We start from the raw sequence: 72089 nt of genomic DNA, 5'->3' as shown, positions 1-72089 counted from the left end.
AGTTTCATGTTAACTCGTGTTATTCATGTTCGTCACACAGTCACGTCACAAGATACCAATTTCGGTGTATATCAAGCTAGCGAAACGGCCGCCAGCGTACCATGAGCGTGGCACGTAAGTCGTGCTGTACATGACATGCGTGTCATGATTTTCATGTTAACTCGTGTTATTTATGTTCGTCATACAGTCAAGTCGCAAGATACTAATTTTGGTGTATATCAAGCTATCGAAACGGCCGCCAGTGCACCATGAGCGTGGCATGTAAATCATGCTGTAAATGACATGCGAGTCATGATTTTCATGGTAACTCGTGTTATTTATGTTCGTTACACAGTAACGTCGCAAGATACCAATTTTGGTGTATATCAAGCTAGCGAAACGGCCGCCAGCGCACCATGAGCGTGGCATGTAAGTCATGCTGTACATGACATGCGTGTCATTATTTTCATGTTATCTCGTGTTTTTATGTTCGTCACACAGTCACGTCGCAAGATACCAATTTTGGTGTATATCAAGCTAGCGAAACGGCCGCCAGCGCACCATGAGCGTGGCACGTAGGTCATGCTGTACATGACATGCGTGTCATGATTTTCATGTTAACTCGTGTTATTTATGTTCGTCACACAGTCACGTCGCAATATACTAATTTTGGTGTATATCAAGCTAGCGAAACGGCCGCCAGTGCACCATGAGCGTGGCATGTAAATCATGCTGTAAATGACATGCGAGTCATGATTTTCATGTTAACTCGTGTTATTTATGTTCGTCATACAGTCAAGTCGCAAGATACTAATTTTGGTGTATATCAAGCTAGCGAAACGGCCGCCAGTGCACCATGAGCGTGGCATGTAAATCATGCTGTAAATGACATGCGTGTCATGATTTTCATGTTAACTCGTGTTATTTATGTTCGTCACACAGTCACGTCGCAAGATACTAATTTTGGTGTATATCAAGCTAGCGAAACGGCCGCCAGCGCACCATGAGCGTGGCATGTAAATCATGCTGTACATGACATGTGTGTCATGATTTTCATGTTATGACTTGTCATTTATGTTCGTCATACAGTCATGTTACGCCATACCAATTTTGGTATACATTCGATTAACCAAACGACCAGGAGAGCACAAAGTCGTAGGCGGCTAGATAGATAGATAGATAGATACGCTCAAAGTCGCAGAAGTTCGCTAAGAAATGCTTCGCATTTAAAAGAACCTTCCGTGCATCAAGAGACGTAATCAAATGCTGCTTGTTCGTTTCTGCTTGATTCATGAAAAAAAAAAAAGAATCTCTTTGGCGTTGCCAGGGGAACGGCGCTCGTTGTCCAAAGGTTCCGTTTTCACCGAACTCTGCTCGCCCGGCGCCCTGCTTCGCTCACGCGGTCGCGTCTCAGTGGTAGTTTCGGTATCGCGTACTGCCGCGTATGTTTTGCGTGCTCGTGAAAGTCGCTCTGACAGAAAGTTCGACAAAATGCCGTATGTATGTGATGTTGCCGGATGCCCGAATGGTGCACGCCGTCAGTGCACGCTGCCGCGCAGTAAAGGCGGGCAACGTTGGGCACAGCAACAGTGATGTGAGAAAGACCGCTTTCAGGCGGGTGATTTGAAGTGCGCTAACGCGATGCGGACCACTAAAACGTGATTTTATTTTAAAATAAGCACTTCCTTGGCACAAAAGTAGCACTACGAGGTTTCTGGACCGCTATTTCAACAATCAACGTGGACTTAATATTGCCTTTAGTGTCCCTTTAAGTTCGGATGTTCCAGTGATTTACACAGGAATGCCCGCCGTCCTGTCTTTGCGATTGCGCACCATTCTAAATCCACCCTCGTCCATGTCTAGATCTCTGAGGTTCGCCACGCTGTGGTCCCCGATGAAAGCTGACTCGTCCTCAGATTCAGTGACGTCCTGTCGCTTGCAGTCAGGCATGCTTGTGCAAACCAGTTGAGGCTTCTGACCCGATGTCACTCTTGTTGTGTGCACGTATCTCACCGGAGTACGGCCACTAGTGTGGGTTCGGACTTTGCGAGCCACAGGGCCGCGTCTGCCGTCGCCTCGCTTGAACTAGCGCGCCGCTGCACACGTACAGGGGTGGTCAAAAGTTCCCAGGCCATAACGCCCGGCCGCGGAGCAGCAGCTCGCTACGATAGGGGCCCTGCCATCGCAATCACGCCTTGTCGCATGCGGGCGTGATACAAGCTCTTCTGAATACATTTCGGGCTTCGACCATGCTCGTATGCCACGAATTGGCCTGCGCAGACGGCAGTTTTCCGGAAGACTGCCGCCTCGCTACACGCTGCGCAGCAGTGAAACACCGAAGAGCGGACAGTGAGGGAACATGACGCACCAAGTTTATACGTCGCTTTCTTATCAAGGAGAGCAAGAAAGGGAGAGTGATTCACTCCCTCCTCCTCCTCCCTCCCCCCCCCCCCCCCCCTTCACGCACACGCTCGACGCCAGCGTGCGCCAAGGAGTGATTGCGATGATAGCGCCCCGATAGCAGCGAGCTGCTGCTCCTCGGCCGGGCGTTGCGGCCTGGGAACTTTTGACCACCCCTGTACGTTCGAACGCAAACAAGGCGCCGAGCGTAGCGCGGCAAGTACACAGTACTGCTCTCGTAATCCGCAACACTTTGTTGCCTGCGGCAACACCACAAAACGCAGTACAGCGCCCGCTCCCGAAGGCGGCGGGAGAAGCAAAAACAGGCTTAACCACGCCACGGGCGAAAGTACAACACAAAGGGTGTCGCGAGCACGTCTCCACGGGCAAAAGGGCTCACGGCGACACGCCGCTGAGGGAAACGGACCCTCGCGACTATGCTGCGTACTCTTACGATCCGCAACCGCAGGGCCCGATCGCTCGAGTAAGGGCAAACTCCGCTCGCGTTGACTTCGGTAGGTAGTACGGTTTCGGCGTAGTATGACCACGCGCGAATGCACCGCACCGCTCTTCAGCCTAGCGTTCGGAAAGGACAACATAAGGTAAGCGCTCGCCACTGGCGCAAGGCACCGTTAGCAAACTCCGTCCGAGCGAGCGCAAACAAAGGAGCCGACGGACGGGAAAGAAAATGCATACTTACCCACGGCCGGTCTGGAGGCGCTCGCTCGCTATGCGCTTAATGTAGCCTGAAAATTCATTTTCCAGCCACAGCAATCGGCTGTCGTCCTGCTTTGAGATGGGAAGTTTGCAGTCATTTCCACTGTACGTAGTGTTGTGAATGTCGAACCATTCACAACCACATTTCGAACGAGAACGGTATTCAATCGCATACAGTGTGAAGAACTCAACAATGCAGCCTTTCAACGAATCCCCACCAGGTGTTGACTAATCCCCTCTGTGAAGTTGTAAATATGCGTGGCCCACCAAAAATGCACTGCTGTGGCAGCTGGGGTTCTCTAACGTGCACCTAAATCTAAGCACACGGGCCTCAGGCATTTTCGCCTCCATCGAATATAAGGTGGTCGGGTCTTAAAAAACATTGTTGTTGCTAGTAGCGCTGCGTGTGCATCTTCTATTGCCTAGTGTCGAGAAACGCAGACTGTCCCCACACGCACCTGTACTTCCTTCACCGCTTGCTACAACCGAAAGAAGTAATTAGCACGAGAAATTGGCCGGGCACAGCTGGTTTACAACACGAAGCGCACGCGGCGAAACGCGCTTTGGGCGGTTGGCTCGCGACGCCCTCACGCGGAGCGCGCCGTCGTGACTGTATAGAAAAAGTTCCATTGTACTCCCGGCGGCTGCTCAGGCCGTAAGGGAAGGAGCGAGCACGCGCCTCTAGACTGGCCGTGGCTTACCCTACGAGGTCCAGAGGGAGTCTCTCTCTCCCGCCGCGCAAAACGTCTCGCGAGACTCGAACGCTGCGCCACCGTCGAGATCCGGCACCGGGGTGAGGAGGGTTAAAGTCACCCCCGCTCGCCCAGCGCCGTAGGACGGCGGAGGAGGGGAGCGGCATAATCGGACATGAGGATGGCAGAAATAGGCGAAAAACCTGCGCAATGGCGACGGGCAAGCCTCAAGCCCCACATCCCCCTCTCCGAAATTTGCCCATTACCGGTCTGCAAAGGCAGCCGGCCGTCACCCATGCAGTTAAAATAACACTGCTATGAGCAACCACTAGCCTCAGTCCAGCCCTGGAGCTGCTGCTAAAGAGAGAATACATTATAATGCGAGAAAAATCAATAACAAAGACAATGCCCTTGAAACACATTATAGAATAAAATGGCGCTGCGGAAGGGAAGTAAAGGAAATTAAGACAAGTGTTCGTGATGCTTGCGCGAAACAACGTCCACAGCGCGGAGGGGAGGCAGAGGAAGGAGGCTTCTTTGAAGTCCTCACACGGGAACGGGCTCACCGATGGCGCGTCGCTCTTGACGACGATTAGCCTGCGATTCCGACGAACGCCGCTTCGGTGGTGGTGCGAAGGTCCCGGATTTTCGGCTGGAATAACGGGAGACCTCGCTGGGAGAGTCGGCCCTTTTCTTGCAATCAATAAGGCCGACACGAACTGGCTGCGAGGCGTCATGAGGTCGGCCGAGAGCAGGCATACCTGCTATGTCAGCGGGCCTAGCGCAGGAGCCATGATGAAGAGCGCAGCCAGGCTTCTCGACGACGGCCGAGAGCAGGGCACCGCTGGTCTGTCCGGCGTCAGCGGGTCATTGACCCGAGTGTCCACGTAGATGAGGTGAATTCACCACGCGCACTCTTTCCAGGCACGCACCAATGCACCGCGCACGTACGCACGCACACACACACACGTCCATAGGCGTGCGCAGGGTTCCCCATTAGGGGGGGCAGAGGTTCGTCGCAGCGCCCCCCCACCCTACTAAGTCAATGTATGGGGCAGATTTAGCGCCCCCCCCCCCCTTCTTAGGTGACTAGAACGGTCAATGTACAGGAGAGATTTTGCGCCCCCCTATTAGGTGATTAGGGGGGCGCCCCCCCCCTGCCCCCCCCCCCCCCCCCTGTGCGCACGCCTATGCACACGTCACTGCACATAGCAGCGCTTTCACCAAGCGCAGCCCGATTTCGCCGTCCAAGGCCACTGCGCCTCACTTTTCACGGTGTCCTGTCGCCACCGCGCACGCTCGCGTAAGAAGGCGCAAAGCGTCCTTCGTTCCTCTCCCCCCGCATAAATAATATCTGGGGTTCTACGTCCCAAAACCACGATATGATTATGAGAGACGCCGTAGTGGAGTGCTCCGGAAATTTCGACCATCTGGTGTTCTTTAACGTGCACCTAAATCTAAGTACACGGGCCTCTACCATTTCGCCTCCATCGAAATGCGACCGCCGCGACCGGGATCGAACCCGCGACCTTCGGGTCAGCAGCCGAGCACCGTAATCGCTATACCACCGCGGCGGACAAGAAATAAAACACAGAAAAAAGTAAAGAGAACGAAATGATAGTCAATATGCGGCAAACACAACCGAAAAAAAGCGTATTAAATACACATGAGTATTCAAATAAACAGAAAAAAAAAACACTGGCAGCAAATTGGGCGGGCCGACTTCTTTGCGAGCACTGGCCATAAACAAGCTAGCATACTGAGGCTAGAAAGTAACTGAGGGCCTTCGGTTGCGGAAAACAGAGTCCGCCGTCCGGCGCGAAATCACAAAGGTGACCGCTTCTTCAGACTATACCGATGCGTGGTCCGAATGCGGTCCGCCGCACCGGGTGTGCTCCGTTGCTTGCGCGAAGTACCACAGGGCGCTGGCGCGAGCTCGTCAGACCGTGATGCAAAGGCTTTCAGGTCTGCGATATGGGTACGGCTGAGTTTTCCCGAAATGGTATCTTTCAGCAAGTACGCGAGTGGAGTCCAAGCTTTCTCCACTCGGTACGGACCAAGCCACTTAGGAGCGAGCGAGGCTGAGAACCCCTTACTCGCGTCGCTAAGGGCGTGGTTGCGCTTCAGGACAAGATCGCCCACCTCAAATGCTAGGTCGCGATGCTTGCGGTCATATTGGGCCTTCTGCTGAGCCCTGGACGACGCCAAACTTTGCCTTGCTTTACAGAAAGCTCGACAAAGCCGGTCCCGAAGCTTTGACGTGTAAGCCGAACAGTCTGACTGCGAACTTCGAATCACGCTAGACGTTTACATGAACAGTGCAACATTTATTTTATCGTCGATGTTGTCCTTCGCGGCAACCAAAGTTAGGTACGCGGCACCAAGTACACTCTCACCTTCGACAAAACACCACGTTTTCACATCGCAATCTAGGCAACACGGTATTTCCGGCAGCAACAATGCGCACATGGACCTCCTTGCTCTCCTTGGCTGTGTTCCAATTCTGGACAGCATCGTAGACAGTCTACGCTGACAGCTTAGAAGACAGCATCGAGGTCATGTTGTCCGACAAATGGAACGCGTCTAGAAGACGTCTACGCGACGTGATGCCACCTAGCGTCGAGAAGAGAAAGCTAAGAAAAACAAACGTAAATGTTCTTTCTTTAGCCTCTTTCGTGATCATACCTATGAAAAAATTAACGTAGCTTACATTGAGCGCCTGGAAAAGCGCCTACTGGTGTACAGACGACCATACCGGCGAGATCCGAGCTACGCGAGCATTGCGCTGAGCCGCCATCTTGTTTGGACAGCAAAGTAGCCTGCATCGTTTTTGTCTTTCTCGAAGCTGTCTATTTTGCCGGCTACGTGAGAATTGGAATGGGACTTAAGATGGCCGCTGTCCACTTAGCTGTCTATTTAGCCGTCTACGGTGAGTATTGGAACACACCCCTTGCCGCCGCGATCCTTGCCAGTGTTGCCTTAAAGTCCCTTGATATATAGAAAGCAGCGACACTCTCCTCCATATCCTCTCCCAAGTGTCCAACCCTCCTCTCCCAAGTGTCCAAACCTTATCTATCTCCTCTCCCAAACGACCACAGTGCGGGCGCCGGCCCTATAACCCGGCTCGCGCCACTTTCCTATCAAGAATGCTATGTCACGCAGATAACGCGCGCGTTTCCCAGGCGACGGCCCGTGAAGCGGGGAGGTGGAAGGCGGGAGAGGAGGGTGTTCGGCGTGGCGGCTCGGGTAAAAGAAAGACGGTACTTTCCCAAAAATATCTAGGGACTTTATGTTGCCTAACTTTGCAGCGCCCCCTGGATTTCGTTTTAGGCACGCATTGCGCCGCCCCTGCGCGCTGCTGCGGCTGAGCAGTTTCCCCTCCTCAAACACTTCTTCCTCCGTGGGTATGGCCGCCGCCAGCTCCGCGCTTGTTCTACTAGCGTAGAAATATGCGCTGTAGTGAAAAAGAGGCGATGCACTCGGCTTGTGCGCCTCGACATCGCTCGCCTCGCAATTACGCGCTCCGGCCGGCGGGCATGGGGTGTGCCGTAATTGATTAACCGAAAAATTTTAATCGATTAATTCGATTAATTGAGAGACGCACATCGATGAAGATTAATCGTTTTGCGGCGTATACTTTCAATCGATTAATTGTTCATCGATTTTACCACCACTAGGGTAGCCCAGGTCTAATAGAGTACCAGGCATGTATCCAGGTGCGCCCAGCGAAAAGAAACTACGTGCAAACATCATGTGGTACGTTGTTCAGTTCTAAACATTGCTCGCGCTTTGTGTATAAATTTTCGACAAAGCATATCAGACAACACTGCATAGGCCATACTGTTACTTTGACCACCGCGAAAATTAAGCCATGCTACTGCGAATTCCTGAGTTTTGTCCCAACACTCGTGCTTTATTTGTTCCCGCAGTATTTTTGTAACTTGCTAGATGTAGCACAGTACTATGCAAGTCAAAAGCGATAGTGGGAGTGCGTGGCCGGCACCGGTTGTTGCACCGCCGATGAAAACAAACGAGTGCTTTGTGGTATACGCCGAAGGCGAGAGGATCGTTAACGCATGCAGGCTGCATCCGGCCGACATTCCATCGGTCAGCGTTCCACGGCGGCGCTGCCGAAGCGTTGCAAGCTATGTTTTAGGGACGTATCTCCTCTTAATCTAACGTTGTCACGCGTCCGGCGTAAGGCGTAAGGCGTAACCGGCAGTACCTCCCGAACAGTATAATAGATGGCGCTGTCTCATAGAAGTACATACAAACTGCAATTGAGTGATGATATTCTAGATGGCGCTGTACACAATCTGCGTCGTCATCATCATTTCTCGTCTCATTTCCTAGATGGAGTTGGTCCAATAGAAGTGTGTGCAATAGTGCGCTTGTGTGAATCGCCACTAGATGGCGGTGGAAGTGCCGCTACTCTCTGATTGGCTGCTGCGCAGGCTGTGCCTGGGTGCGCGGGGAACGAGTGCCTCTCTCAGTCTGCTGGATCGTCGCCGTACGTGTCGGATCGTTGGTGGGCGAAGCGAGCGCGGCGCCTGGCGGATCCCGCGACGGTTCGCGCCAATGATGCCGCGGCGCAACGTGCACTCCGAGCAGTGGACCCCTAAAGGCGATCCGAGAAGCGGCGGCGAAGCGAGCGCGGCGCCTGGCAGACCTTGATGGTGCTCGTTCGCGGGAAGCGGCGACCAAGCGGCGCACGCGGTCTCACATTCAAGGAGCCGACGCGCGGTTAGGGCGGGAATTTCTCGCTCATTCGTTTGGCCACAGTTGCGACGTGTGTGATCGACATTGGCTCGATACTAACCTCACCGCGGTTTCTGGCATCAGGAACGAGATCTTCACCGTACCTCACGTGTTTGCATGATGATTTTATCGCGCGAACTTCTCGGAGGATTAACGGTATCACCCATAACCTCCGGAGCTTTGCCCACCTCACCATCATTCACCTCGTGGATATGCTGTGATTTTTTTCTACACGGCACTCACACGCCGCGCTGGTAAAAGTACACGCAGCGCCGTCGTACTTTCGCAGGTGGCTAGATGTGCACGCGCGTCAAGTGACTTTATTTCGACTTCCGTGGACATCGTAGCGTGGCATAATGCTTCGCAGCAGACTTAAGGGGCTCAGAAGAACAGGCTGTTGGGCGAGTCTCCCGGCACAAGGTGCTCGCGGCACAAGGCGCGCTCAGAAAACGAGAAGAATGCGCCCAGAGAACCATCTAGGGAACTTTACGCCAGCTTGCACGTCGCCAAAAGTGGAATTCAAAATATCTCTCATGTGTGCGCAAAGAGCCTCCCGCAAAATTACGACCGCGAAACGCGCACATGAAGCTGCGACGCGCGGCAAGCGAGCGCGGAGTAATAACAACGGCTTACTGCGTCCCGGCAGCGCCACTGTGAACCACAGACCGAACGGCCGTCGGCCGGATGCAGCCTCCATACGTCACGGACACTCTAGTCTCAGCGTATACCACAATGCACCGGCTTACTTTCACAAAGGCTTACCGGTGGCGACACAACCACCGACGGCCACGGGCTCCTAGCATCGCGTTTAATTTGCTGAGCACTGAATACATATAAAATCCACGAAGTTAATACATTCCTCTTGACAGTGTTTTTAAATGCAAATCAGTTCTTAGCGAACGAAAGAGACTGTTCGATTTATATGTTACTATTAACGCGATACCTACTATCAACTAGCTCGTTTCGCAGAAATGCCGGTGTCGGCGTCGCCGTCATTGCTGTGAGCGAAAAATGTGCGTTGTCTGTGAGCGAAACTTTGAGATGGATGCAAATAAGGAAATAATGAAAATATGCGGGTTGAGTGGCGATTGAACCCAGGACTTTTTTTATTGGCAAGCAGGTGTTCTACGACTGAGCCGTGCCTGTGCTTAAACATGTTTCGACATAAAAAAAAACTATATGAATGTCATGTAGTGCGATGATGTGTCCTTAACTCATGCAAGATTGCGTGACAGAAGCGTAGAATCGCACCAGGCGTCAAAACACGCACACTGCACAAAGAGTGCTTGGTTTAAAGGCCCAGAAATTACAAAGGGCGCTGGTGTAATTAATCATCATTGTCAGCAACAGCATGAACAAAGTGTGCAAGTGGGCGTCTTGCCTTGCGGACGCGTAGTGGGTACTTTGCCAATTGGCAAGAGGAAGAACAATGGCGTAGTGACTACTTCGCAACTGTACTTGCAATAGGCTTGAAGCGGTCATCAATATCTGTCATACCCAGGAAAGACTGGCGCCTTCAGATTAATAAAAAGTTTTGTGGTTGTGTTGTCTCAAAAGCGTCATTTTTTAAAAACTTTGTCTCGTAAAAAATTACGGCAGCTTCGCATTAGTGGTGCCATGCCTGACGGAAGCGCGGAGGTGGGCGGCCTGTCTCGTTTCTCTTTATTTTTCTCTTTCTTTCTTCCTCTCCTTCCTTCACTTTGCTCTCTCTATCTGTTTTGTCTATCTTTTTTTGTCTGTTTATTTCTGTTTCTTTCTTTCACTATCTATTTCTTTCTTTCTGTCGCTCTTTCTCTCTTTCTCTATCTTTCCTTTCTTTTTCACTCTCTATTTCTTGCCTCATCTTTCATTCTATCCTTTTCTCGCTCTCTTTCCATCCCTGATTCTCTCGCTTTCTCTCTTTCTCTGTCTGTCTTGCTCTTTCTGTTTCTATCTCTTTTCCTTGTGTCTGTTCTTTCTATCTCGTTCTCTCTCGATGTCTATTTCTTTCTCTGTCTTTCTGTTTTTCCCTGTCTCTTTTCTCTTTCTTTATCCCAATTTCTCTCCCCCATTCTCTCTCCCTCTCTCTCTCTAGCAGTTCTCGTTCTCTCGCCCATCAGAGTTGTTCTCTTTCTGGCTTCCTTCCATTTCTTTCTCTCTATTTACCTCGTTCGCTTTCTTTCTTTGTTACTCTTTACTCTCTTCCTTCCTCATTTCCCTTCTCCTCCCCCTCATTTGCCTTTACCACCCTCTTCTTTTACTGCAATATACAAGGCTATGCTATGCGCTGCTAGCGTGCCTCTATAGGCGATGCTCAAAGCGCCGACCACGCCATCTGCCGCCATGGCTCGGAAGCGCTCGCGGGGTCCGGCGAACAGTGTTTCAGCGAGCGTCTACGCGAGTGCACGGATGGATGTGTTTTTCAACGTGATTTAACGACTCTCTCGGGCTTCAGCGATGTCGAAAAATGACTGCTGCGTTGTCGGCTGCTCAAACACATACAAAAAATCACAGCATATCCACGGAGTGAATGATGATGAGTGGGCGAAGCTGCGGAGGTTCATCGGTAAACCGTGAATCTTCCGTGAATTCTGCCCAGTACATCATCACCGACGTGAGAACGGGCGCGTTTATACTAAAGGTTCGATGAGTTATGAGGACTTTTAGCTCACTTTAATTTTACATGTACGCTGTGAATTTTCATTGTTTAGAAAACCATTGCTTTAGAAAACATCTGGCATCTTTCGTTAAGCAGCTGGCGTCTTTTCGTTTTGCTTTAGAAACATCTGGCGTCTTTTCGTTTTGCTTTTAGAAAACATCTGGCGTCTTTCGTTGGTTTATTTCATCAATCAACGGCGTTTTGAACAAAATTTTTATTGTTTAATCACGCACAGGAGAAATCTCACCAGGCACTACCTTGGAGGTAAACAATGGCTGCTAATGGGAATGAGAGACAGAAGAAGTCGGCTTTTAGCTAACACTTACACTTCTACTTCTACTAACGTTTCCTACTGGAACATGCCAATGGCTGCTAATGGGGAATGAGAGACAGAAGAATTCGGCTTTTAGTTAACGCGCACGCGAATTTTTTATTGTTCAACAACGCACAGGAAAAATCTCCCACCGGCACCACCTTGGAGGTCAAGATCTGGTACTAGCGTTACGACTGGTTACGCACTACGACTACGACAACTACGAGGGACGAATTGGTGCCGCCTTAAGGAGCTTCGCCCCTAAAACTCGCCAGGAACGCACTTCTACATGTTTCCGGTGCTATTTAATGAGCGAGAGCGACGGCGACGGTGGATTGCGGCTGTCCGACGCAAAAGGTAAGCAATCGCGCTTTGTTTAGGCAGTGTTAGAACGATTACCGTGTTTTTATTTCTCCATTTATGTCGCTACGTCTTCAGCGAACGCTACTACGTTTACATTTGGTCGCCTCGCCTGCATTGTAGACGCTACAATGCACATGAGGTTGTTATCACTGATAAGACGCGATGCCTAGGCTCTCTTGAAAAACGAATGGCGCGAAGCGCTATGCCAGAGAATGTGGGGCAGGTGGCGGCTACTTTACAAAAGCGCCGTGGAATCGCACGTGTGCTGCCCGAAATGGGCTGCATTCTACCTAATGATGGCACTGGAATGCGATCACCGGTGCAGAATGTTCGCTGTGCGCTCGCCTATTGCATATTGTATGCATATTGGCTGTAAAACATGGCACCTGTTCGCACTGAAGGCTTTTGACCGGACATTCAACCGATTCAACCTCCCTTTGAATGTTTCGTAACATGACTTCATGTAATAAAAAACACCCTTGATGTATGCCACTAATACTCATTCGCTTTACACAAGCTGTGTTATGAGTGGGGCCATAGGCGTGCTCACGGGGCGTGGGGGCTTTCCTATTTGCCTAAGAGGGGGGGGGGGGGGGGAGGGCGGCGCAAAATCTGCCCCTTCTGCCCCATCTGTCTGTCTGGCGCGGCTAAGACGCCACTCCTCCTGAAGGCGCACGCCAGAAGAAGCCTCATCCATCAGAGAAACCGACATTTTGTGCCAGAACTGTTTCAACCGCTTCAAACAGATCGCCGTAGAGTCTCTGGATGCATCTCATTCTGACGAAAATTTTGTTCCCGAACAAATTGCCGTCGAAGAGCTACACGTATTCGTGAAGACAACAAAATATATTTTTTTTCAGCGAAATTACAGGGGGTCGACGGACATGTACCGACGTTCTTCTCTGAAGACACCCAGCAAATACGTAGCCAAGCTGCTATGACAAGCTAGGTGACCACCAGCTCCGCAGTGACTCAGTCCCACGCCACTAGCGCAAGCTGCCGAGATATTTTTTCGCAAGTTTATCGTGCTGGTTTCAAAGTTTTACCAACGCTGACCATTCGCGTGGCCGCACCCGTGAAATCCATGCGCCGGCGCGACAGCGCTCCCTCAAAATCTACTATATAAACACATGGCACGTAAACGAAGCTACTGTGTCGAGAAAGAACGTTGGTTCATGCGTCAACGCATGCAGGCATTAGTGATCGGAAGTGGTGTACTTACGATGAGCTCCACTTCGTAAGGAAGGTTGTTGACGCTTGTCTGTGGCAAACACTTGGCGCGTACAGTGACATTGTCGTCCCACACAGCTGTTACATCGGACACATGTCCACTATTATAAAGCGCGGCTCCTTTGCGCACACTATCGCCGCAAAAGTAATTATCAGGGACGCGCACAAGCGGCAAATCGCACGCGCGCACTGCCGTCATGCTTGCAGTGAATGGAGGCGTCCGCTACGCGTCCCGTGTGCGGTTCCAACGGCCGCCGCTACGCGGCTTTCAGTGGCGCCCCTATAGGCGCTGCGCATCGCGGATAGCCGAGTGGTTACGACACTCGCCATCGGATCACGGGTACGCGGGTTCGAATCCCACCTGGCCAAGAAAAATGTTTCGCCAAGAATTTTTAATTTCTCTTTCCTTATATTTCTTGCTCTCTCTTTCTCTCTGTCCCTGCACTCATTCTCTCGCCAATCAGAGTTATTGCATCCCACGCCCGAAAAATCGGCGCGCGTGCTGTGGGTGCAAAGAAGATGACGAAGAGGAAGTAGAAAGCGCGTGCCGGTTCATGATGATGATCATTTCTGTTCGCATTACCTGGCGCAACCAAAAGCTTACAGAGCTCCCCTGTTACAAAACCACTTTAATAAGCACTTCCTACCGTGAAATATCATAGCATTGTTTCAGCGGAATCAGAGATGGTCGAAAAACAACCTCGTACACTATATATAAGCAGAACAACACGCGCACACACGTACACAGAAAGACTTCTGAAGGTGCAGAGCCCATATGCAGCCTGGAAAGATTCCCATCTTAGTTCTTTGAACTCTGTTTGCAAATTTTAAATTCCTACTCTGTCAGTACAGTTCACTGCTGTGATTCACCTCTTTACCAAGTATAAGTAACAATATATTCAAGTTTATACAGGGGGAATGTCAAAGCACTCCCGTATACTTAAACAATCTGCGAAGAGTACAAGTGACGTATGAATATCTATTGTTGTGTCCAGGAATGCTAAAGTTTAATTAATCGAGTGCCAATATACGGCGCTGTCAAGCCAGGGCTGTGCCCTCCTAAGTGCTGCATTTTGATCGTTTTTCCGCGTTCTCTATCTTTCGTTTAGACGCACAGAAGTCCCTTCACAACATTTATCTGTATACTAATTAGCCTAAATAGAAGTTTATTTAATAAACTTGATTTCCATGAATCGTAAACAAAACACATCAACGTATATAAATCATTCCGTTAAGCCCATCCAAACGCCCCCGTTATCTGCAAGGCGAACCAATTCTACAGTACGGTTCTCATGTAAGTAATATTTATGATTATTGCATGCGTTTTGTATGCAACAACAAATGAACGGTATGCAATCTAGCACACGCGAGGACGGTAGCTATTACACTGCTGCTCATATGGCGAGGAGCATATTTTCATGCACTCCGTGTAAAATACTAAAGCTTGGCTAGTTCGGCTATATGTTCCGTAAAATGAGCGAACGAGGGTTTGCAGCAGATGCTCTCTAGGATTGACCGGTGCGGCGGTGCTGCGGGTCACCGCTCATTGCACGTCACTCTAATGTTGTATGACGTCACTAAACTTTCGTTACGCTTCCTACGCAGTGACAGCGGTGTCAGCCACGCTAGCGATGGGACTATAGATCGCCAGAACGAGCATTTAGGCGCTCTTTGGAAGCTAATTAAAATATACTCTCAACGTTTGCTGTGTCCAACACTTCGTGTGCAGTGTCTTTGCCCACAGAGGAAGCCAGAAGGCTTTTCATAGCCTTAAAATTTGGTGACTGAACCCCATTAAGATCACGTCAGCCAACAACTATCTCAGGTCAAAGCAGTGCCTAAATGGTCAATTCAGTTACTGGACGCCGCGTCCTTTGCTTTTTTGCGGTAAGTGCGTTATTATTATGAGGATACCAATCACCGCACTAAAAATTTTTAATGCTGAGAAAACACCATGTCCGAACAGACAGTTAGTCAGGTTCATTAGGGTAGGCATCAATCGATTGAGCGCAATCAGCGCAACATGTCAGCAGACTGAGCAGTTCCTAATAATCAATAGCAAGAAGAAGCGCCGGATGCGTGGCGCAGTGGATCGAGGTCCGCGCCAACGGTGCTGCCTTTGCCCTTTTGCAGCACTGCGTGTGCACCTGAAGCCGCTCCACGCGGTTCTTGTGCTATGTGATGCCTAAAATATCACTTGCAAATGGGGTAGGTAAGAGAATTACACCCATGCAACCTGTGCAACGTCCAGAGACGGAAATAAACCACAGCGCGGAAAACTTCTCGCGATTGCTACCGTATCACTAATTGCACGATGGTTCGGCAATCGTACTTGTTAATTTCGCCCTTAGCACCAGGTTGCCTACAGCCTTTAATATCACATTACAGCACATGTCGGACCCAAATGTCATGGTTTAGTCGGTAATAAGCAGGTAAAATGGCAAGACATACTTCATAGAAACGTCGTTCGTGATGGCGTATCCGGCCTTTTGCGGGCGTCGCCCTTTCAATGGTCCCAGGTCTGTGCTTTCTTCTGTCACGACAGAAAAATTATTACTTCGGTATAATTTCTGTCCTTCCGCTTCGTTTGAGGCCCTAAATATCCTGCACTGTTAAATTTCCGAAAACCTGTCCGTTTTATTACACTTGTCGCCATCACTCCCGCACATTTCCATACAACGCCGGCGTAGCAGAGGGCGAGTAGCATGCAAGTGTAAACTGGTGGTGCGTTGGTGCAGCACATCGTTGTGCCACCTGTAGGTGATGCACGTTTTCTCATAACTTGGATCCACATCTGCAAGTCAGTCGTGCACACGTCCACACATGTTCCACAGTGCAGCGTGGAACACATGTCCCACGCGGCGTAAGGAATATGTCCCACATTCTTTACGCTGGGTAAATCGCTGCCAGGAATTTTTGGGAATTGTAGGAATCAGTTTCATGCGAAGCAGCCACGCAATTTTTATCTTTACGGGTCTTATGAGCTGCATGGTAGTATTTGTCTAAATTGAATAGTGGTGTGCATATCGTGTGCTTACCAGGTACGCCGACTAGAGTAGCTCTCATGTGATAACGTAAAGTCGGTATTTTAAATGAAAAAAAGTCTTAATTTATTACAATGCGCGCACAAGAAATGCCCAATGACCACACGGCCCCGACGGCATATTGCCAACGCCTGTACGTCACCGTTCCTGATTGAGGGCTGCCAAAAGCATGTTTACCTGTATTCACAAGAACGAAATACTTCTGCTTAGAAAGGAGAATGTATTCATATTTTCTGACTAATAAATGCCCCATTTGTCGAGCAGCGATTATCCCGCTTCATCAAATCAAGTGTACATGTGTACACGTAGCTGATCGCAACTTACTGCACGGCCTGTGGCGCTAGATTTCACTGCCATTCTGCTGTTTTCATTTTCCATGTATGTAAAAAAACAGCCCTCAATGAACTACGGCGTTGTTTCTTAGTCTGAATGTGGCTAGTACGAATGTATGTCACTGTGGGCCCAACAAAATACTTGGTGTGATATCTAGCACGGTGCTCTCTGTTGGCGGGGCTACGCATCGCAACCGAAAGTAACTTTAGGTAGCGTTGGGCTAGGCGTGGCGCGGTGGTGCCGCCGTCTGTGAGTGGTGAAGTGAAGTACTCAGCCATGACACTAACTGGATCCGATAGGGAGCGATTTGACGACGACGCAGTTAGAGTGTCATATTTCAGTCATGATCATGGACGTTTGTCGTCCCGACATAGACGTGCCACTAGGCGCAAACGTGGGGGCATCTACATCAAATTGTGCTATGGCTGCCAAACACCAATAGACATTGTACAAGCTCCATAGATCAATGGACAATGAAGACTCAACCACTACTGTGAAGACACGTTTCACTTTCGTGTTATACCAATTCCCATGAAGAAGAGATCAGCCATCTATCTTTTTGTAATTAGCTGAGCCCAGCTGAGTGGGCCCTCAGCTAGATAGGGTACTCGACTCCCTCGTCAACTACGGGCTTCCAAGGTGCCTGCGATCGACATTAGGCAATATGTATGCCTTTGTTAAGGCGAAAGCCTTACATGCCCCATCAAACGTAAAGTTGAGCGTCAGCGTCCCGCGACGTGGGCGTCAACACGAGTGATGCAAAAAGTCACCATCGCATGATAATGACGTCACAGACGGCCAAAATTGGTGACGTCATCATGCCGTGAATATGACGTCATCACATTACATCGTCGTTTGGTCAAAGGTGTGCCGATCACAGAGGCAGTGCAAAACCGGCTGAGGTGCAGAAAGCTTGCAATGCCTCCGATCCTACAAGCAGTACAAAACCACGCTGGGTCCAGAAAGCTTTCGGAGGCGAGAGAAGATCAACACATAGACTTAGAAGAAAAATATGGCTTTCGCCTTCGAGTCATCTTAGCCGAACGCATAAGGGGCCCTGTGATTTTTTGAAATAACCAATAAGTTGGCCGCTGCTAAGGCAATAAATGTAGTAAATGTAGGTGGCAAATGCTAGCGATTATTTTTTAGCGAAAAATTTGCACAAATGTACGAAATGTAATGCAAGTAACGTATTTTAATACGAGTTTTGTAATGTAATTCCGTGCACTAAAGTTACTGTTGTACATCTCAACTGCAGCATTCCCGAAGATGCATCTGAACGTCGCTGTTTTGCTGGTTCCTGTGTTTGTGAGTGAATACCCTTTTTTTATTTGCCAAGCTACAGTGTCCAGTGATAAAACTCATACCTAGCAGCCAGATTCAACGTATTCGCAGTGTTCCGTTCTCCGGTATTTTCAATGAGCTTTCGAACTTTGATGCGGACTGGTCTCACCAGCCTTTAGAATGAGGTGGCAATTTTACACGAAAGCGTAAAGTAGTTTCGGTATTTATACATGCAGCTACACATTAGGTAGTATTACCACTTACGATGAAAAATTTCTGTAGTGTTTTGAAAAATTAGCAGCGAAGGTGTAACTTCTCAGTTTAATGCACAAGGAATGCAGTGCAGAACATCAAATACGTACTAGAATGAAGCTGTTTGTACTTATTTGAGCAATTATTGTGCAGGTGAACACGACATAGAGCATAGAGGTAGCAAACTGGACGCATTGTCTAGTTAACCTCCCTGCCTTTCCCACATTCCTTCTCTCTCTTTCTCTCTTGATGACGCGAGTAATGTAGTGACTGGTACTAACTGTAACAATGTATTTTGCAATAACACACATCTCATTGATATTCCTTTTGACGAAAATAACCGTGTCGTCACCTGCACTATTAAGACTACTTATGTTCAGTACACTGTTGATATAAAGCATTTTTACGTTTTTGCCAAGCAAACAAAACAATATGAAGCATGACTAGTCAAACTTTCTAATATAACGCTGTGACAAACATAATAGCACACACAGAAAAAGAACTGTTAGGAGAGTAGCATAGAAGCGCCATGACAAAAACAATAGGGAATGTTCCAAAATGTAGAGCGCCATCTGTCGACAATGCCGCAAGCGCCATGCGCCATCTACCCGAGGGCGCGAGAACGAAACCACTGGCGTATCGCTGCATTTCACCTGCCAGCTGCTGCTTTGTCGTCTTCGTCCTTGACGACTTGACGATGCTTCGTGCGTTGTTCAAGCAACGAGGAAGACATCACAATACCTGGAACAAGATAACACACCGATATTAATCGAATGTATTGGTCACCTATACGGAAGAGCAAACCAGCGAAAAAAACGATGAAAACGAAGGAGAAACACCACACAGGACAACCGCTTGTCATGCCTGGTTGTTCATCGTCGCTGCCTTCGTTTTTTTTTTGTTTTTGCTGATTTCATCTTCCCAATAGTATGAACCAACTCACCCGCCAAGCTACGTTATTGGTTAACGCAACGAAAAAAATAAGTACTGACGCCAACTGGTTTTGTCGGCAAGATCGGCACTGCGCTTTGATTCGGAAAGGATCGGCGCGCGTTAAGTGCTCCTCAACCTCAGTGCTTACTTGTGCAATTTAGTTGCCCTTTGCCTGCAATATAATCTATGTACTTTGGGAACAAGATTTCGATATGCACTTTTTTAAAGTAGACTCACGTCGCGCACGCGTGAGTGAGCGTGATCAATCAACAGTTGATTGTTGGTATATCGACCAAATCGATCATTTACGTATAGTGCTTAACCATTTCGGGGCATGCAAGAACCCTCGTCACATCTGTCGAACGTTTAAAATGAGAAGGATATATACTAAATACCAGGGCCACAGGCGCTGCTAAGCGCGTCCGAGGAGAATCTCCGTCCGCCACACGAGACTCGATAGGCGCAACTTTCCCCAGCAGGCATCTCTATGCCAACTTCCAAAGGCAGTGACGAGGATTTACGGTCCGGGCGCAAGCATCAAGTGTGTCGGAACTCGCTATGGAGGAGACGCCATTTAAGCGGGGGACAGACGGTCCGATTTTCCATGCGATCCGACGGCCGACACCGCGGCGGGGGAGAGGGAATGGTGGCTGTACGATGCTATGAAAGGTCACCATTCCGGTTTCCCCTCCGCCGTGTCGGACGTCGAATCGCATGAAAAATCGTACCGCCTGTCTCGCCCTTTACACCGCGGTATGGACTTATTACATTCCACGACATTTGCACACGCTACGGATTAAAATGTTTAACCTTTCCGCTGCTCATGCGCAAATCCCAAAGCAGGTGTGAAATTCTGTTGCGACAGCTTCAGATTCGCATCTTTCTTTCCCCTTACCTCCTCCACTGCATTCATCCCTCCAGTTACCCTTCTCCCTCTTGTAAATTTTACGCCTCTTCCGCAACAGACTTAAACCACATGGCGCGGGGCTACACTAAGCACCCTCTGCCCTCTTTCCTGAAACACTTAATTTCTAGTGAGGAGCAGTGGGAGGCTGCCTTGCGCAGCTCGAGACCCGACGTTCAAGAGGCCATCTTAGAGTGGGCTGATCGTGGAGGAGGCCTACTTCAAGTAGTGGCTGCCCCAATCCCCTATCTAATTGCCCCCTTTCCTATAAAAAAGGATAAATAACGTTGTTCGTTCATTCCTTCCAAAGGCAGTGTCTGCCAACGTACGCATCTGCGTCTGCCCATCACTTTACTCCTCCCCCCCCCCCCCCCATCCCTACCATCTTAATTTTGTTTTCTTTCATTCAGTCAGTGTGAGCTGAGAGCACGTGTGCTGGAGCTGTAGAGTTACGGAGCCCATACAGTCAATCTGGTCGTTCGGTAAATTATCGGACTGATGCTTCCACTGATCGCGGGCCCTCGTATGCTGTTCCCAATAGCGCGGCAAATTGCAACGCCGCCGTGGCGTGCTAAAGGAATGAGCGCTATACTTTATTATGGCATATATGTGAAGGAACACCCAGATACAGCATTCAGGAAAACCAGAAGACGCGCAATGGATTACGTCCATTGTACAGTAAAACATAATTACGTACTGGGGCCGCTCACTTTGTATAGTGTTTGTATTCTTTGTAGCCTTTTTGTTGTATGTTTTGCGGCGCACACCACTCACGTGCATTTACCTGCCTTGCTTTTTTGAAAAAAACTACGAGACACGCCATTGCGAATGGTATAGACATACATAAGGCTAAAGAAATGAGCCGAGGAAAGCCACATGATATTGCACAGGTCGCGCGGAAACTACGCGGTTTCTATATCTGACGCGTGCTTATAATCGCAGTGGCAAATACAACAGAGGTGTATTATAGCGCAAACTTACTTTAAATTTTTGACAGTGACACCTCCTCGGCAACGAAAACTTTCCCCTGAACGCCTAGCTCAGGTCACAAGCGCACGTCATTATAGAGAACAACATTTCGGCCTTGCGAAGTGGTGCGTCTCTTGCAGCTGACGTCCGGAAGAGTTTCTAAGTCCGCAGAACTCTAACATTGTGTTCTCGACTATTTGTGGCAGTACAGTGAGGTCCGTTCACCATTCGACGCAGGATGTCGAATGAAACGGCCGCATTTTCTTGGCCCTAAAGCTCCTCCAATGACTAGTGCTCAGCCTCTCCGTGGCCTCTCTCTATGGAGGTGCTAGCGGACGATTCCGCGATTGTGTCCAGCACAAAAATGACGGACGCGCCCTGTGTTTCCCGAGCGCCAAGCATTATAAATATTCCCTATGTGAAGTCCCATAAGCTAAATTTCGAAACGCATCCTTGCAAAGGCCAGATTTTTATACCATTTCTTTTTCATTTTTCAGGCTGCTTTTTGCAAAGGTGAGAAATATATATCTCACATGCTTATGTTGTGTTTGAAACATCGTGCAAAGAAAAAAGTATTGTTGCTCGTTAGAAAAAAAAAACAGCGGTCTTTTTTTTTTGCCCAGCCAATGATACTTGCAGCTGAATATCTAGAAACTCTGCTTAAATATTCAGAAATATTGGCATTCCGCCGAAAGATATAAATGAGTACGAGAAGAATTATTATCGGCAGTTCCTTTAGTTCTTTCAGTGACGGTGTCTCTCTATGAAGACGGAACATATCTATTTGTGTTCCCATTAGCGATGACTATAAAAATCGTAAAATTAACGCTGAGTGTGAAGGTAACACTTTGACAACACAAAAAAAAAAACGGCGATATAAGCTACTTTCGCACAGAGACTCAGCAATGGCAAAGTATTTATGAAGCGCACAGTCACGCTTGATAAGTTTCGCGCGTTGCCCTGTATCATCACAGTTCACGTATGTTTTTTCTCCATCGGGAAGTTCAAATGAATAACAATACGCAGAGATTCTCGTAACGAAAATTCACTTCTTTTTATACATACGGAGCCACCTGCAGAGTATATACGTCCTTGGTTTGTTTAGTTTTGAAAACTAGCCTGTTGTGGTCAAAATATTTATGGAACATGTGTCTCAATTGTTTCTCCCAAGTTCGTGCGATGTTTCAAAGAATGTGTATATATTTGGGAGCTTACAAACAGTAAATAATATTTCGCGCATTAAGGGGCTAGGCTGTGTTGTGATTCAGATGCATACTTATTTTTTACACTGTAAAAAGTTCAATGTTGTCGTCAAGCTGGTGTAAATAGTATCACGCGGCGTGACGACCTTATTTATATTTGTAGGCGGACGGAAACATATAGCGGGTCAGGTAACTTTCTAAGAGTTTTCTTGCTGTCAAATGCTAGTGCATACTGCGCTGTTTCTTAAGTAACCTGATTTATTAGATCATTCTTAAATAGAGTGGCGTATGAACGTGTTACTGGAATAGGGAGGGGTCTTCAACAAAGCAGTATATTGAAGGTCCCGCCACGCCACGAATGCCATGTACAATACAGAAGAATCGTTGAGATTTGCGTAAAAAGGCCGACGACAAAAGCTTCATGAATCAGTCATAGCGCTTTAATGATCTTATTTTTAGTCTGGGCAAATCGGGCTCTCGCATAAAAATTTCAAACGAATTTCCGAAGTCCGCTGTTGTGTTCCAGGCGCCAACTAGTAAACATAGCATGCAACCCCAAATGAAAACTCAGGGTTAGACATTATCGGGCTGCCATTAAACACGTCATAATTCTCATAATTACTCGGAATTCGCTTATTTTGTATTTTGCAGCTTTTTGTAAATGATATGCGGGCTTTCATTGTAGCGTATATCTTCATTTAAAGCAACACAGATCGGCCGTGCAGAGAGTATAAGCAAATATTTTTGTAAGTGCCAGTCCGCAGAATAGGTCGGCAAACTCACTCATGAGTCGACTCACTCAGACTCACTCAGACTCAGATCGAGCCGTGAGTCTGAGTGAGTCCGAGTGAGTAACATTTGGGTGAGTTTGAGTCCGAGTGAGTCCGCTTGAGAAAAAAAGTTTGTGTGTCTGAGTCTGAGTGAGTCCGGTTAAGAAACATTTCGGTGAGGCTAAGTCCGATTGAGCCGTAAGCACAGAATGTATTCCTTGAGAGAGTCTGAATGAGTTGCACAATTTTTTGCCGATCTATGATCTCCATATAAGAGCAGTTGTCGATTAGCTTAATTACGTTTCCTAAGGTTCGTAGGAAAACGGTATGTGTTATGATCAGTGCTAGATCTATACTTATCGCCATTTGTGTTCGGTACTACGGGCATTGTGAACATACGTGTATTTATATAAAGACTGGGAAAACGGGTAACCGCGAGCCTTACTTTTAGATGCGAAGTATCTTAAGGTCGAGCTCAATCCGGCGGTGGTGGTGGTGGTGGTGTGCGGCGTGACCACCCTCACTGCGCATGCGCATACCCTCTCCACATACCTCCTCTCCACTCCCCTCACCATTCCCCTTCCCCTCTACCCCTCTCCCCCTTCTCCTCTCCACTTTCCCTCTCCCCTGCCCCTCTCCATCTTCCCTCTCCACTTCCCCTCTCCCATCCCCCTTTCCACTCTTCCTCTGAAACGCGGGCTAGACATGCCGAAATTCTCTCCTGCACAACGCCGCGATGAGCTCGAGCGCATGCGCACCCCTCCCCTTCTCTCTCCTCTCCTACGCTGCCCCCCTCTCGCCCGCCTGTCGACGCCGTTCCCCGCTCGCCCTGTGAGAATTAACGGCCAGGCTAGATGGAAGACACGACGCGCGTAGCGTCCCTCTTCGCGTTCCACGACACGAGGTCGGTAGCATGCCCAACGAACGCCAACGGAACGCGATCGTGCAAGTGCTCCGGCTTTGCATCGCCTCATGGTCCCCTTTAGCCGGAGATGGTGTAATTTTTACTGGTCACATGTTAATGACACTAACATAGGTACCCGGCAATGCAGTTTCCGAGATACGATGGTAGCGCCAGAAAACACAGCCTAGCGAGTAGACGCAGCAAAATTGAGTGTCTATCCTCCGCATCCTCCATGTTCAGAAACGCTCCTTGACTTGAACGTGACTTGCCACCGCCTCAATGCAGTGCGTTTGAAACGCGTTTGTAGCGTTTGTGCTGCCTTGGCGCAGCCTGAAAAGAGCGCGTTCTGAACGCGTTTGTGCTGAATTGAAGGCGGTGGCAACATCCCTGAGGTGATTACGAACGCACGTAGGAAGCGTTCGTTGAAAGAGGCGCCCAAAAGGCAGACACTTGAGCGCGTCGATGTGTCCAGCGAGCGTTTCATTTTCTTGGTATCCCTGGCGGCTGGTGCCCTCAACACTTAGGCGTTCGATAAGTAAAGTCCCTGAAAAATATAAAGTAGCGCCAACTGCGTCCCTTCGCCTCTGCCTCCTCTCCTAGCAGCTGCAGCAACGCCTCTAGGGTGTCCTCCGGGAAGCTCCAGATTTTACCTGCTGTAGCCAAAACCTCTTGTTTCTGCTCTTGTACCGCGGTGGTTGGTGCCACTGACACAGCAGGTCGGCATCCTGAAGCATCCAGAACCACCGTACGAACTGACTCAAGCGCGGTCGACAACACACCGTGCACCGATCAAGTAAACAACCCAGACGAGGACAAACAAGATGGCGCTCGGACAACTTTCTAAAAAGCTAGTGCGCCATTCTAGCGATTTCTTAGCGCCGCCGTGTTTGCAGTGGCGCTGCCATCAGGAGCGAGCACTTTTGCGTACTAAAACATTATGTACCGTACAATTTTATGCTCTCGGACACCATGAAAAGACGCCACTTGCTTCGGTGTATATTACATTGCCGTATTTATCGCTATTAGGAGCTGGCTCGCCAGGTTCTTACGCTGGGGCGAAGTTCCGCGCCGTAACGTGCATCCATCCATTCAAAGCGTCGTGGAACGCGAAGAGGAACGCTGCGCGCGTCGTGTCTTCCCTCTAGCCTGGCAGTTAATTCTCGCAGGACGAGCGGGGAACGCGGCCGACAGCCAGGCGAGCGTCGGATAGCTGTTTTTAGGGCCACTTTGTCGTGGGCGTCTCGAGGGCAGTCTTCGAAATGAAAGAACATTAGGAGCGTTGCGTCTGCAAGTGTCGACAATGGATAATCAGACGCTGTTAGATGTTTCTTGTATATATACTTCAACAATATGTATATAATTGTAAATTGTGTATATAGTTCATCAAAATTGAATGGTAATCAAACCTTGTGTATATATGTATATATAACAACGTGTGTCACGTCTTCATATGATGGTAGAGGACTTGTAGGGAAGATTCACGCGTTTTCCCGACTTTCTTCGAGCCAGCTCCTCAATCATCATTCACTTCATGGATATGGCGTGATTTCTTTTCATACCCTTTATTTCACGGACCGTTCCAACTGCGTAACTTAGAACTGCAGCGCCCTCGGGCGCTCTAGCGGAAGAATTGCACAAGCCTCTCCTTCCGGCCAAGAGCCATGCCCTGCGAGCTTCGCAGCTCAACTAACTTCAACTGCAATCTACAAAGCGCACGAGTGAGGAGGTGCCTGCACACTGACACGAATGGCGCTACTTTAGTTATTTTTCAGGGACTTTATCGATAAGAGCTCCATCGCGCCCTCTGGTCAGTGACGGGTGCCTATAGAATAACGAAATTGAAGGTTTCCAATGTTTCTTAACGATTTCGTAGAGTAACAGGATGTGGTAAGAAACACTCGCATTCTTATGCAATTCTAAGCGTAAAGTGTTAAAGACGTTGGAAGGTTTTGCAAAACAAGTTAAACCATCCGAATTGACTCCTGTTTAATAATTACTGCAAGAAAACATATTAGTTATTATAGCATAGTAAGAAGCGCAAAATAGGAAGAAAAATTGAGGCAGCTTTGCGCTGGCAGTGCCACGCCTGAAAGAAGTGCGGAGCACCTTCATTGCTTCTCTTTATTTTGCTCTTTCTTTCTTCCTCTCATCCTTTATTTATCTCCCATCTCTGTTTTTTCTATGTCTTTTTCGTATCCGTTCATTGTTTTCTCTTCCTCGCTCTTTCTATCTTTCTTTCTCTTTCTCTCTGTTTCGCGCTCTATTTATCGCTTCCTCTTTCTTTACATCTCTTTCTCTCTGCCTCTATTTTTTATTTTCTCTTTCTTTCCCATTCTTTTTCTTCCATTCCTTTCTATTTTTGCTCTTTCTTTTTCATTTTATGCTATGCTTTACTCCCTCTCTTCCTCATTTCTCTCCTCTTCACCCCCGCTTCCCTTCCCCCCTCCGCTATACAATACTATAGTCGTGACGTAGTTAACAGGTAAAGGCGTAAAAGAGGGCTTCAACCACATCCAATCCTGAGAGCTGTCTAGAAGTAACATGACTAAAAATAAAAAGAAATAGAGTGTAGTGAACTGTGTGAGGGTGGCACAGATATATGAAGGATATATTGACTGATTTCTTTTGTCAGTTCAAATAACACGGACTCCAGTGTAGCCTTATTTTAATCATTCATAAATCTTGTCGCTCAATTTTTATGATCGCAACTGCAGTATAACATGTGGAATATTCATTTTACGTCGTAATTATAACGACCATGGTTAATGACCTTATCGATAATATCCAGAAGCTCTTACTCTATGCAACTTTTTCTGCTAGCTTACTTGAGATAAGTAGTGTAACCTTTCAAATTGTTTTCCCAAGAATAGCAATTTTAATATTAATCTCTTTTTTAAGGCTCAATGTATTGGCTAATTAGGCCACAGAAATCTTCGGGTATTCATATTACCGTGAAATCGATTGTGTGTGTAGAGCAATAGTTACTGCAGATAAACTCCTTATCTCTGTATAACACATTTCCCTGCCTCTTTGTGCGCCAGCTGCCCTCACGGTAAACTTGACAGCTGAAGCAGAGCAACATGTTAGGAAACGTAACAGTTCACGTCAGGTAATTGAGAGCTGGGGCTTTACCGCTAACTATTCATACTGGACTGAGAATGTGACATACCGACCGAAATCTCTGTGAGTAGTGTCTCTGTTCTCGTTACTACAGTTTTTTTATTATTGCTGTTACAGATTTTCCATTGATCGCGTCCTTTTTTTGTTTAGGAATACCAAGAAATACGTTATCGCCCAGTTCTGAAAAAGTTTCTCCGTGCAAGCTAATCAGTTAATAAACATCTCTAGGAAGGAAGGAGTACCTTCAGAAGCTAATGTCTGATATTCATCAACTTTAGTCGCTAGGCTAGAAAAGCCGCCAGCTTTTCACAAATTACACAATATTTGCTACAGTCGCCAGTTCGTGTCCGCGGGGAAACAGGCACTGCTTATTAGCACGCCTGAAGAATAATGAACTGAAAATAATTTCCGTTCGACCATTTCTATTATTTTTACAAAGCGTCCTTCTCATCTTCATCCACTTTCTCATTTGATGGTTCTCGTTTGCGAAATATTTCACGGTGTAAATACCTCGGCCTTCTTCCTTGAAGGCTTTCTTTTGCTCTGATCACTTAGATCAGATATACCTCAGCGCTACTACTTCACGCTTACATCGCTAGGCTATCGGCGATAATTTCTGCGTTTGGCTCATCTTAACACAATTTTTGGGGGCGAAGCTCCTTAAGGCGGCACCCGTTCGTCCCTCGTAGTCGTAGTCGTAGTAGTCGTAGTGCGTAACCAGTCTTACGCTTTGACCTCCAAGGTGGTGCCGGTGGGAGATTTTTCCTGTGCGTTGTAGAACAATAAAAAATTCGCAGCGTGCGCGTTAACTAAAAGCCGAATTCTTCTGTCTCTCATTCCCCATTAGCAGCCATTGGCATGTTCCAGTAGGAAACGTTAGTAGAAGTAGAAGTGTAAGTGTTAGCTAAAAGCCGACTTCTTCTGTCTCTCATTCCCATTAGCAGCCATTGTTTACCTCCAAGTTAGTGCCTGGTGAGATTTCTCCTGTGCGTGATTAAACAATAAAAATTTTGTTCAAAACGCCGTTGATTGATGAAATAAACCAACGAAAGACGCCAGATGTTTTGTAAAAGCAAAACGAAAGAACTCCAGATGTTTCTAAAGCAAAACGAAAAGACGCCAGCTGCTTAACGAAAGACGCCAGATGTTTTCTAAAGCAATGGTTTTCTAAACAATGAAAATTCACAGCGTACATGTAAAATTAAAGTGAGCTGCAAGTCGTCATAACTCGTCCGACCTTTAGTATAAACGCGCCCGATCTCACGTCGGTGATGATGTACTGGGCAGAATTCACGGATGATTCACGGTTTACCGATGAACCTCCGGAGCTTCGCCCACTCATCATCATTCACTCCGTGGATATGCTGTGATTTTTTGAATACTCGTGCCTCCTATGCTCAAATATAACTATAGTCGGGTACAACTTTAGAAAAAAGCGGCATTTGCACCTCAAAGGCGGATGCACACGCGCTTCCACCAATGGGCGCGCGCTCTAGACTGACGTCACGAGCCGGACGGCCGGTGCCTCCGCTCAAGGAGAAGAAGCGGGACTATTTCTTTGCCGCGGAGGCAATCCGCTGCCGCGCTTCGGTCATATGGACGGGGCCTCTCCTTTTTTCTAAAGTTGTACCCGACTATAGGTAATAGTGAAGCCACACAATAAATCTGATGCAGACATAGCTAATCTGAGCGAAAGATCACTACGCTTGTGCTTAATTTACTGCCGCTTGGACAGTAGCTTTTCAATCAGTTTCTATCTTTGATCTCTTTAGCTCAACAAACGCTCTTCCCGTCACCAAATTAAACATTTTAAAGATTTCTTTCATGCTGAGGTTTGCTCTCTACAACTTACTCTTTCCAGTAATAACGTCATACTTTATGGAGGAAGAGTTAATGCGCACTATCACGAGTTAAATATGTCTTCGTTTGGAAATGTCTTAGAAAAGCTCTGAATGTGGAGAATTCTTGTCTTCAGAGTAAATGGAGACATCTAAAATACTACGTACTGCTCAGTGCGAGCGCGGTGAGCTGTCGCTTAAAAGGCGATAATTTCCATCGTATGTCTGTTTAAAAAAAGTTGACTCCTTGACGTACTCTACAACGGCAGAGCGGTAAACTTCCCGTTACCGAAAACAGTAATGCAGAACATAACAGGAAAGGGAGAAAAGTTACGCTAATAAAGATTCGTCTCCACTGAGAGAAGATAGCAAGATATGAACCGAAATCTCCTGGACAGACTGTACAGCGAATACCTGCCGAAGGATCATAGCTACTTGCTTGCATGTTGTTTTTACAGCGAAGCTGTTTTAGCCGGTAGTATAAACGTTCGTAAGTACAAATGCGTGCAAAAAACTATCGTCATCATGAAAGTGTTTGTGCCACAGAAAGTGAGCAAATCTCATTACTCACCGCTGGTCCACTAAGATGAAGAAGGCAGCAGACGGCAGGCAAACACCATTTAGGATTTCTAGACAGACGTAACCAATAATTGAAAAAAAGCTTTAATGAACCGTCTGGATTAACCCAGTGAGAAACTCCATGGCTGCACATTTCAGAGAGAGAGAGAAGAGGGAGAAAGGAAAGACAGGGAGGTTAACCAGAAGCAGTCTCCGGTTTGCTACCCTGCACGTGGGAAGGGGTAAGGGGATGTAAAAGAATGAAAGAGAAGAAGAAGAGTTTGTGACGACAGCACGCGACAAAATACAACAACAACAAAACGAAGTCATAACCGCAGTCCAAGTACTACACAGCACCATTTTCTTCCAGCAGTCACAGTTTGATGTTGAGTCCGGTTGCGTGGAGAAACCTCAACAACGCCCTCAGAGCGGCTTGCGCTGAAGACCGGGTAGGCCAGGGCCCTAGGATTTTGTTCTCCGTGAGAGGGCGGTTGTCCAGCTGGCCTAATGCGGCTAAGAGGGCCGTTCTTTCGGAGCTGAAGCGGGTGCACTCAGAGAAGGTGCGCGACAGTTTCGCTGCACCCGCAGACTTCACACGACGGGCTCTCAGCCATTCCAATAATATACGAATAGGCATTTGAGAAGGCCACTCCAAGCCATAGACGGACCAGCAGGGTAGAGTCACGTCGTGATAAGGTGGACGGGATGCGTAATTCAAGATCAGGGTCCAAGGCATGCAGCCGTGCACTTGTAAATGTAGATGATGACTTCCACAAGTCCAACGTTATGCGACGAGCTAGCATACGAAGTTCTCTTGCGGCGTCCGATCTTGACAGGGGAATGGTGACACTGCTGACACCGTCATGAGCGGATCGGGCAGCTGCATCCGCTTGGTCATTTCCCTGAATGCCGCAGTGACTAGGCAGCCACTGGAATACTACTCGGTGCCCTTTTTCTATTGCTTCATGGTGGATTTGCCTGATTTCCGCGACGAGCTGCTCATGTGCGCCATGACGTAAAGCGGAGAGTAGACTTTGGAGGGCTGCTTTGCTATCGCAGAAGATAGACCACGAATTAGGTGTCTGCTCCATGACAAATTGAAGAGCAGCACGGAGCGCTACTAGTTCAGCAGCTGTAGTGGAGGTTGCGTGAAACATTTTGAGCTGTATTGTGATAGCTCTTGCTGGAATTATTACGGCGGTGGTTGAGCTTGTAGTCATAACTGAACCATCAGTGTAAATATGGGTGTGAGCAATGTACACCTCATGTAAATACAGTAGTGCAGCCTGTTTAAGGGCAACCGATGACATTCTTCTTTTCATCGTAATTCCTGGTATGGTAAGGCGCACTTCGGGTCGATGTAGGCACCATATAGGCGAGGATGGCCTTGCTGCAGGCGTATAGTTCGATGGCAAAGAAGTACTATGGGCAGCAATAGTGCGGCTGAATGTTGTATGCGGCCTTTGTGCAGGTAAAGATGCGAGATGGTGCGAAGGTACCCGGGCAAGGTGTCGAATATGCACCCTGAGGGTATCAGTGGTCACGTATGTTGACACAGGATGGTCTCCTGCAATGACGATTGTTGCCGCTGTAGACGCACATTTCGGAAGACCGAGGCATGTCCTTAGAGCTTGAGCTTGCAGGCCCTGGAGTGCGTTCAAATTTGTTTTGCAGGTATTTCCCATCACAGGAAGACTGTATCTTGCAAAACCGAGAAATAAGGCATTATAGAGCTGCAGCATAGACCTTACTGATGTGCCCCACGACTTTCCACCCAGAAACTTGAGAAGGTGCGCTATGGTAGCCAGCCGTCTCTTCAAGTACAAAACGTGTGGCGTCCATGATAAATCGCGGTCGATGATTACGCCTAAAAAGCGGTGCTTCCGGTCGTGGACAACTGCTTGCCCATTGATCGTTATTGTGTACTGCCGCATTGTCTTGCGTGTAAATGCGACAAAGCAGCACTTCTCCGGTGACAGTTCTAGATTTTGATTTTTCAAGTACAACGCGGTCAGCGTAGCTGCCTTTTGTATCCGGGCTCGTAGTTGTAGACGTGTCACTGCAGATGCCCAGATGCAGATGTCGTCTGCATATATAGATACATGGACTGTATTGGGCAAACATTTCGTGAGGCCGACGAGCACAAGGTTGAATAGTGTCGGGCTCAACACACCACCTTGTGGCACTCCACGTCCTGTCTGATGGTAAGATGTGGCGCCGTCCTCAGTGACCATGAAAAAACTTCTACCAGTCAAATAGCTGCGTATCCACTCGAATGTTCGGCCGCCAATTCCGACTTCAGTCAACGCGTCTATGATTGCGCCATGCGTTACATTGTCGTAGGCGCCTTTTATATCGAGGAACAATGCTGCTGTGAGGCGTTTCAGGCGTTTCTGATGTTGGACAAACGTGACTAAGTCAATCACGTTGTCAATAGAGGAGCGCCCCCGTCGGAAGCCTGCCATAGAGTCTGGGTAAACGCTGTACCATTCCAGATACCACTCCAAGCGTGTCAGCACCATCCTTTCCATAACCTTCCCAATGCAGCTGGCTAGAGCAATGGGTCGGTATGATGACAGATCTAGCGGCGATTTGCCAGGTTTAAGAAGCGGAACCAAGCGGCTGCACTTCCATTCCGGCGGAACCAAACCCTTCCTCCAGGACTCGTTGTACATACTTAGCAGCACGTGTCGCGCCTTCTCTCCAAGGTTTCCGAGCGCTGAATATGTCACGCCGTCAGGCCCCGGAGATGATGAGCGCCTGCAGCTTGCCAGTGCCGCTTCAAGCTCCTCCATTGAGTACATGAGGTCCATGCGGGAGTCCCGAGACGCAGGAGTGACGCATTGTATAGGTGCACATGTAGTCTGAGTGACAGTTAGTTTCGCGCAGAATTGTTCAGCCACCTCAATCTCCTTTCGACCCTGCTTCAGAGCGAGAGACTTGAAAGGGAAACGCTGATGCGGTAGATCACGAAGTCCGCGAACGGTCCTCCATATTTTAGACAAACGCTGACGTGGATCCAAGGACTCGCAGAATAGCTTCCATCTTTTAGATTGAAGTGCGTCAATACGGCGCTGAATCTTCTTTTGCAGCCGTCTTGCCTCTCTGAGGTCGTGTATTGATTTGGTTCGTCTGTACCTTCTTTCCGCGCGTCTGCGAATCGCCCGTAGGCGCTGTAATTCGGCTTCAAATTCATTGTAATTCGGAAAAGGCTGAAAGGTGCGCGTAGCCTCTTGTATGGCATTGCGAATTTCATTGTCAAAACCTGATGGAAGCGTACCTTCACAGGTTTCCTCCATGTGCAGCCGGAACGCCGACCAGTCAGTAGTTCGTCGGAGAGCGGTAGAGGTGCCCTTGGATAGTCCCTTTATCTTCAGATAAGTAGGAAGGTGGTCACTTCCATGAGTTTCGATATCCGCGAACCATTTTACGTGTCTTTCCAAATGCCAAGAGACCATGGTCAAGTCCAAGCAGCTGCTGTATGTAGTTCCCCGCAGATATGTCGGACTACCATCGTTGAGGCAGCATAGATTGTGCTGTGTCGCAAATAATGCCAATCTTCTTCCCCTAGAATCCATCTTCACGCTGCCCCATAGTGGATGATGGGCATTAAAATCTCCAGTGAGAATCCAGGGACCAGGCGTTGATGTTAACACGTTATGCAGGCGTTTGAAATCAAAGCGACTTGAAGGAGAAATATATACTGCAACAAGAGTGAATGTAACCTCCTTCGTTTTCACTATTAAGCAGACGTACTGGTTGCTATTGTCAGGTGGCACTGGGTGTTCCACGTATGTAAGTTCACATCTAATATACACAACAACCTTGCTTCGTTCACCGCTGGTCGGTGACAAGAATGCCTCATAACCAGATATACGGAGAACGGTCTGAAAGTTCGGTTCACAAATTACGAGAATCGGGAACTGATTCTCGAAGACGAAGGGCCTAAAGTCAGAGATTCTGGGTTTGAGGCCACGGGCATTCCATTGAAAAAGAGACGCTTTCTTGACTTCACTACGGAAACACACTGATGAGTGGGCCATGGCTTCAAACGATGGTCTCAAGCACTGGGGTCAGAGCATCTAGTACCTGTAGAGCGCTGCGAGCAGCCGGAGTATCCATGTTCGTCAGTAGTAGGCGCATGACATTCGTGAGAGACCTTAGCATGGTGATCACCTGGGAGTCTCTTTCTCGCATCTCGTCACCAGCCGCGACATTAGAGTTCAGTGGGCGAATGCCCTGCTGTTGCTCCGATGCTTGACATGTCTGCGGTAGTGCTGGCCATTCCTCACCTGACGAAGCCGCGGCGGCATAACCGCTTTTCGTACGGTTGGTCTTGTCAATATTTGGGTTGGTTGGAGGAGGAGGACGCGGAGGGGTGGAAGGAGTCGCTGCAGGACGTGATCTCTCCCTTACGCCCGATGATGACCTTCGTTTACGTGGACGTCAACGCCTTATGGCGGTGGCAGCATCTCTGTGTGATGAGCCGTCACGGACCATCTTCCTCAATATCTGCTGCTCCTTCTTTAGCAGCGGGCACTCTTTCGAGGACGCAGCGTGAGGACCCTGGCAATTGGGGCACTTGAGCTCTGTTGCACGGCAAGTGTCAGAGTCGTGTGACTCGGAACACCGTGGGCATACTGCTGAATGTCGACAAACTGCGCTGACGTGTCCGATCTTCTGACATCTTCTGCATTGCAGGGGCTTGGGTATGAAGGGCCGTACCGCATGCCGGAAGAGGCCTACCTTGACATGGGATGGTAGGGAGTCACCTTTGAAGATGAGTCTCACACAATTCGAACTGCCAAGGCGTCGAGTGTGTAGTATGGTAACGCCATCTGTCGCTGGCTGGATCAAAATCGGCAAGTCGCTGTCAATAATTGATGCGTCAATGTCGTAGACAACCCCAGCGGTGGTGTCGTTGCTCTGTGGAACGACGTAGTGGACGTTAACATCGCCGAGGGTTTTTATTTTCATCAGAGCGTCGAGTGCGCTTCGGTTGTGAACATCAACTGCAAGGACATTTTTTCGCTTATTGATTCTGATATCCTGTATCTCTCCTGGAATGAGAGCTTCCAGAGACATAGAGATGCGTTGCCGATTAAGCCGGTTGAGATTGTCCGTACTTGTATCAGGCACAAATAGAATAGTGTGCGCTGACGGCCTCCGTTGTGGCATCACAGTTGACTTACTTGATGACGACCGTCCGCTGATGTTTCTTCTTTTTGCCTTTCGGTGGGAAACTCTTTCGAAGCCTTCTTCGTCAGAAGTGTCCTCACTTGAGCATGAGTACAGCACGGTGTCCTCACTGCCGGCTTGACTCTGGGGGCAATTTCTCTTCCTGGCGCCGGCTCCTGCCGACGTCGCACATTTCAGCTTCGCTGATGCATCTGTACGGAGTGCTTCAGCGGTACGTACAACGAGAGAATACTAGAGAACTGGTAGGGCAAGGGTGGCTGCGAGAAGACCCCGAATCGATGGAAGCCCTACGCGAAGGACGAGGTGCCCATAGATTTATGGGAGGTGCGAACGAAGTGCTTCAGCGGCACGTACAACGAGAGAATACTAGGGAACGTGAAAGGCAACGGCGGCTTCGAGAAAACCCCAAAGCGATGGAAGCCCTACGCGAACGATGAGGTGCCCGTAGATAGATAGATAGATAGATAGATAGATAGATAGATAGATAGATAGATAGATAGATAGATAGATAGATAGATAGATAGATAGATAGATAGATAGATAGATAGATAGATAGATAGATAGATAGATAGATAGATAGATAGATAGATAGATAGATAGATAGATAGATAGATAGATAGATAGATAGATAGATAGATAGATAGATAGATCAAAGTGCCTTAGCTGTGCTAAGAAGTGCTTCGAATTTAATATACTTCCGTAAAGCGCGCTACTCGCCTTCACACAGCATCACACGAAGCATAATAGGAGGTGATTAGTAGCAAACCCTTACGCATCGCTTTGACAACACCCAGAGTGGTCTAGTAGTGTTCAGGATTATGCGAGTTCACTTGTCGTTCTTAAACTGGGGCCGCACAACAAGAAAAAGGCCGAACGAGTCTAGTCGATGAAAATAAGCAACATAGGCCTGACTTCCAACGGGTGTTATTAGGACATTGCATGAAATATGCAACGTTACCAAAGAATAAAGAAAATTTTTGTGGACTGTTGAGCTGCGCCTTCAAGAGTACAACGCGATAGCGTTATCGAGCCCCGTCCGCATCACCTTCTCAATCACTGGCCTGGCTTCACTTCTCGGTGGACTCCTCAGCCGTGCAGCAAGGAAAGGAATGTCTGTGCGCGTAACATAGATCACTTCAAGCTGTCCTAGAATGCCTTCTGCAAGTACAGTTGCTAAGTGCCTACTACGCAATAATTCTTCCTTTTACGAATTCGCAAAGTGCCCACTACGCGTCCGTAAGGCAACATGCACACCTGTGCATCTGCTGCATTTGTTATTGCTGTTTCTGATGATGATAATTGATTAGGCCTGAGCGGTTTTTGATGGGTGTACCTTTAAACCACACACTCTTTGTGCAACACATAAGTTTTGACGTCTGGAGAAATTGTACGCTTCTGCTACGCAATATTACATGTGTTAATGACACTCTCGCACTGCTTAACATGCACATAGTGCTTTTTTTTCTGAAGCTATTTCGAGCACGGGCCTGGCTCTGTGCTAGAACACCTGCATGCCACGCAGAACGCCTGGGTTTGATTCTCACTGGAACCAAAGATTTTTTATTATTTACTTATTTGCGTCTATTTCGTTTTTTCGCCCACAACCAACGACGCCGACACCGACACCGGAATTTCTGCGAAACGAGCTCTTTAGCGCTATCGCGTTTATATCGTCCAAATGACAACCCGAGAGAAGACTCCACCATAATTAGTGAAAAACACATATCGACGTTTCCTGCATAGTTGGACTGTATAAGCTAGGTGAGGTAAACAGCGCAAAAAAAACGAAGACAGAGTAAAGGAGGGACACACCATTACCATAAGAAATCGTGTTTCCTGTGCAGACTGACACAAAGAGGAGACGCTGACACACGTACTGCCACCGTAGGTCTGTTTGCTAACAAGCAAAAAATATGGGGCCATTAAAATTTATGAAATCCGCTTCAATAATTTCTTGCGCAAGCTGTGATGGGTGGTTTTGTCAACCCTTGACACTATGGATTCAGTGTGGAGTTTTTCATACTCAGTACACTCCAGTAGCAACGTTTATATCGTTCGCTGCAACCGGAACACCATAAGAGAAATATAAGCAGCTCTGAGAAAAAAAAGCTCCGTATTATATGACAAGTCTAGGGAGTTTATTCTCTTGCCTGCATTATACAATGGACGGTCCTGCGCGATCTCCTGCATCTGCTAAATGTTTTGTAATATTGTGATTTTTAGATTGCGCATCGCATCTTCTATTGTCTTTTGATCATTGTCATGTACTCCTGACTTCCTAAGTATATTGTAATGTCCTTTAAAGTTTTACATTTGAGCAGCATGCGTCTTTTTGCTACGACATTTGTCGTCTTGTCTGGCTTGCCGCATGCTCTTGGCGTTGCAAGCACGATTTTGAGGAGCAATTTGAACAACATGCACCTTTTTGCCGCATTATCGTTTCGCGATATGCGCCGTATTGTCTGGTTTATCGCATGGGCTTGGAGTTTCGTGCACGCTGTAATTGGTGTTTTCCACCCGTGTGTTCCTTACTTCATTTTCAGTAGGCCAGTGGTCAGTATACCCGTCTCGCAAGCTCTTGGCAGCGCTGCCAACGGTGGAGATCTCTATAAGGAGTGCAGGAGCATTGGAAACAGTCGCTCAAATATTTTAGTCATCTAGGCTATGCTTTAAACTACAAATGAATAAAATATAATAGATACTGAGGACGGATACAATTAATTTATATAGAAAGATAAATGCGCCATGAAAATAACACAAAGCCCACGCGGACACAGCTCTGCGGAGGTCTTTTGCGAGGTGGTGATGCGCCGCCTTTCGGCAACATGGCGTCGCCCGAGTCGGTTCGTGTCGACAGAAGCTGTGTCGCCTGCGTGCCGTTCATCTTTTGTGCGCGGTTTTCCCAAGCCGGCGGAGCAGTCACATTTCAACGTTTTTAGGCGCTTCGCGTCGAGTGCGGGTACAATGGAAGCTCGAGTCCGCTCATTACGAGAACAGCAAAACTCAACCAGGTGAGCTAGCGAACACTTACGGGTGGCAAACGCAGACGTAGTAGGTGGGCAGAGTGCAGTCGCCGAAGAATCGTTCTAGATAACGCCTTGAAGGGGCGTGGAAACGGTATGATCGTGACCTTAGCGGGCTGCTAAAAGCGGTGGAGAGCTTCTAAGTGGCACGAGCAAGCGAGTGAAACTCTTGTGACTCTTACAAACACTTGCGATCAAGCACTGCCGGTTTTCCGAATATTCCGAGAAAAAGTGGAAATTTAAACTGGTACGAAACCGATGTTTCTGGTTCAAGTTAGGTATTATATTGGATACACATGATATCGGAGCAAAACTTGATTTAAAATAATGGCTAAATATCCGTCAGGATAACATATTAAGATTAATTGATTGAGTTCACTGAAAGATTCTGAGCAGCTGGGATCGTTGCAGCAACTGGCGGCGCAGACTCAGCCACGCTCATCTTTCTACTTAGCCTCACATCCGCTTCGGCATCGCACGATAAATAAAATTGAACCAAGGAATGCATGAGGGCGCATCAACGCTGACGTGCGAGTGCCACTTCCAGACACCTAAGTCAATGATTATGGTCACCTCCAGAAATCTCTTGTTTGAATGAAGCTTTACCTCGCCGTTAATTATGACACGTTCAGGAGGTATGCTTTAGGGTGACTTCGAAATAATTTTCCCTGTCTGGATTTCTTTGACGTGCGCCTAAATCAAAATACATGGCTGTTTTACAACTTCGCTTCCACTAAAATGCTGCCTCTATAACGGAGCATCGAACCCTGGTCTTCTATCTTAGCAGTACGACGCTTTGGCTGCTAAACTGCGACGCTGGGTATACTCGTTGCGTCAAAGCTAGAGGTAGGACAACTAAAAAAAGAGCTTTGGTTGAGCTGAACTTGTGTTTCACTTCTTTTCTGAATCGTTTTCTTTCACTTCCCCGTAGTTTAGCAGCAGTGCACGGGGACTTAACGCAACGTAAAATTAAGCCACCTAGAATGACTGATGTGCTCCTGATAACAGATACAAGGTTAGGGAGTAATGTAAATAATTGCTTTGATTTAGAGTATAAATCTTATAATGCGGTGTATGTTCACAGACATCCTATACACGCTGTGACCGGAGAAGTCAAATGCGTGGACGATATCATTAATTTTATACCGGAAGGTGATATAAAGGAAGTTGATTGCACGGAGCAATACAGCTTGACTATCAACAGTGGCATAGGAACCCCGTTCACCCTGAATACAGAAGTTAACTTTCCTGTTATCAGGAAGCGAGAAAACAAAACCTCCCAGTTTGAAGACCTAAACTATCAAGCTGAAATTACAAGAACCTACAAACCGACGAAAGGGGCGCTTGTTGTGGTGAGTAAGTTCTTGTTTATTAGTCGGGGTATACTTTCGATCAAAACAGTTGTTTCTTTGAGGCCCGATATCAACAGTCGTATAAGAACTTGCAGACGAAGGTGCTAAATATAATACTATATTCATTGTCACCGAAAAGCTGGCATAGATGCAGATATATTCATTCAATCAATCAACCAGTCAGTCAGTTAATGAATCAGTCAATCATTATATATTCCATGTGTAGGGTCGCATGCGCAACGCAGTGTCTTCAACGCGGCACCTCGGCTCATGATATGTTTACGCGCGCAGCGCCGAGAGGGGTTGCGTTGGACGGGGTATTTTAACAACCTTGCTGCCCTTCGGCAACTGCGCTCATTCTGCAGCCGAGACGCCCCGTTCCCTCCTTCCCCTTTTGTGGGGAGATTCCTCCTCTACCCGAGGAACGCGCGTCGCTTTCTCGGGGGCCTCGGAAGTCTTGTCTTGGGAGGTATGACTCACCACATCGGACCCAAGCCGTGAGCACCGCCGCCGCCAACAATCCCTGCAGTGCTCTGGTCATGGAGTGCGAACTACCACCCTGGACCGGAGTGCAAGAGCCGCGCGGGGTGAGATGAACAGTTATCATTCCCTCGACGTGTGCTTGCTATTTGTTAACGGCTGTTTAACCCAGTAGTGCCGAACACTCCGCCGCTGAGGCGTTCTGTTAACTTGATGTGCTACTGTATTTGTTGCAAGTGGTAGACATGTATCTGAAGTGAATAAACACCTTCAGCTGAAAGACTTGTTTGTCTCTGTCTCCACTGGCCTAAAAGCCGCCGCGGTCGCGTCTCAACGCGAACCGTTGGATAGGGGGTCACAGCTCTGACTGTTAGGGCTGCTACGTAGTACTAGCGACAGTGAATGACACTCCGATAGCGCGAAGAGCGATCCAAACGAGGGACAGGTTCGCACGCGCGGCGTTTTGTGCTCATGTTTTAAATAAGAACCCCTATACATACTATTCAAACGATATTGGAGGACGCTAGGGCTCGAAGAAAAATGAAGCTATTCACATGAAACGATTCCAGCTCTCTTATACTCGGCATTAAGCATTATATATTTGCTTTTTGGGCGTACAGTGCATAATGAAATATATCAAGACGTATTCGTGCTGTCTACGTGACGTAATTTTGCAGAAAAAGAATAAATGCTTATTCATTGGAATTCAGGTTGTTCGTCGTTATTGCGGGTGGTGCCCCTCTTCCAGAACCCCACTGGCTACAGCGTCTGTGTGGTCTTAATATTGTTACGGTGCGACATGGGCTCTCCGAAGATAAAGACGAGAGAGCGTGAAGCGCTTGCGCGTGGTGCTCATCAGCCATATGTATTGGCTGCCGATTCACTGGCATAAATATCTATTAAGTCTACATATCGCCTCCGTCACATTTGGTGGAGGTGCTGGGTACGACACGCCTCGCAACGGAACTCCGCAGCGGCCGTCGTTTAAGGAGCTTTTCTGCAACTATGGCGGAAGATACGGCGGCTGCATCTGCACCTGCGACAACAACGGTCGTGCTGAAACAACCGTGGGATCCTGGCACGTTTAGCGGTTCCGGCGATCCCGATGAGGTGGACGTTGAGGATTGGCTGGCAGAGTACGAACATGTGAGTACTCGCAACCGCTGGGGCCCGACTCTAATGCTGGCCAACCTGATGTTTTACCTCAAGGGAACTGCCAAAGTGTGGTATGAGAACCATGAAACTGAACTCGGGAGTTGGGCAACGTGCAAACAGAAAATGTTGGACTTGTTTGGGAAGCCCGTTGGACGAAAGATGGCCACGAACAAAATGCCCGCGTCTCGGGCGCAGACATCCACAGAATCGTACGTCTCGTACACAGAAGATGTGATCTCATTCTGTCGCAGAGCCAATTCTGAGATACCGGAGGCCGACAAAGTTGGGCATATTCTTAAGGGGATTGCTGACGACGCCTTCAATCTTCTAATATGCAAGAATTACTCCACAGTGGACGCCATTATAAAGGAGTACCGGCGTTTTGAGAAAGCTAAGAGCCGGCGCATTGACAGCGTGTTTGCCCGACTTCCCAACATGGCTGCAACGTCGTCTTGCGAAGATCGCACGAGAACGCAACCGCCAGCTCCAGTTTCCCCAGACCACGTTACTCGAATCATACGCCGCGAACTTGAAGCCATGGCCCCTGCTCCAGCTTACACCGGTGCCGGTGATACAACACCGATCACTGCACCCATGGTTCAAACTATCGTCCGTCAGGAACTTGCCAGCATAGACATTCACTCTGTGTGCACTGTGACCAGCCCACAGCAAATTTCATGGCGTCCACCCTCGTCCTATCACGAGCAGCGGTTTCCAGCCCGCTTTCGCGACCCTGCTGCTTGGAGGACGGCCGACAATCGAGCAATTTGTTTTCACTGCCATCGTATCGGCCATGTAGCCCGTTACTGCGATACTCGCTGGTCCTCGCCACCTCGGACGTCGTCTGCCCCATACCGCCGACAGGACAGCACCCGCTTCACACCTCCGACCCAGTTTTCTTCCCCCTACGTCTACCCACGGTTCGGCAGCCGCTCACCGTCGCCGCATGGTCATCAGTCGCGCTCGCCTCCACACCGTCGCCAGTCGTCTCGCTCGCCGCAGAATCGCCGGCCGTCATCCCCGTTTAATCCTGCTCCTACCTATCCGGAAAACTAAACAGTGCAGCGCCCGGAGGTGACGCTGCATTGTCGATTTCATCCACAAATCCTCTCTGGACGCTTTTGACGAGACGAAGTTTACTAGACGTTTATGTCCATAATGTCCATGTCCATAAATGTCCATAAGAACGCAAGGTTAGGAGAATATCTTCGATTCACATTTATTACCGCATTGCGCTTGGTGTGCACAATTTGTTTCTGATGGATTATCTCATGTTTAACGTTAGTTCGTGTTGTATATCAAGAACGCAGGATCACAGGGCGGAAGAGAAACTTTATTGAGCTGCTCGTAGTTACAGAGCCTCGAGCAGACTGCCCCGATGGAGGCGGGGTCCTCGAGGAGGAGGAGGGCCGTTGCGTCGCTCTCTTGTTTACAACACATGGCGAGAGCGGCGTCCCGGGGAAACGAGACTCTACATGTCTTGAGTTCACGGCGGCTGCTATAGTACATAGTTCACAGCCGCGCACAGATGTAAACACGGAGAGGCCATGTGGTCTCTCACTATACACACTCACGTTGTTAAACACGCACACTTTGCCGTTGCTTATATGTGTGTGGCTTTTTAGTTCCCAACATCTTCCTCCCTCCTAAGACTAAAGGTGTCGTAATTCAGACGTTCAGGAAAACGTCTCGTGCGCGTACTACGCCTGAGAACGTTCCCGTTTCCACTGTCTGTGTTGGGAGGTGATTCCGAGGGCTCCGTGTCTGAATGCGACGGCGTCAAGCCTGGAGCTGACGGCGCCGTGCCGACCGTCTGCGCTCCGTTTCCACTACGCGTCTGTCAGGGGCGTAGCCAACGGGGGGATTGGGGGGGTTCAACCCCCCCCCCCCCCGAAATTTTTCAATTTTGCTTGCATATATATACATGCACACATACAAACGCACGCACGAACATACATAATGTATGGTTGAACCCCCCCCCCCCCCGAAAAAAATTTCTGGCTACGCCCCTGCCGTCTGTGGGCCGCTTATATCGTCCCCATGAAATGGGATATCGCCTGGCGCGCTGCGGCTGCGCAAATGGTCTACGTGGCAGAATCTTACTTGCCCTGAAACAAACACTAGGTATGTCATGGCGGACCTTCTGTTCACTATCTTTCCCGGAAACCACTTAACGGTTTCACCTCGAGCGTTTCTTACGTAAACGAGATCCCCTTTTTCAAACTGTCTTGAGGGACCTCGGTGTTTGTCCGCGCTCTCCTTTATGTGCGTTGTTTTTTCGTTCATTTTTCGTGCAAAGTCTGGTTTCAGCATTGACAGCCGCGTGCGCAGTTTCCTTCTCAAGAACAATTCAGCTGGCGTCTGCCCTGTGAATGTATAGGGAGTGGTTCTGTACCCAAACACGAAGTTATCCACTTGTTGTTGTAGTGTTGTTTGCTGGTTTTTCTTTTGGTCACTTACTCCCTGCAGCAGAAGCGACTTCTTCAGCGTTTGTACTGCTCTTTCTGCTGCCCCATTTGATTGTGGGTGGTAAGGAGGAGTTAGCGTGTGTTTCACACCGTTTCCTTTTAGAAAGTCCTCAAATTCTTGGGCTCTGAACTGAGGGCCATTGTCTGTAACAACTTCGTGTGGAAATCCATATGCAGCAAACATAGATCTCACTACTTCGATTGTCTTTTGCGCTGTTGTGGAGTTCATGATTTTTACCTCTAGCCACTTCGAATGGGAGTCCACAGCAAGGAGAAATGATTTCCCATTTTTCTCTGCAAAATCTAAGTGTACTCTCTCCCACGCATTCTCACACCATCTCCACGGTTGCAATGGAGTGGGCTGACCGAACGAAGCAACACTCTGGCAAATATCACACTTTCTAGTGATTTCCTCAATACTGCGATCAATAGCAGGCCACCAGACCATCGATCCAGCGATTGCCTTCATCTTAGTGATACCGATGTGCTGTTCGTGCAGCAATCCAAGAACGTCACTTTGAAGTGAAGCGGGAATCACAACTCTGTTATTCCACACTAAACAACCCATGTGCACACTCATTTCTAACTTCCTTACAAAGTACGGCTTTAGCTCGTCAGAAACTTTGTTTGGCCAACCGCTCCATGTGAATTCACGTACAACGCGGAGTTCTTCATCTCTGGCTGTCTCTAGCTCAACCTCTTTACCTGTGACAGGAAGGTCTTGTATCGCTGCAAAATAAAAAATGCTTTCAGACTCTTCAGTAGTTTCAGGCAGGGGGAGCCTCGACAAACCACCAGCATTGCCAATCGTACGCCCTGCCTTATACGTGACCTGCTAACGGTAATTTGACAGTACGTGTAACCAACGGTGCACTCGCGCAGCAGCCACAGAGCTTGCTGGACGCTTAGGGTCAAAAAGAGCAGTCAGTGGATCGTGACAGTGAAAATTTCGAACTTGCGACCATACAAGTACTTGTGAAATTTCTTGATTCCAAAAATAATGGCAAGTCCCTCTTTCTCGATTTGCGCGTAATTGCGCTCAGTTTGGGTCATTGATCGAGACACAAAGGCAACAGGTTTTTCATGACCATCAACCACATGAGACAGCACTGCCCCTAAGCCGTATGCAGACGCATCACATGTCAGACGCAAATCTTTTCTGACATCATAAATCTGCAATAGCTGGTTATTACACAGCAATTCTTTGCATTCTCTGAAACACTTGTCACACTGACTTGACCATTTCCATGCACTTTCTTTGCGTAGCGAGTTGTGTAATGGCTCAAGTAGAGTTGCCAGATTTGGCATGAACTTCCCATAGAAATTAACGAGGCCAAGAAATGCTTTGAGCTGTGTAACATCCTTTGGCTGGGAAGCAAGCATGATAGCTTCCATCTTGTCTGGTGCTGGGTGCAACCCATTGATGTCAATTACGTGTCCCAGATATCGCACTTTACTTTGAAAGAACGAGGATTTTTCTGCATTAACGCGGATTCCATGATCCTGTAGCTTCTTAAGCACTCTTTGGGTTCTTTCGTAGCACTCTTGCTTATCTTTTCCTGAAATAAGTACATCATCTATGTAGCATGCAGTGCCGGGAATTCCACGTAAAATGTGGTCCATTATTGCTTTGCTTGGAACATCGCAGGAGCGCTTGCTACTCCGTACGGTACTCTTTTAAATCTAAAAAGACCCAAATGAGTGTTCACTGTCAATAGCTCTTGGGCGCATTCATCAAGTTGAAGTTGCAGGTAAGCCTTAGAGAGATCTAGAACTGTGAAATTTGTGCCTCCTACTACAGATGCAAAGATATCCTCCAGTAAAGACAGTGGTTACTGATCCACCTCTATACGCGGATTTTCAGTAATCCTGTAGTCCCCACATATCCTAACAGAATTGTCTTTCTTTGGCACTATCACAAGAGGGGTCGCCCATTCACTGTGCTTGACTCGATATATGATGTCAGCTCTCTCAAGGTCATGCAATTCTTCTTCAACTTGCTCCAACACGGTGTATGGAACTGGTCTAGCCTTACAAAAAAGGGATGACACATTCTCTTTCAGAACGATGCTCCCATTGAAGCCAATGATTGTAGCGTATCCTTTTTCAAACACTTCATGGTACTTTTTCAAAAGAGAATTTTCTGTCTGAATGTTGTACACGGGTACGACTTCTCACCAATCTAACCTTATTTTCGACAACCAGTTACGCCCCAAAAGTGTTGGAATCCTCAAGCCCAATTCATGCTTGACTATTACAAGCGGCAGCTCATGGCGCTGTGTGCCATAGCTCACATCAACTTGCGCGGAACCCTTCACATTTACAGGTGTTCCGTTGTATGTGACCAAGCGCACATCAGTTGCGGACCACTCAGCATCGGGAAAACATTTTTTGAATTCGCTTTCCGACATTAGAGACACTGCTGATCCTGTATCAAGTTCCATTGGAACCTCTTTGCCATTTATGTGTAGCTTTACTACTAAAGGAGATGTCTGACCATCTCTCTGGTTATGCCCTATTGCCAACAGTTTCGCCGCTGTTGTGCTTTGGTCAATGCAATGCGTTTGTTTAGTTCGAGACATTTTAGCAACATGGCTCTTTTTCGAACATTTGAAACATTGACTTTGCAAAAGTGGACATGCCCTAGCAAAATGCTCATCACCACACCTGGAAGATTTTCCTTGTCCCTCGCGAGAAAGTCGTCCTTTCCGCGGCTTCCCTGGTTTACAGGTGGCAGTCCCCATTGTGGACGCTGTTTTGCTTTTGCTCGTTGGCTTCCTTTTAGGCGTCGGCTTGTTCTGCCTGTTGACGTCCGCAGGAGCTGGGAGAATTTCTTTGGTGTCGTTCTTTGCGGTTTCCATGGCGGTGGCGATGTTTAGAACTCGTTCCCATGTCGCCTCCTTGTTCGGTAACGACAGCAGACGGCATCGGATGTCCTCGTTGCGAAGACCCGAGATTAGCCGATCTCGAAGACTTTCTTCAAGGAAGCTGCCGAACTCGCATGTTGCCGCTAGCTTCTTGAGCTCGACGACGAATTCTCCAATTGTTTCACTTTGGCCTTGATCCCTGCGATGGAACCTGTACCGTTCCGTGACTATGGATCTCCGTGGTGCGTAGTGCTCGCGCAGCACTTTCGTGATATCAGCATACTTCCCCTCTGAAATGTACTGTGTACCCTGAGGGTAAAATAAAATAAAAATAAATAAAATAAATAAATACTTGGAGTCAGCAGGACTCTTAGGCAGCAGAAGGCTTCGTAGTGTCACGTAGGCTTTTTCATCTAGGACTGTCAAGAACACTTGCGCTCGTCAATGTTGTTAGCGCTTGTGAAGACCTCGAACCTTTCGATGTAGACTTCGATGCTTCCAGTGTCGGGACTGAACTCAGCAAGCCTTCCAACCGGCGTCGTAACCACGCTGCGATCTCCTGATGCTGCTATCCCGTCTACCGATGTTGCCATGATTGAACAGTCCAGTTTCACCACAGCGAGATGTTGTGATTCAATCGGAGATCCCATCTTCGGTTCCATCGGAGATATCATCTGAGATCCCATCCTCGTCGCCAAAACTGTTGTATATCAAGAACGCAGGATCAGAGGGCGGAAGAGAAACTTTATTGAGCTGCTCGTAGTTACAGAGCCTCGAGCAGACTGCCCCGATGGAGGCGGGGTCCTCGAGGAGGAGGAGGGCCGTTTCGTCGCTCTCTTGTTTACAACGCATGGCGAGAGCGGCGTCCCGGGTAAACGAGACTCTACATGTCTTGAGTTCACGGCGGCTGCAATAGTACGTAATTCACAGCCGCGCACAGATGTAAACACGGAGAGGCCATGTGGTCTCTCACTACACACTCACGTTGTTAAACACGCACACTTTGCCGTTGCTTATATGTGTGTGGCTTTTTAGTTCCCAACAGTTCGAGTTTTTTGAGATGTGATTATAAGAATACGCAAACCAGCGATTGGATATGAGTGCCGCTAAATCAGTTTTCTTTTCTAGGACATCTGCAACTTCGAAGTGAAAGTGTCCTTCAATGGATCGTTCGCTTATTATGTTAAGGGAAATGATACGAAACAAGGGTTTTACGTGCCCGTACCTTGGACGGATCTGGCCAACTCATCGAAAGGTCTGTTTTATAACTGGAATGGTATCCTGGAATACAAAGTAACGGGAACCTATCTCGAGATAACTTGTTCCTAGAAATAATGGGTGCGCAAATAAAGGATTCGCTTTCAATGTAAAGTAAAACGTGGCTTTCATATTTTGACAACCATCTTGAGGGCATTTCGGATGTGTAGACCTGAGCAAAAGCACTTATTTACCTCACAAACCTTGAATTTTGACTTATATAACCCATAACGTAGTCCCCATATTCGCTAAATACAAGCAGTGATCACAGAAACGTTTCATTTGTTCGCTTATAAACCACGTGAAATATCCATATAACGCTTACGATAATTTGAAAGTTTAATGGTTTGCAAACGTGCTATTTAATCCCATTACATTTAACTTCTCCTAGAAGTTTGCGTGCCGTTTCAACCATGTTCGCTAAATTTGATCTTGGTGCCATAGTATTTATGCCAGATCCGCGAGCGAGAATTCTTCACTCTCGTAAGAGACATCTAACTCCCCGAAGAGAACGCATTGTTAAATCATTCCGAACAGTGGCATATTCGCAGAGTTAACCATACATCGATGCCTTTGTGGAATCCCAAGGAAGACGGTCGTGTGACGTCCCCTATCAAGTGACCCCTCATGCCGCGCATGCGCCGAGGCCAGGTGAACAGGAATGTCGAGTATGGAGGTAGAACGTCGCCGTTGGGGGTACCGAATGGGGTGCCAGCACCAAAGAACAGCTGCTGAATACTGTTAAGGCCGAGAGCTGTTTGCTGCTGCTGAGGCATTGAAAATGATCTGCGAGCGGTTGGCGAGGCAGGCGGACCGAAAGCTCTCCATTCCTTACCGGCACATCCAAAATCATGTGCTAGTAGGTACAGGAGCTAGAGCACCCGCAAAACGAACAGGCGTTGAAGGTGTGCATTCATGCCTTACGCTGCAGTGCCACCGAGCCCATGTCGTATTTACCGCCCTATCTCACTAACCAGTGTTTGTTCTTAGCTAATGGAACACATAATATACTCACACGCAGTTAAGTTTTTATTATCGGTTAACTTTTTCACTCCTAATCAATACGGATTTCGCAAAGGTTTTTCTTGTGACACGTTGTTCATTTGTGACATTAGCTATAACATCAATTTAAACGTTTCAGTTGACGCTCTGTTTTTAGATTTCGAAAAGGCGTTCGACAGGGTATCACATCGGCGACTACTTTTGAAACTTTCTCGCTTAAACCTTAATCATTTTGTTTTAGACTGGATTCGTGCTTTCTTTTACTAATCAGGAGCAGTTTGCTCCTGCTAACAATGATTCTCCAAGCAAAAGCCCTGTTCAGTCTGGAGTACTCCAATGCACATTCTTGGGCCCACTCCTTTTTCTAATATATATTAGTGATCTCCCCGCCAACATCTCGTCTAAAATACACTTGTTCGCAGAAGATTGCGTCGTTTATCGCCCTATTCATTGTGCAACGCTACGATTTCTCCTGTCGATTCATGCAAGTACCTGCGGCGTCACCATTTCCAGCGATCTTTCCCGGTCCTCTCACATCACAAGCATAATTAACGAAACTAACCGCACATATTAGGATACTTTCGAAGGCACTTGCGTTTTGCTCCGTCAACCGGGAAACTATATTAGCTTATCAAACATGCTTCCGGCCCAAGTTGGAATACGGATGCTCTACTTGGGACCCATATCAATCTGGCCTTTCGAAAGCGCTTGAAGCAGTACAAAACTGCCCAGCACGCTGCATCTATTCAGATTGCTCATTTCACACTAGTTACAAAACTAAAATCCGAAGCACATCTTGGTAACCTTGAACTAAGACTCCTTATGTCTAGGTTGTGCCTTTTTTCAGAAGTTTTACCATTCCTCTCTTAGCACTTCATTAACCTTGCCTGCTCATCGTCTGTCCTGATGCACGAATCACACCAAAGCAGTGTACCCACCATCTGCACAGGCCGCTGCACAGGCCGCTGCCCCTTCTTTGCGAAGACTGCGAGGGACTGGAACGTACTACCCAGTGACGCTGTGCTCCACTCCGACCCACAAGCTTTCAAGATTTCCATTAAATCATTGTCACTAAATAACAGCCCATCCCTCACGTAAAACCCCAAGCTCGAGAATTTAAGTGACTAATTACTACATAATTAATAAATTAATGATTTCACCCGTGTCACGGTAACTATGTGTGTATGTACACTCCAAAAGCAGTGTGCTTACTTTCGCAGAAATAAACTAGGTACCTAGGTTGCTTCAATGAGGAGACGGGAAGAACCGATCAAAAAGCTCTTATGACGCATCAATATAGAAAAAATAAGGACGAATCGGTAGTTATGGGGAACACCTGCAATCAAGCCACGAACTTTCCATGCGTTAAATAGAAGGGACATTCCTCCTATTTTCACCTAATTTGATGTTGTCATCTTGCGCACTTCTTTTCGAAGATTGGAACTTTTTACAAATACGTATGACCGGTTATGAGCAGGGTGGGCAGATTGTATGACGCTCTTCAACGCACATGTAAGGTTAATTAAAGTCTTGTCATGAACATTGAGAAAGTAAACTTTTGTCATCTAGTACTAACTCGTGACTTGAACGAATAAAGGGGAATATTTAAGGGCTTGTTTTTTCTTTGCTAGACCCAATATTAATTTCAACTAACAGACAAGAAAGCCAAGGGAAATGTAGGGGAAGTTATTTGTAGTAACAATGACAATGAGAACGTATACGAAGAGAGAGAGAGAGAAAGAAAGTGAAAAACAAATAGAGAGACGGAAGGAAAGATATAAAGAAACAGAAACATCCTTGCCGAAAAATATTCTTCACGGGGAGAGATTCGAACCCGCGATCCGAAGGCGAGCGTCCTTACCACTCGGCTATCCAAGCACGCTAGCAAAGCATAGCATAGCCTTGTATAGTATAGTGTAGCAAAGGGGTGGGAAAGGGAAGCGAGCTTGAGGAGGAGAGACGTTATGGTGAGGAGAAAAGAAAGGAGGAGGGGATAGTAAAGCGTAACACAGAAGGAATGAAAAAGAGAGAAATTGAGAGAAAGGCATGCAGGCAAAAAAAGAAGAGATAGAACACCAACGAAAGAGAGAGAAAGAAGCGGAGAGAGAAGAAGATAGAAAGAAAGTGGAAGCAAGGATCGCGTCGTCTAGCGACCAGATAGCGCACCACCTGGCCAAGCCGTGCATGCGCAGTAGCTAAGCCACACCCCGCGACGAAGACATTGCGCGCAACCTACGCTCTATAGTGCATAGCCTGGCTGCGTACTCCCGAGGAGGGAGCGGCGCATCTCAAAGCTAGCCGTGTCGGTCGACGGGGAGAACGAGCGGCAACGTGCCTGTACTTCTCTGTGCCAAGCCTTGCGCAGCTTATTGCAAACTGCCTGCAATTTTGTTATTTCTTCGTTCCAGGGGAACCTATACATACGTTTGCCTTTAACGCTCGAGTTGGAGCAGGCGATGGCTGAACAGCTGACCATGATTTTGCAAGGCCATAATGCCGCGTGCGAGAGTGCCGAAGAATCAGAGGCCTGTGGCGGAGCGGTTTCCCGTCTGCTTGCCTCGAACCGGCACCAGACAGCGCATCGCACAATCAGTCGCTCTTTTGCCAGTCACCTATACTTGAAGTTACCATCTATGTCACTGAAATACTAGACTTTCTTGCCAACCGACGGTGATAAGGTGTGCTTGTTCATTCCAGGTTTACCAAAACGCAACAGAGAACCATGCTGTCGACTGGAGTACTGTATAGATGGCGCCATCACTTTTTTGGTTTTGCTCAATAGCCCATCAGCAAAGGGCAAAATGCGGCGATTGTCGCCTTTCGCGATCACCTCAGTATACGGGCCCTGAAGTAAGTCAGAGACGCGCGCCGCGGCAGCTCTAAAAGATGTTTATAAATAGCTCGCCGATTGCACGGGAGAGTATCTATGCGCGCGTAGCCCTGTAGTCTGATGCGTCGCGCTTCGGAAAAATGTTCAAGTCTTTTCAGCTGAGGTGTTATGCGTTAGTTCCCAGCGGATCGCTGCGTGCCTAGAGCGAGAAATTCAGTACCATCTAAGGAACAGTGGTGTATTTTGAAGCATTAAAGTGGAACCTCTGGATGTAACTGCAAACCAAAACTCACGGAAACCATTACTTTTATTCAGAGTAACTGCGGAATAACGCGATCGATTATATAGAAGTACGAAACTCAGCCCCACTTGGTTACGCATGTGTCAACAACCCATAGACTTCCTTGTCGCAAAAAGGTATTAGATATCTGTGTATAAAGAGAATTTTTTGCATGGGTGACCAAACTAAAAAGTGCCCAGTCCTTTCGCCGTTTTTTAATGAAATGCACACGTGTCATTTGGTGTCGCATAACACTAATTCGGCTGGGAAGCCGAAATAAACATACTGTTGCAAGTTAGCGCCACGTGTCGTCGCATGTTCCATTCCCGTGGTTCCGTGTTCTTTACGGCGATGCAACGAAGTTTTTAAAATCTTAACCTGTTATTCGCTGCAGCAGCAAAGCATAAACGCCAAATGGTTGCCTCAACTTTCGCTTTATCCTTTCTCTCATCGAGGAACATGTATGGGTGATGTTTTGCCGTTTTTGAGATTAAGCGTTTGTTTTGACGCTGCCAGGCATAGTGACAGACGCCGCAGTGGCCGCGAGAGTGCTTTGCCCCATGTATATGTAAGCACAAAACGCATATTTCTTTACTATATAAGCCTGCCCCTAAGGCCATTTCGCATGTTCGCACAAGTCACCGTGAGCCGTGGACATAGACGAAGCGCTGCTATACAGAGACATATTGGGAGTAAGAGCGGCGATGCCGATTGCAAAAGTAAAAGCGTGAAGAAATTTTAATCCTATGACCAACGTGTCAAAAGCAACTGACCCCGAAATGAAGCAAGGTATGACGTGCGTGTTCTTTCCAGAGTACAGCTGCCAAGGAAAGCTGCTTTTTTCTGCCCTTTCTCTTCTGCGAAAGGGCAAGAAAAAGCTGATATTTCGTTAAAGGGTACACGTGACAACAAGGATTTGTATCCCTTGATATGCTCTTCTGTAGAACCGTTCTTTTGCAGCTCCATTGTTGGTTTACATGTGCGTGCTATAGCGCGGCGGCACCACACCTCGAGAACCCTCGCCTTCATTGACTTAGCACTGTTCGACCTTTGAATTGAATGCTCCCTAGGTGTAACGAAAATTGAAGATTGCAATGTAACGTGCTTTTTTTCACTGCTTCGCGGAAAATTTGTGATCCCCTCCAGCGTTCTGGTGACCTGCTAGAAGAGTACAGCCTGCATTGTAGGATGTTCAAGCAACTATCAGCAATACCACCTCAGTGCTTAAAGCAAGAGAGCTCCCGTAAAGTGCACTGGTTTCCATTAATCAGTTCAAGTTTTGTCTTATAGTACTAGTACAGAGGCAGAACGTTGTCATGGCTGTTGGTTGCCACTCCAGCTGAGGCACATCCACCTGCGTGTGCTGCTTCCGAAATAAAAAATCACAGGGTCCCTTATGCATTCACCTAAGACGACTCGAATGCGAAAGCATTTTATTTTCCTTCTCAGTCGATGTATCGATCCTGCGCCGCCCCACTGAAAGCTCTCCGCATCTAACGTGGTTCTGCACTGCCTCCAGGATCGGAGGCATTGCAAGCTTGCTGCACTTCACCTGGCACCTGGCTGTGCACTGCCTCCGTGATAAGCCCACCTCTGACAAAGCGGCGACGTCATGTGATGACATCATGTGACGTCACGTGATGTGGCATCATAGTGACATCATGGTGACGTCACAATAACAAATTTTGACAATCTGTGATGTTATGATGACATCATATGATGTGGTAACCACGTGATGATGATTTTTTGCATCACTTGTGCTGGCGTCGACGCCGCGGGACGCCGACGCAGGATGTCGTGTCAATTATCGCGCTTGATGAGGCATCTAAGGTTTTCACCTTATTAAAATCGGCAAGACTGAATAGCCCCCCTCTTCCTGGCCCATTAGGTGGGAGGAGAGAGGAGAAAAAAAAAAGATTTCTGCGGTAGTGCGGCATTGGGTCTCGCGGAGGCCATTAAGTGTTAAAGCTGTGCTTTATGATATTTTTAACTAGAGTTCACTAGTAAACTTTTATTAATGAGGCCATCACGGTGGGGCCATTAACCACCCCTCAGGCTTGGTGAGAAAACTCATCCTGCGGATAGCAGTCACTGCTGCACAACTCAGACAGTCGTGCGCGGCAAGCAGAGTTTAGAAGCGAAGCACGAACTTGCCCTTTTCTCAGGCGCCCTCTTTTCATACAGAGGCCTGTGCTCACTCTATTCGATGGGCGGAGCGCCTGCTGTGTGACGTCGAACAAGAGATAGCGTACTATTGGGCAACAACCGACATAGATCAAGAGCGGCCTTTGAATCAGATGCGCTTCTTTCCACGTGGTGCTGCCACGCGCCGGCGCCGCGCTCCATAGTTAACACCACACAGTAATCACACTCGCGCACAGGAATCACAACAGGAGATAGCGATGGCGTTTCATCACGCGCGCTCAAGGGCATGACATTGCTTAAAACGGCTTTCAAAATTCATATTTTGGTAACAAAAGTTTAGTTTTACATGCAATATCATCATCATCACTAAATTGCTAATTTGCAAGTACGGGGAGTATTACTTAACACAGACTGTTAGTAAGCTCTAGCAGTTTGTTTGCTCTTTTTCATGAATAAAAATGAAAAAAAACGCGACATAATCTGTGGGGTGTGTCCGCTATCAGTAAACTGTCAATATATATATATATATATATATATATATATATATATATATATATATATATATATATATATATATATATATATATATATATATATATTATATATATACATATATATATATATATATATATATATATATATATATATATATATATATTATTAGTCTACAGTGTATCGGCGTAGTTGATAGGCAGGACGGATCAACAGGTTGTAACTAATAATTATTCAAATTGACTGCCGCAACAACAAGTGGTATAGTCATAGGTAAACAAATTCTACAACAATGAGAATCGTTATTTCAAAAATAAGCAATGCACTTCTTGCATATGAGAGTTACAAAAAGGTATGTGGTTTAACATGTCCGCGAATACATGTATTATTTTATATGCGAGCCAGACCACTGGAGAGCTTTGTACGCGTGACATCATTTCTTCGTACTTATTACATCGGCGGCTGCTGCACTATATATGGAATCACCGCATAACTTAGTCGTATGCCGTCATCGACGCTTATGCAAGCTGGAAGCCCCGTTTTATTATTGGGGGCGAAGCTCTTTATGCCGTGGGTCTGTCCATCCTCCATTTGTAGGTTTGTTTGTAGTAGCCACCTCTAATTCGTGAGAAGCGCGCTTTCTGGTATGCAGTAGAAGAAGAAGAAGACGACGTTGACGAGTGAGACTTTCGTGCGTGTTCGCCTGTGTGGCTTTCTTTCTTCTTTACTGCGCGCGTTCTGGTATGCAGTAGAAGAAGAAGACGTGCGACGTTGACGAGTGACGCTCTCGTTTGCGTGTTCGCCTGTGTGGCGTTCTTTCTTCTTTAATACGTCTCGTGTTTTCAACGACACCCGAAGACAACATTTCAGAAGTAACGCGCCATGAGGCTCCCTCTTGGCACGCTTTCTCTTTAGCTCGGAGTCGCCAGATGGAAGAAAAGGCTGCGGAACGGAGGGTACGGAAGGCGGCGGCAGCGCGCGCTCGCAGACAGAATCCTGAGGTGAGAGCCCGCGAGGCCGAAGCTCCACGTCGACGCCGCGAAGCAGATTCCGCCGTTCGAGCCCGCGAAGCCAAAGCTGCTCGAAAAGCTGCACGGCTCAAAGCCACAACGGTGAATATGCTGCCATCGATTTTGATGGATGCATCATCATGACCATGTACCTTGCACCCAATTTGTCGAGTGGGAATATCAAGACATTCATTGACACGGCATTGTGTAATTATGACAAGCACAAGAATAGACCATTTGCGTAGGCGTGCGCAGGGTTGCCCATCAGGGGGGGCAAAGGTTCATCGCAGCGCCCCCCCCACCCTACTAAGTCAATGTATGGGACAGATTTTGCGCCCCCCCCCCTCTTATGTGACAGAAGGGTCAATGTACGGGGCAGATTCTGCACCCCCCCTCTTATGTGATTAGGGGGGGCTGCCGCCCCCCCTGCCCCCCCTGTGCGCACGCCTATGACCATTTGTGTTAGTTGGTGACCTGAATGTAGATATTACCGAAAAGAACAATGAGTGGTTCATACAAAATATGGCAGCCAAATATGCTCTCACGTGCACGTCCTTTGATCATATGAAACCAACGACCATCCGAGGGCCGTGCATAGACCTGGTATTTTCTAATTTCCAGTTGCAACCCGTACAAGAACCGCTGTCCCTTCACTTCACGGACCATAAGCACGGACCTTCACGGACCTACAGCAGCGCACGCCTTGTGTACTGTGCGACAGCCGAAGTCACAGCCTGGCAGAGTGTACGGTCGACTTATCCGCCAACGAGAAAAGGGCCAGGTTGCTTAACGCTCGGTGCTGTTACAAGTGCGGAATGCGCAATCATGTCGCACGGTTTTGCAGAGTCTCCCTGAACCTTACGTGCTACAAGTGCCAACGCCGACACCTAACGGTCCTTTGCGAGCTGTCACGAGCCGTCACCACGACCGCTGCTCCTACGCCAACAGTACCGAGTGGCTCGTCCGGCTCTACCTCACCGACGGTAACTACGGCGTCAACCGGCGCTACAGAAGCCAAGTCGGTGCTGCTTCAGACGGGCCGTGTTTGGGCGGAGAGCGGACCGCGACAGCTCCTGGTGCGTGTGATGCTTGACAGCGACAGCCAGCGTTCTTTCATCCGCACCGACGTTGCCAAGAAATTGCAGTATAAAGTCATTGGCACGGAAGAGCTGTCATTGGTAACGTTTGGAAATGCCAAGCCACGGAATCATTTACGTTGTCGACGCGTCTCTGTCACGCTGCGTGGACGATTTAACGGCGGCACCGTCACATTGGAAGCACTGGAAGTCCCCGAAGTGTGCACCGTGACAAGTCCACCGCTGAACATTGAAGTGCTCGAGCTGTTGAGCGCCCGGAGGTATGATGCTGCGGACATGTTTGGCGCGGAAACTTGGCAACCAGAGGACGTGAGCATATTAATTGGCTCGGACGCTTATTGGAAGTTCGCCACTGGAAAGATTGATCGCCTCAACGAGCAACTCACTGCCGTGGAAACGTCGTTCGGGTGGACTGCGCAGGGCAGTAGCTCGCACTACGAAGCTACAGCAACTAGTGCCCTTTTCTTATCGGCTGGTGGTTCTCATCAAGAGTGCGATGAATCGGCTATGTGGCGCCTCGACACTGTTGGTATTGACAACCGGATGTCAAAGAAAACACAAGAACTCGATATGTTTGAGCCCTCTCTGAGCGGACAAGCTGGATGTTACGAAGAGCCTTTCATGATTCCGGAGCCTCGTATTCCTACCGATAGCGTGCCCACCAGCAACGATGGCTCCTTCGATCTGCTGGTCGGTGAAGCTAACAGTCCCGCTGTGCTTCCTGTGGTGTCCTCATCGTTGGATGCGCAGCCTGGACGTCAGGATTTTGTTCCGCTCAGCTTCGTGGAACTAGAAAAGGTTGTGACCAAACAAGTTGATCACGTAGGCAAAGAAGAGAAAGCACTGTTTCTGCCTCCGGAAATGAAGTGCAGTGCACTGCAAGCGGCGCCGAAGCAAAACAGCGCGATCCATGCACCCGTGCACCTCAACGAGCTTAATCCCTGGGAGCAGAGGAACAGCCACGTACTGAGACTCGCCCCTGATATGTTGAACCTATCGGAAGGAGATGCGTCCATCTCGACATCCGTCTCCAAGTTCGTGATGACGCATAGTTCGTGCCACAGACGCGAAGGGCGCTGCAGACATACAGGTACTTCGTGGAGAACACCACGGCAATACGCTGCGGCAAAGTGTCTGCAGGAGAACCCGAATGCGGAGCACAACAGCAGTGTCTTGCCGGGATGGAAACGTCGGAGATTGAAACGCGCACACCATTTCTATTGCCAGATCGACACGCTGCGTCCCGGACCGATGTTCATCGCAGATTTACATGAGAGGCGCGGCAGTGGTGCAAGAAGAGAACGCTTCTGCCATCGAGTGACATCGCTACACTGCCATGCATTGCCGACTTTGGATGGGAGAGACCTTGTTTCGTTCGCCTTGAACCGGACCACGTTCTGAAGCCCTGTACATAGGTTGTGCATGTTGTCAGAAACGAAACAACCTACGTCACGTTCGTCCCGTCCCCTCGGAGGATGTTGAAAATAAAGAAGTGGGGCATGGGCTCGGGGAGAGGCGCGAGAGGCAAGAGAACGAAGTAGGATTCGGAGCTAGCCCTTGCACAGTAAAGACGTCTATGACCACGGGTCCTCGTTATTTACAGCCGTGATAATGAAGGGACAACGCAAGCCAAGCATCATCTAATTAAGAAAAATAAAAGTTTGATGTTTGTAATATACACACAGTGTTTCTCACTCTTCATATGATGAGTGATGGGGCGTTACACAGAACATTCACGGTTTACCGATGATTCTCTCCGGAGCTTCGCCCCACTCATCATCATTCACCACGTGGATATGCTGTGATTTTTTTTCTTTTTTTTTTCAGATCGATCGTCGCCCGCCTCAGTCTTTTCGCGAAATAGGGTGTCCACAGTAGTTCGGATGGTCATTGCCATCACACACACAGAAAACTGCAATGACGCCTGCTTGCGTGATTATTCGCCGAGAGAAACACAAGGACTCTACTTTTTTTTTTCATTCAGATTTTCAAAGGCGCCAAGAATTCTCAAAACGCGCGCAGGCGATGTGTGCGTGTGTTTGTCTCGCACACAGCCCGTTAGGCCACAGAACACTTATACTACCATTTAGAGAAGGGAAACTGTACCTTTGACAGAGCAACGGAAATAAGGGTAGCGGTGGCGTTGTGAACTAAAGTATCCGACCAATTGGATGGCGCTTTGAAAACTATCATCATCATTGCGCTGGGGCAATATGGCTGCCGCATTGCTGGCGGATGCGGGTGGTCGCGGTGCTCGCCCGCTGGTTCTGGGCGTTTATTCACTGCTGTCCGGGGGTCGTAGTCGCGCGCGCGGCACCCTAACGTTACTACAAATGTTTTTGTTGTGTCGCCAGGTGACCGAGAGGCCTCAACTGGCAAAAAACATGCCAAGCAAGTACGCTTACATTGTTTATTGGCAATCGTGAATGTAGCAATATACATGTAAACAAGCAGCACTGTCAGTTACAGAGTTGACCAATACATACAAGAAACAGAAATATCCATCTGCTTAATAAAATTGGCAGCTGAAACTGAGCAACTGTCTCTTGTTCAGCATACCTCTTATAGTACGCAGAACGAAGCGTCAGATAACGATACTATTTACGATGGGTGACCCTTGCACAGTACTTGCGTGCAGTGCTGCCCGTCCTCTTTCTCACTACGCATGCGCGTTTGACGATTTAAGCGGTAATAAACAAACAGCATCAAAAATTGCAAAAGATGCAGTGCCAGTAAGATTAGCCTCAGCCCGAACGTTCTATTTTGACAACACATTGGCGACAGGCACTCGGCGCTGAAAAAAAAAAAGTGAAACCACGCTGTTGTGCTAGCTATTCCTGTACATAACGTATTCTCGTTATTGTGCTCAATACTCTTGTGTTCGCGCCTGCGCGCCGATCTTCTTACGATGAATTCCAACCATTTAGCTCACCTTTCAGTTCAGCTAAGCTCGTGTGTTCTGGGGTAACACCATTTACGGTATCACGTTGAAAAGGGAACTTGGTTTATGTTTCAAAAGAGGTTGCAGTAACAAACACTTCAATTAACTGTTGGCGAATAAGGAAAGCCTTAGCCTGAATCCAACATTTCAGCTAGTGAACATTCCTGTGAAGGTTGTCACGGAAGACAAGTTTCGAGAATCGAGCTACCCTTGCTCGCCCACTGTTTCTCAGCTGACGTATGTGATAGCGGATGCCTGCGCGTGTTCCTGAAAGCACCCATTTGTAAATAAAAAGAATGATGCACCAGTGGACAGCACCGACAATACACTGCACATGATGTGTGTGCGCACAATAGAGACATTTGGAATGGTAGTATACTAGACAGCTAGGAAGTGCTGGAAGTCATAGTAGCAATGTTGGAAAAATAGTGAGTAATCATTTCTGTCAAATGTGTATAATTAGCGTCTTGTTTAATTGCTATGATTTACACTGAAAAATAAATAAATGAGTCCATTTTTTCTGGTGCCAATGATGCATAGTCGTGAAAGACACTGCTTAAACGATGGACGATTGCAGAAGCTGAATTTACATTTTCATTCTTCACTACCTCCTAACTGTCTGCCTCACTCTTAACACAGGTGTCAACAAAACTAATAAGGCGGCAATAGGGGCTAGTTGGTACGTCTTCATGCTTGTGATGCGCAGCAGGTAGACGCGTACCAGAAAAAACGAGAACAACACAGTGTGTTGCGCATCACCCTATTGTTCTAGTTTTTTCTGGTCCGTGACTACTTGCAGCGCATCACGAGCATGAATACAAAACTAGCCTTTTTTTGGATACATAGCTCACAGCAATATCAAGGAAATAGCAGTTATTACAGATTCAAATCCTTACCATGCACAGGCACTGGCCAATTCTAATGAACTCTGATTATATCTATTGAGTGCACTCATTTATTGTTCTGTTAAAAATAAACATACTTTTAAAAACTCCGTGTCATCGTCATGTGCCAGGTCTGTTATCTAGAACAAATATCATTTGCTACTTGTCTTTGGTTCAACTTCACATACAAAACAAATTGCTTGCACAAACGTAACGGTGCTGTACCCTCTTTTCTCGATGTGCCTGTTTAGATATCATCCCATTAATGTATTGGCAAAGCTCATTGAATAAAACTAAAAACTAATTTTTCAAATGCTTTACAAATTCAACAGCCTGTTTCATAGAACACAGCCCGAAATGTCCTTACGCACATGCTTTCATTCCCCTACTCCCATCCTCAAATGTTTTTTATTCCAGAGTAGCAACCCCGAAACTATTCTCCAGGTGACCACTACACGAAATTTCTCGTTTAATGAAGGCACGAGTCTGAACACAGTTTCCTATTTTAGAACCGTCACAATGTCACTCTCTACAAGCAAGCGGTACACATAACTTTTTGTTTCAGCACTACTGTAGTTTTCCCTGCCATTGCTTTGGAACAGCCTTCACAATTACAACAATCTATACTCAGTGTGAAAAAGAAGTGCTGCTAAATAGGCACTACTACTGGCCCACTTGCCACCAAGTTACATGTGATACTCTATGCAATGTTTGACACGCAGATTAAAGTACAGTATGTGTGCCCCATCACATGCACTATCCAAGAAATTTGAAGCCAGCACATTTCCTCTAAACTGAGTAATTCATGAAACAAGAAACAATAACTTATGCACCCAATTTTGTACTGCCTTAACATACCGTACACTATCACTGCTTTTCAGTATAAGGCTTGCATTTGTCCGCCTGGTAAACTTTGGTGGCGCAGAGGCGACTCTTGATCTCCTTACGACTTAATGTGGGCAGCTTGGAAACCAATGATCTCTCTTTTGTCCAGTTTTCTGAAAAGAAAAAAAGTGAGTCATGAGAATAAGCAAGAAAGAAATTATGAAAGAAAAATTGGTTAAATAAATAAAGTGTGCTGAACCATACCTTGTGAGGATTTTGGACCATGAGTTTACTTTCAGATCCTCTGCTGACTTGAGGTAGGTTCAGAGATAAAGCATCCAAGCGTGTGCTGATATGAGCAGTTTCTTGGAGGCTCTGGTTGGGTTGGAAGAGGAAAAAATAATGATTACTATGGTAGAAGCGTGAGTGTATTTGTGATTCATGTCTGAGAAGAATGTGTATGACAACACTGCATGAGAAAAATAGTGTGCAAATAACATTGCTTTGTTTGTGAATTTGTTTTAGTGGTGACCTTCAGTGCACCGTGTCTGACCAAGCCTCAATTAGAGGATACTAAGTTAGTTAATTGCCCAACTCTATAAAATACATGGTATGTGCAAATGTAATATGATTGTAAACTTACGAAACTGTATAAATGCGTGTACATACTATAAGTTCACTTGGCTGTACCATGCATTGGACTTATGAGCATTTATCCCAGAAGACTCATTTGTTCAGAAATAGGTAAAACTTATGCTCTGATCTGTGTTACAAAGTTTAACAGTAAAGATACTTTCTGCAAAAGTGACAACGAAATAAATAATCTTAGAAAATGTCATTGAATCCACAAGCGGTGCATCTTATCAGCTGGACGAGTCGTAAAACCTTTTGAAAGGACAAAAACCGTAGCGCATGCAAAAAAAAAAGAAAGCTATATTCAAATGCAAAGCAGTGCATTTTCACTCACCGCTGCGCACGCCCACATGGTGCATGGTTATTCCGTTTTCGGAGGTAGTCTCCGAGCTCCTTGCTGGCATTGAATTTTCACGCTGGAAGTTGTACAGCCCAACGTTTATAAAGTTGGTGCAGCCGGTGAAGCGCCGCAGCTGACGTGATCCACAGGCTTTAGACACGTTCGCTTTGTGGCAGCGACATGTAAAGTTTGGCGCACAAACTCGCATCGCTATATCAAAACTGATTTAAAACGGAGCTACGTAACGCCGATCAAAGAAAACGACCGCGGTACAGTTTGAATGAAATAAACTATTCTAGGTCACTCTAAAATAAACGATCGAAAGGCAATCGATGCCAATGGGCTGCTACTTTTCGAGCGTCAGTGTAATCTCAATACTTGCCCTCGAACAATCAAGCTCTTGTATTAACTCTAGAAGTAACACAAAAGCTGGTCCCTTCTAGCTTTATAAAAAATGACACGGTAACTAAGCTTCTAACAATCTTCTGATACATTCTGAAATAAAATTTTCGGCCGCGTTGAGCGCTCCTAACACAGAAAATGCGAACTAATCCGACCGCTAAAAGAGGAGTTAGTAGCTCCACTCTGTGCACATATCGATGGAACTCGCCGCGGTTGATTTTTTCGCCCTCTGCGGCGATCGCTGGAACTTGAGACTTTCCGGGGCCTGGTTAAGCCTTGAGCACCTAGCGCCATCCATCCTCCAGTACTAGAAATGAGTAGGGTAGTCGGTAAATGTTTCTCCGCAGCGCGCCGCCCCTGTTCATGAAAACGCCTATTCCGGTTGCGCGTTTCAGACAAGCATTCCAGAGACCCGTGAATTCAATATTGCCATATACACTCTAAGAAAAAGAAATAAGTATTTCTGCCACTCAACAATAATCGCCATCCGGCCTGCTCATGTATCTTTCTTGTAAATTCGGCTCTTTCCTCTTTCCTATACCGAATTCTTCGAGAGTGCTGATATCGCGCACGCTGTTCCTGACATGGAAATGCCTCGACTACGGTGACCACGCAAGGAAACCAGGAAAGATGACGATAGCAGTTGCGTGGCAGTAATACTGTCCAAACACCCGATTTTTTTTTTCAGATTGCATAGTTCAAATCAGAGACGACGTCAGGATACTTTTTTTATGGGGAGCGCAGTGGGGTGGGGGGTAGCGGGGAGTAGTACTACAGGGAGGCGGGGAACTTGTGTTGTGTGTTCACGATGTTTGCTCTTGAGGGGGTGAAAGAGGGAAAACCGAAAATTTGACGGCTGCTGCCGCCCCTCGTTCAAGTGCGCGCCTTTATCTTTCTCAACCGAATGCCTCATCGGTAAGACACCCAGTTTATTGGGTTAGGGGCCACAAAATTTCTCTGTCACTACTCCGCATATGCTGGCACACTCACTCATGAGTGTGCCGACATATGAGTCTAGTAACTCTGGCTGTTTTTGTTCTTTTAAGTCTTTGCGGCGTAAGCACGCATGTGCTGAAGGAAAGGCCCACACGGACCCATACGAGCGCTGTGTTTGAGTACGTTCTTCACTGTGTCACCTTTCCTTCAGCACTTACGTGCTTGCGCTGCAAACAGCTTTAAAAATGCACTTTAAGAAAATAGCCCAAATCGCCTTAACTCTGGCTGGCTCAGGCATAGACCGACCCACGAGCCTGAGTCTTAGTGAGCCTAGCACAGTAGAATTTCGCTAAGTTTGAGCCCAAGTCAGTCTCGCTTAATATAATTTCGGTGCGTCTGAGTACAAGCGAGAGCGGGTGTGTAATAATATCGCTGAATTTGAGTCCGAGCGAGCCTTCATGGGTAAAATTGCGTGGTGTTTAGAGTCGAAGTGAGCTACATTCAGTAGAGAACTTGTGGAATCCGGGTGAGCCCTAACCAAAAAAAAAAAAAAAAACGGCAGATCCCACGCACTGTGGGAATCGATGTAATGCGAAGCAGCCAGCAAAGAGCTGCATACATCACTTTGTTTATTTTTGAGCCGAATGAAATCATTCATGCCATGGCATCTAGTTCACCATATATCGCATGTTTGCCATGCACGCGTGCATGCACAATGTGGTATATACGATGCCAATGAAACGTATAATCTGGTATATACACTGCATGACCGGTGATTTATGTTCATCACGCACTCCTGTCATGCAATACCAATTCTGGTATATATCCAGTTATCTAAACGGCCGGAAGCACACCATAACAGTGTCATGTAAATCATACCGTACATGACATGCATAACATAATTCGCATGTTAGGACCTGTCATTTAAGTTCGTCATACAGTCACATCGCGCAATACCAATTTTGGTGTATATCAAACGAGCGAAATGGCCGCGAGTCCACCATGAGCGTGGAATGTAAATCATGCCATACATGACATGCATGTCATGGTTTTCATGTTACCACCTGTCATTTACGTTCAGCATACATTCGTGTCACGCAATGCCAATTTTGGCGTATATCAAGCTAGTGAAACGTCCGCGAATGCACCATGAGCCTGGCATGTAAATTATGACATGCATGCCATGGTTTTCATGTTACCACCTGTTATTCATCTCCTTGACACAGTCACATCACGCATTACCAATTTCGGTGTATATCATTCTAGCGAAACGGCCGCGAGCGCACCATGAGCGTGCCATGTAAATCATGTACATGACACGCATGTCATGATTTTCATGTTACCACCTCTAATTTACGTTCGCCATACAGTCGCGTCGTGCAATACCAATTTTGGTGTATATAGAGCCCGCGAAACGGCCGCGAATGCACCATGAGCGTGGCATGTAAATCATGACATACACGACATGCATGTCATGGTTTTCATGTTACCACCTGTTATTCATGTTCTTCATACAGTCACACCGCGCAATACCAATTTTGGTGTACATACATCAAGCCAGCGAAACGGCCGCGAATGCACCATGAGCGTGGCATGTAAATCATGACATGCATGTCATGGTTTTCATGTTACCACCTGTTAATCATGTTCTTGATACAGTCACATCGCGCAATACTAATTTTGGTGTATATCAACCTAGCGAAACGGCCGCGAGTGCGTCATGAGCGTGGCATGTAAATTATGTCGTGCGTGACACGCGTGTCATGATTTTCATGTTACCACCTCTAATTTACGTTAGTCATACAGTCGCGTCGCGCAATACCAATTTTGGTGTGTAACAATTTAGCGAAACGGCCGCGAATGCACCATGAGCGTGGCATGTAAATCATGACATACATGACATGTATGTCATGGTTTTCATGTTACCACCTGTTATTCATGTTCTTCATACAGTCACATCGCGCAATACCAATTTTGGTGTATATCAACCTAGCGAAACGGCCGCGAGTGCGTCATGTGCGTGGCATGTAAATCATGACCTGCATGACATGCGCGTCACGATTTTCATGTTACCACGTATCAGTTGTGTTCGTCATGTCGAAATGTCTCGTCATACCAGTTTTCGTATATATCCATTCATTTAAACGGCCGCGAGCGCCCCGAGACCATGTCATGTAAATCATGCCGCACATGACATGCGTGTCATGATTTGCATGTTAGGACCTGTCATTATGTTCGCCATGAACTCTTCTCACGTCATACCAGTTTTGGTATATATGAAATTAACGGAATGGCCGCAAGAGGCCCAAGGCCGTGGAATGTAAATCATGCTGTTCATGAGATGCATGTCATGATTTTCATGTTATGACCTGTCATTTATGTTCGTAATACGGTCATGTTATTCCATACCAATTTTGGTATACATCCGATTAACGAAACGGCCAGGAGAGCACAAAGTCGTAGGCGGCTAGATAGATAGATAGATAGATAGATAGATAGATAGATAGATAGATAGATAGATAGATAGATAGATAGATAGATAGATAGATAGATAGATAGATAGATAGATAGATAGATAGATAGATAGATAGATAGATAGATAGATACGCTCAAACTCGCAGAAGTTCGCTAAGAAATGCTTCGCATCTAAAAATCTTTTTTTTCTGAGTCCGAGTCAGTTCCGTTTAATTTGCCGACATAAAGGTGAACCGCTATGAAGGCTGGGCGACGGCCGAAATGTGACGCGGTCATCCCACGAAGGCTTAGAATGCCCTTAGACGGGAGTGCACAGACTTCGTTCACGCTGTCGTTCGATTCCGTGACCGCCACTTGCAACCCTCGCCTTCCCTCTACTCGAGAAAGAGGCACAACCATAGGCGTGCGCAGGGTTCCCCATCAAGGGGGCCAAAGGTTCATCGCAGCGCCCCCCCCCCCTACTAAGTCAATGTATGGGGCAGATTTTGCGCCCCCCCCCCCCTTCTTAGGTGACTAGAAGGGCCAATGTACGGGGCAGATCTCGCGCCCCCCCTGTCAGGTGATTGCGCCCCCACCCCCTGCACCCCTTTGCGCACGCCTATGGGCACAACTTTTCACAAGCGTCTGTATTATGACAGCGATGACACCGCAGGTTGACTACGCTATGGCTGGACGGTTACGGCGGCGTGCCTCGAATGCCCTCTTGTCTCTGGTTTTCTGTCCACGCCATCGCAGCACGCTAAAAGCAGTTTTGGAAAAAAATAGTGGGGAAGACCCGTTGAACGGTGCGAAACGTCAGAGCATATGCCGGCACGGCATATGCAGGGGCATAAGCTGTTTGAACTTTCTTTCCCTTTCACGCTTGCTGTCGAGGTCAGATAATGCTACATTCTACGGCGCGAAGGCTGTGATATTGCCAGAAGCGAGTGAGATCTACGCCTGCGCCAACGCCGTCAATGTTACTCGATTTGCGTGGATTTAGACAGCTACGCTCAGTTCATGTTCCTGCTCGGCGTTCGCTTTACGCCAGCTAGGCACTGTATCAGTGCTCATTGCTTTTTTGAGGGAGCTACGCGAGCTGGCATATTTCGCTACTGACTAGCATCATGTGGTTTACTCGTTCTACGCATCTGCGCATGCTGACAATTTCTATGCGTGGTACTCATGCCGTTTCTGCGGAGCGGGCCCAGGGTCCTGCACCACCTTCTAGAACGCAGAGGTGAGCACAAGCCTAAGCTTTATCAGCGCTTACGTGAACTGTAGTTCGATCGAAAGCTTTGAAACGGGCACTTTCGTGTCATTCAGGTGGAGGGTCTAGGTTGTATTCTTTGGGCGGCGTGTTCGACGACGAAATCCTTGCATATCTAGTAAATAACGAGGACATGATTCGTATCGTGAAATATTTAGCCATACTCTCGAGCAGAATAAATTACTGACAAAATAATTTCTTAATTGACTTTTTCTCCAGGATCATGATGGCTATCATTGAGAAAGACGGAATTAAGAAATTATTTTGTCAGGAATTTATTCCCCTCAAGGTGTTTTTGACGTGCTGGGCCGTCAAGGAGACGGGTTTGTGCGTGTGCTTCGGCTTCGCGAGTCAGGTGTCCCGCGACATACACACGTCTCAGAGCTTCTGTGGAGCTAAGCGATCTCAAGGACAGCGTGGGAAACCGTACTTCGGCCTTTTTCGTGAACGCTAGAACCAGTGTCATCAGGGACAAGTATCCGAGGCTGTTACCAAATGCGCGAATGCAGTACGATGATAAATTTCTTCTGCGTTCAGCTACAGCACCTGGAGAGGAAGCGGAACTGGTAGGTTGGTAGCCGACTACCTGGTAACAGAGACGTAGCCTGGATTGATAACCCTCCCGAATTGCAAGTTGACCGATCCTGAACAAGCGCTAAGCGTGCTTAGTCAAACATCTTGGGCCCTAGCCGTCGCCGAAGGCCGAACTAGGAGGAGGAGAAAGAGGAAGGAAAGGCAGGAAGGTCAACCAGACGCGCGTCCGGTTTGCTATCCTACGCTTGGGGAAGGGGATTAAGGGAGAGAAAAAAAGGGAGATAGAAAGAAGGGAGCATACAAAACAGAAACAATACACGCGAGCTTAAAGAACACAGGCGAACTAGAGTTCGAACACCGCCTCCTATGTGCCGGCGTGCTTCTTCGCTCAACGCGTTCACCCCGCGTCGAGGGGTGAATGCGTTCACCCCCCCCCCCCCCGTGCGCAGGGCTGAAAGTCCAGGCTTCAGGGGCTTCAGGTGTTTCAGCTGACAAGAATACGCATAGGAACACGACCTGAGCTGAAGGATTTTGAGCGTTTCCACGAGTTCGTAAAAGCCGAAGACGAGGACAACATGTGCGCCAGGATCGCTGATCTACTGAGCAAGAGACCCACCAAGTTCTAGCCACTAACGAACGTGCTTTGGCTTCAGCACCTGGCAGACTGGCTGGCATCGCAGCACGCGGACGCTGCGCCCGCGCTTTCACACTGGCAAGATGTTGTGGCCGCGTCCTGCTCAGCTGAACACGCGACAGTCGGCAGCCGGCGTAGCCGCCCGCCATCCGGAACAGCGTCAGCTTAAATACCGATGAAATTTGCTGTATGTGCTGCTAACGAGATCCATTTATGCATGGGCAATACTAAGCGAATGGTTTGCTATAGCAGTATTATACTTACTGGCATCTGTTGTAGTTATTTACTATTGAAGGACACCTTCCATGCACTACGATTCCACATATGATTTGCTGTGTATTACATGGCTGTTCAATGCGTTTGTCTTTTATGAAACCTAACATGTTTGGCAACATTCTACATATGGAAACCTTATGGCACTACTTCATAATGAACTAGACAGAATCATGAGCAAATTTGTCTAGGCGATGTTCATTATGTGATTGCGTAATTCTTGTCTGTCAGCAGAAAAAGAATGCAGGAAGTTTGCACCAGGTCGCGCAAAGCTCGGTGCAGCAAAGCTGGTCCATCCTCAAGTGCTTAGGCTAACGCCGGTCGCTGCTATGTTGTAACTGGTTGTTGCTAGGCTTTGACATGTTGTAAGTAGGCTTTCCTGTGTTTAACTAGGTTTAGTACGTTGTAAGGAGGTTTTGCTTCAGGATCGACTATTTGTCTTTGTTCTTTGTCTTTTTTCTCTGTGAATTTCTATCTATTTCTCGCTCTCTCTATTTCTTTCTCTTTCTTGCTATTTCTATCTTTGTTGCTCTTTCATGCCTTTCTTTCTCTCTATTTCTCCATCTTTGTCATTCTTTCTGTGCTAAGCTTTACTCTCTACCCTCCTCCTCTCCAGCTCCTCCCATCACATCTCTCCTCCTCACACTCACTTTCCTTTTCCACCCCCTTGCTACATTACACTATACAAGGCTATGCTATGGTCTGCTAGCGTTTCTGGATAGCCGAGTGGTCAGGACGCTCGCCTTCGAATCGAGGGTACGCGGTTTCGAATCCCGCCTCGGGAAGAATTCTTTCTTCAAGAATTTCTCTTCTTCTTTATTTCTTTCTTTCTGTCTCTCTGTTTCTTTCTTGCTTTCTTTTATTGCTTTCTCTCACACATCGGGTTTATTACAGGCAACGCCGGATAAATTGGCGCACATGTTCTGGAAGCGAAGGAGAACATGACGAAGAGGAAGAAGAGGACGACCATAAGTGAGTAGTGGGATTTACTCAAATTCTGTCGCAATTAGCCGTTCCTGATAATGATAGTTTTCGGTCACGACAGACATTTTGCGCCGAGCCAGAACAGCTTCACCGTAAAAAAGCAGGCTGACGACCTCTTATCTACGTGGCATTTGGGAACTTCTCATAAAATTAGCAAACACAACAGCTTCATATGTTCTGTGGACCTTCTTGTGAAGCAGTAGAAAATCCAGCAAATGCAGTTGTCCTTTGCAATTGTCGGCGCATGTGGTGCACTTGCGGCCCTCCCACTGTATAGCCCCTATGAATGAGTAATATGCGCCGCCTTGTATTGTCACTGAAATGTTGGCTGCGACATTTTTTTTTACCCTAACCCCCAGACGCCATATTCCTCCGAGCTTGCTGGCCGTGTTCGAAGGCACGTACACACTGGCAGTTTATTTATTTATTTATTTATTTATTTATTTATTTATTTATTTATTTATTTATTTGGGTATGTGCCAATATTTCGAGTCTCTCTTTCTTAACCCAATAGATTATGCAACATATTATCTTTCTATTTTCATTTGAATGTTTTACTATCTGCGCCCATATTTGTTTCATATTTTTCTCTGTGTTGTGAACTTGCGGTCCTCGTGGCCACAACAAATTATTAAATATAGCCACAAGAAAACAGTTATGAGCAACCCTTTTCTCAATGCATGGGCATCCACATACATTCAAGCAACATTTACCATCTACTTTGGCACGGATAATGTATAGCCCATCGTGTAAGCTATGCAGCCAATGTTCCTCCTCCCACGGTTTATCATCGAACAATCGTGGTTTTATCCACTGAAACAGAGCTCGTTACCGGAAATTTAATAGGCTGCCAAGAGAGGCAGTTTTCATCTCCGACTTTAACATTGCTTTAGAAATGACCTTGCGCAAAAAAAAGTGAAAGAAATGAAGAAATTTCGAGGACGCTTAAGCGTCGCCCTTAGGAGTGGAATGATAATAATAATAATAATATATGGGGTTTAACGTCTCAAAATGACGATATGGTTATGAGGGACGCTGTAGTGGAGGGATCCGAAAATTTCGACCATCTGGGGTTCTTTAACGTTCCCCTAAATCTAAGTATATGGGGCCTCAAACATTTTCACCTCCATCGAAAATGCAGCCGTCGGATTCCATCCCGCGGCCCTTAGGAGTGGAACGCGAAAGCGTAATCGGGCTGTGGTCGCGTCGCCTTCTCATTCGCTGGCCATCCTTCGCTTCTCGGTGGACACCTCAACCGTGTCCGTGAGAGAAAGAACGTCTGTGCGCCTCACAGTGGACTTCGTTAACCCTCCTAAGGTGTCTACTGCAAGTTGAGTGGCGAAATGCCCACTATGGCATAAATAATCATATTTCGAAGCAGCGAAGTACCCACTACGCGTCCGTAAGGCAATACGCACACCCACGCAGCTTCAAAATTTGTTCATGCTGTGTCTGACGGGATGATTATCATCAAACTCGCGCTGTGCGTTGTTGAACAATAAAAAATTCGCAGCGTGCGCGTTAACTAAAAGCCGAATTCTTCTGTCTCTCATTCCCCATTAGCAGCCATTGGCATGTTCCAGTAGGAAACGTTAGTAGAAGTAGAAGTGTAAGTGTTAGCTAAAAGCCGACTTCTTCTGTCTCTCATTCCCATTAGCAGCCATTGTTTACCTCCAAGGTAGTGCCTGGTGAGATTTCTCCTGTGCGTGATTAAACGATAAAAATTTGTTTCAAAACGCCGTTGATTGATGAAATAAACCAACGAAGGACGCCCGATGTTTTCTAAAAGCAAAACGAAAGAACGCCAGATATTTCTAAAGCAAAACGAAAAGACGCCAGCTGCTTAACGAAAGACGAAAGATGTTTTCTAAGGCAATGGTTTTCTAAACAATGAAAATTCACAGCGTACACATAAAATTAAAGTGAGCTGCAAGTCGTCATACCTCATCGAGCCTTTAGTATAAACGCGCCCGATCTCACGTCGGTGATGATGTACTGGGCAGAATTCACGGAAGATTCACGGTTTACCGATGAACCTGCTTTGTTTTTTTTTTTTGGGGGGGGGGGGGGGTGGGAGGCTTCCTTTTGGGATGATAATTTGCTTCTTAACGGTATTCACCGGAGTTACTTGGTTCATAGCTAACACTGATTTGAGCACTGGAACTTACAACGAAGGACAAAAAAAAATACAGTCAAGGACGTCGGTGTCGCTGTCAGTCAACAAACAAGGAACAGCGACGTCCCAGTCTGTCTGCTTTTTGTACCTCGTATTAAGGTCCGCTGCTCAAACCAGTGTTGCTCCTTAGCTCGGCAGCATCTGGCAGCTGTGCTACTTGGTAAAATTGGGCCTTTATACTACCGTTAATGCTAGAGGGAGGGTTCCTCCCATGGTAACAAAAGCCTGAATTACGAATTTAAAGCGAGGGGAGTGACAGAATAAATGAGGAGTTAAATGCCGGCAATTTATTCATGCTTTTTCCAGTTGCCATTTATTCTGCATGGGGTAAAACTAAAATTGAGAAGACTTATTGTTGAGAATAACTACAAGTTGAGAAGGATTATACCCTCAACACAATATTGCTTAAATTTTACACTTCCGACGATTCTTTCTTTTGGTGCTGCCATAATGGGTTTTAGCCACAGGAACGTTTGCTATGCCGGATTTGGTTTCCTACGCGCGACAAAATGAATGGCATGTCAAGGTTATCTAATTGCAGTTTCTTTTTCAGCCATATTGGCTTATTATTATTTCTGTTTTTCTTTGATTATATCACTGAGTTCTTTTGTAAACTATCTGATTCTAACCGTACTTAGAATATAAAAGAATTTACTTTCTAAAACAAGGCATGGTCCGTTTCACGACCGATCCCCATGGGTTGCGCCAATATACTGAGGACCAACCGACCACCCAAAGACCTAACTGTACAAACAGTTTTTACCGAATATCGAAACAGTGCCGAGGCACAGAATTTTAGCACGAAGCTCAAAACATCTGCTCGATATTAAAGCGAGCTTTCCTTCTTGTTTTAAAACGTCTTATGGTGAAAAAAATGTCAGAAAAAATGATGTACAGTATCAACGGAAAAAGATTGGCTCAAGTGACCGGTTGCCGGAGCGGCAA

General features: G+C 47.3%; 2 long non-coding RNA genes across 2 annotated transcripts; both read left to right on the top strand.

Moving 5' to 3' along the window:
* The first annotated feature begins 14218 nt into the window (after positions 1-14218).
* LOC119381207 (uncharacterized) lies at positions 14219-21322 on the top strand. The gene is made up of 3 exons (XR_007415090.1): positions 14219-14384; positions 17726-17775; positions 21307-21322. It is a non-coding gene; the product is annotated as an uncharacterized LOC119381207 (long non-coding RNA).
* A 5408-nt stretch (positions 21323-26730) lies between these two features.
* LOC125757167 (uncharacterized) lies at positions 26731-47110 on the top strand. Its single transcript, XR_007415091.1, has 3 exons — positions 26731-26868; positions 38508-38775; positions 46874-47110. It is a non-coding gene; the product is annotated as an uncharacterized LOC125757167 (long non-coding RNA).
* The last annotated feature ends 24979 nt before the right edge of the window (positions 47111-72089 follow it).

Source organism: Rhipicephalus sanguineus, chromosome 2 (genome assembly GCF_013339695.2).
Source record: "Rhipicephalus sanguineus isolate Rsan-2018 chromosome 2, BIME_Rsan_1.4, whole genome shotgun sequence".
NCBI lineage: Eukaryota > Metazoa > Arthropoda > Arachnida > Ixodida > Ixodidae > Rhipicephalus > Rhipicephalus sanguineus.
The sequence above is the reverse complement of the archived record's forward strand: the minus strand, read 5'-3'. Positions and strand labels throughout refer to the sequence as shown.